Below are 65,266 nucleotides of genomic sequence, written 5' to 3' on the forward strand. Positions count from 1 at the left end.
ATTGTTTGATTTATTAATATGATTATTATTAATGAAAATAATGTTTTTTGCCTCTTCTCTTATTATGTAGAATAAAAAGTAAACAAAACATAAAAAAAAGATGTTTTCTGACACGTTTGATTTCTTGTTTTCAGAACAAATTTTGTTTTGAAGAAAAAAACATATAAAAAAGGTTTGTTTCAAAATGTATTTTTGTCATACAAGTATGAAAATGTGTTTTTGGTTAGGTGCTCTGAAAACAAAAAGTTAACAATTATTTTAAAAAACAATAAATGAGATTTGATGTTTTGTTACATTTCATTATGCAAAAGTTGTTTTGAAAACAAGAAACCAAATATGCCGTATTTTAAAGTAGACATGTTTTTTGTATTACATATAGCATGACTTTATGAGTAATTAATCATCGATAAATTATAATTAGTATGACTTGTTATTTATGTTTTATTAAAAAATATGAGAAAATTTTATTTTTGTAAAAGAAAAAGTTAGGGATGCTTATTATATAAAAATTGTTACAATTTTTTAGTCATAAGCAAGAAACGAAAAATCAGACTAGACACTAAACCACTTGAGGTAGTGGTTCAAAAGTCGGTAGGTTAGATTAGAGTCAAACCGGCCATGTTAAAATAATATAACTTAATTTAATTAAATAAAAAATATAATAACATTAAAAATTGCAATGAAAAATACAAGGAAATACAATATAGTTGGTTTGTAACAGTAATAAAGTACAAAAACATTAAGACTTTTGATCTTTAGGATTCCTCAATAACCAAAATCAATAATCATTATACCAAAATTATCATTAAAATTCATTCAAATATGACTGAGATATTAGTAGCTAAATGAAAAAAAAAGTAGGGTCAATAACAATATAATCATCTAAATCAGTTTATCACCTATTTACCCTCGATTTGATAGCCATTTCCATTTCTGGCTTGCTCAGCATTCAAATCAGACCGAATTAATGGTTGGTTCACTAATTTTTTTGGTTGAATCAACCAATTTGGTCCTCTTTTTTTGGGGTTAAAAGTGTTTGCCTAAAGTTTTTTTGGTGTAAATTTGTCTCGAATGTTTAAAATCGTAGTAATATTGCATCTTATCATTAAAAATATTGACCATCAATGTCACTATTTTAACAGTTAATGTTAGTTTTTTAACTATGAGGACAATCTTGTTATGATTTTAAACTTCTAGTCCAAATTTGCACAAAAGAAACTTCCAAATGCCTAGTGCTTATGAGTGAAAACTTTCAAGTAGAAACTTACACCTTAACCTTGTAAAAGATTAAATTTTTAAACAGAAAAAATAAAAATTTTAAGGAAAATGACATTTAAAGACTCTAAAAATTGTATAATCCTAAATAAAGTATTTGAAATCAATAAATCCCAACTAAGGAATTCCCAAATTGAGATTTTGGAATTTGAGTAAAAAGTAAAGCGCAAAAAAAAAAGGGTAAAGAACCCCTCAAAGGAGATCTGGCAGCGGTTAGCTACATGGAGGATTTTTATTTGCATGTGGATTGGTGGGATTTGATCCCCTAACCACTTGCTTGCTAAAATTATAAATGACTATTGAGCCTACTACCTTTGTTAACATTATCATAAAACAAAAGGTCAACTTTTTGACTTTGACTACATATCATTTACAGTACTCTACGTGAAAATAACAAGTATTAAATATAAACTGATAAGTCTTGAGTAAGATTATTAACACATTTTTTCCTAATCCATAAAATGTGAAATAGTGTAGTAATTGATCAATGAAGGTCATCTTTTCGACAATCAACTTGGAATAAGAAGTTCTAAATGTAAAGTGATGAATCTAAAATAGAGATTACCTTTTTCTGATAAAACACATATGTAGCTACCTTAACGACGACTCCATAAGAGAGCATCCTTCCTGACTTTGTCCACAACACAGCTTAGAGCAACAGAAAATAGAGTCCTTCTACATAGTTTAGAGCCTCCTTCCCAAGCATGTCAGTAACTTCATTTAAGCCATAACAGATCCAGCTAAACTGTAGGTTCCAATCACGTCTCTGTATGTTCAGGATCCCATGAACAAGGTCATCGTCATCACAATCCTCTGCCTCACTTTGCATAATTGTATCAAGTAAGTCCGGACAGTCTAATTCGACTACAACATATCTATACACTTTGTACATGGGTACTTCAGACCCCACAGCACACCCGAGGCTTCGACACGAGTGTAGTTACCAAGCCCGATATTGAACATAAAACCCCCCAAAACATCCCCTTTGTAGTCACGCAAAATCCCTCCATAGGCTAACTTAACACTTACACTTGATGTAGCATCGTCGACATTTATTTTCACTACGCCTTCCATCGATAGTTCCCACCTCTAAGGACTCACCCTACCGGATTGGTTTGTGATCGAGGCCGGACTGTCGCCTTTCGGATCGTCAAGAAAGTGAGTTACACTAGAAAAAATGCAGTATAGGATGTAATTAGTCTTTCTTCTTAAGGAGCTTATTATATTAAAAATCCTAGTCTAAGTTGGATTTCAAAAACATTGTAAATTTGAGTGAGTAAAAAGGGGGTTTTAATTGTTTTAAAGGTGGTGCAACAAATGTAAAGTGCAGAAATTAACTATTTTTGGTATTTTAAATGAATGAAGAAATATTTTAGATTAAAATGGAATTATGGTTAAATAGTCTCTTGATGATGAAAACTCAGCTATCACTGCTCATTAGAATGATTGGGAGTTTTAGAAAACCTCTAAGTCTGAAGAAAGCCCCAAGTAATCACTTGGGTTAATGTCTTAATTAATGAAAACTCACTTTAATCAAAGTTAATTAACATCTCTTAAGACACTGCTGAAAACTACTTAAGTGTAGATGAATGGATGATGTAAATGCCCTCTGAATGTTAATCGACAAACACAGAATACCAAGCACGCAGATTAATCATAATAATCACTAAAAATCAAACTGAACACAAGGATTCTAACTGAAATATTATATGGATTAATCAACATTAACATCATCCAATCCAAATACAATAGAATAGTCTAAACACCAGATTTACAATCATAAACTAAGTTTGATACAAGTGCAAAAAGTTCCTAAATCTAGAAATATTCAACACAGCATTAAACAAAGTTTTAAACTATAGAAAAACTCCCCGATTAGGTCATTGAACTCAAGCTTCGTTCTCCATCACCAAGAGGCTAAGGGGTTTAGCCTCTCATGCCTTCAAACCAATCGCAATCACTCCAGGAATGAACAGCCATAGTTAAAGCTAAAAATAAAGTTGGAAAAATGAGAGAGAAGGGTGTTGGAATGGTTTGATCGGTCTAGTAATGCAGAAAATGAATGAAGAGATGAAGAAAAATCAAAGTTTTGGGTATAGCATTAATGGAGACTTCAAAGGAGATGATGGTGGCTTAACCTTGTGCAAATCTGTGAGAATGGAAGAGTCCCTTTTCGTGGTGGCTGCCCCCCTTAGGTATAAAGCTCTGACCCTATTCCAAAATGCACAACTTCACTTAACGCACTCAGGTCACGACCTCAGAAAGGTCAAGTCGCGACTCGGGGGGTGAGGTCGCGACCTGGGAATACAGAGAGCTTTCATCTGGACTTAGGTCCAAAATGTGTAGTTTCACTAAGAGGCATCCAGGTCGCGACCTCAAGAGTCCATGTCGCGACCTGGGAAGGCAGAACACTCCCAACTCTTATGTTTTGGTTCTTGTAACATTTTGGCTCTATCCATGCTCCATTATGGTTCTTGAGTCCTTCTCCAATTGCCTGAAAACCACAACAAAGAGCTTTGTAAAGACCAACTGATTACAGATCAAGGCAATTAAAATTGAGAAGGGAAAAATGACCTTTTTTACCCCCTAAATAGCAAAATGCAATGTATGACTCAATGCAATCAAATGGATATAAATGCATGCATAATGAGGGTAAAATTGTTACAAAACATTAGAAAACACTTGAGACAACCATATAAAGATTGGGTTTTATCACTCCCCCACACTTGAACCTTTGTACTCCTAAACAAAGACTTGAATCATTCTAAAGAAAGTACAACTACAATTAAAGAGACTAGCATGTTCAAAAGTGATCTCAAGAGCTAATCGATCAACCTCTTTTAGGAATACAAAAATGATAACATGAACAACGCCAAGTAATCAGATACAAGTTGCAATTGACTCAAAATGCATGAACAGTAGAGATTTACTCACAAGGTATAAGTGTTTGAATCGTTCATCTCTCCTCATTGGGGTTCTTTTCTCTCAAATATCCAAGCAGCAAATATTCCACCATAAGCTTGTAATGACTCTAAAATCTCCACTACTATTTAGCATCCATGTAAAGAATCAAGAGGACTTTTAGGCCTATAGTGATGGAAAGGCTGAATGGAATAGAAAAAGGTAAAATCGAGTTCAATAACATCTATTTTTAGACAAGGAAGTTCAGATCCCAACCTTCTATCACCAAGAGAATACTTTATTCAACTTTATTTTGCTGTTATAGCTTATGTATATATAAGGAGTATTTCTTTACTCTTCTCTTCTTCTTTTTTTCAAACTGAAATAAAAATAAAATTCCCAATTAAGACCAATGAAGATCAGGAAATCGTAATTGTCAAGATGGATTCAACTCAATTAACATCGTTGTTCAAAACACTCGAAATGGTAGACAAAATGAAGGAAGTGCAGGCTTAAAAATAGTTAAGCAACGGATCAATGGTTGTGGATTGTGTTTCAGTAGAAAGGTGTAGAAAAGAATGCCTCCATCGTATTCAAAATCATAAATGCGCACGTAATTTTGACCAAGAGCTAAAACAAGTTCTAGAAAATGTAAACCACATGAATAATTACTCAATATAGGAATCAAGGCTCAAAAATATCTTCCCAACAAGGGTTTCACATCTCAATTGCTCATACAAGAAGTTTCAATCAATATGCACTAGTCACAAGGCATTAAGACACTTATCACAAAAGCAACCCATAAGATAAGGATTAAAAAGATCATAATAATCACTTAAGAACATACTTGAATCCCGAACGTGACTATAATGTCTTCAAAAAAATCCTTTTAAAAATCTGATATGCTTAAAAGTCCAAGGATGGCACGGTTTTCAAGAAAACTATTTGATATAATGAGGGTATATGAAAAAGGAAAAGGTTTTCTTGAAAAGATGCAAATGTAGCTTAAAAAGGTTCCTCCTGCACAGCAATGCAAAAAGCAAAGAGAACGGTAAAGGTGCATAGCAAAAGAGTCCAGGTCGCAACTTGGATACAATGAGCTCACGATCTGGGTACACAGAGGCACCAAGTCAGGAAAGGGGGCTGAGGTCACGACCTAAGATCAAATAGGTTATGACCTAAAATCACAAAGAGCCCTCCCTAGCTAAAGTCACTCTTCAAGTCATGACCTGAAGCAGTGAGGTCACGACCTGAAGTCACAGAAACTACCAACGCAAAATTTTCAAAGCTTTGGCTAACATTTAACAAGTAAAAGCCCTTTCACCAAGCATCAAATGATCCAATTCACAGCAATTCACCATCTATAATCAATTCAAAACTGAAAAATGATGATGAAAGATTGGATTTTCAAAAAAAATTTGCCAAAAATATGAAACAACCACCAAAATGATGCAACAAAGTGAAATGAATTCCTCCCCCACACTTAGACTTGACAATGTCCTCACTATCAAAGGGAAAGGGAAAAAGAACAACAGCCACCATAATTAAAACAAATAACACCAACCACACACAAGCACGGCAGTGCCCTCACTGCATGACTAAGGAAACACTTAAGCACAAGGAAGGATAGACATAAGACAAGAACAGCAAGAGGAGAAAATTATTGAATTGAAAAACTACAGCCTAAAATAAGCTAAACTACTTTTTCTACTGGTCGGCTCCTTCCCCCACACTTATCTCACTCACACATGCAATAATCAAATCAGTCAAGACAAAGCAGAACATGGTGCACAAAATAGGTAAAGGAAAGAAGAGACCTGACGTGTCATGGAGGCTGATAGCTCTCCTTGAAGAAATGAAGGTGCTCCTTTTTAACTTACAAGAACCAGCCTTCAGCATCCCTCATTACAACCTTCTTATGCTGGCATGTTGAATGAACTTCAAAAGGTCCAATCCATTTGGTCCTTTTCTTAGCTTTTGGCATATGATAAGTGGATAGTAGGCCCCACACCTCAACACCAGCTTTAATCTTCATAGCCTCCTTAGGAGTTAATAGGAAAGGGTCTTCACAGACTAGATCAATGATCGTGTAGTGGTCAATGGAGAGAGGAGGGAAAGTGGCAGAGGGTATCTTAATTCTCTTCTTTTTCGCCTTAGAAAAGAGCCTGAGAGATGTAGGCTCTTTGCTCTCTTTCTCAGAATCTACTTTCTTACTCTCCATAGAAGCAACAACTATCTCTTGATTAGTTTTCTTAGTTGAGGGTGTAGAGACGGCAGAGTTGAGAGCAACTGGAGTTGTAACTGGTCCATGCATAGCATTCAAGGCATGCAGCTCCCCGACAAGGTTGAAGCGCTTCTTCTTCTTAGAAGTCTTTACAGCTCTACTACCACCTGCATTAATATCAGAAACAAAGCCTTTCTCGAGCTCAAAGGGGTTAGTAGAAGACTTCCCAAGTGTACTATTAGTAATAGTAGAACTAGATGGAGTGGAAAAGGTGTAATCTAACTGATGAATAGTAGAATAGCCCACATCACTACCATCAGAGAGGAAAGGGGAAGCAGAGTCAGGAGTAGGGGATGAAACATGCATTTTATTAACATTATGAAGCTCATCAATGAATAACCCATTAACAAAATTAACATCACACATCAAGTAATCTTAATGCGATTGTTTCATTTATTCATACATTTTGAAATAAGCAAATTTATCCCCAACAGACATAGTGATAGACCTCTTTTGTATGTCAATGTTAGCATTAGCAGTTCTTAAAAAGAGTCTACCCAAAATTAAGGTCCCATCCCCACCTTGTTCATTAGGCATATCTAAGACATAAAAATCAGCAAGGATAACTAAGTCTTTGACTTTCACTAGGATATCCTCTAAGAAACCGTATGGGTACCTCATGGTCTTATCAGCTAACTAGAGCATTATGGTGGTAGGTTTAAGACTTTTGATTTGTAAGGACTCATACATTGATCGAGGCATAATATTAATGGCAGCACCCAAATCAAGTAAAGCCTTAGGAATAGTTGTCCTACCTACAGTACAAGGTATAGTAAAGGAACCAGGGTCATGACATTTGATTGGGAGTTATGGTTTAAACAAAGCAGACACACTAGAGGGAAACTAGACTCATTCAACCTCTTATGTGTGCACAACTCTTTTAAAACTTTGGCATACTTAGGGATCTTTTTAATCAGTTCAAGCAAGGGTATATTTACTTCAGCTTTTCTAAAAGTTTTAAGCAACTCATTATCTTGTTTTTCATTAGCAATTTTCATATCTTGCAAGTAAGATTGAGGAAAAGGGAGTTCATTGAGATTTACCTTCTTACCCTCATTGCTCAAGGCTCCATGAGTGCTTGTTCCTCCTTTGTTTTTCCTCTGTTTGCCCTTACATTTCGACCCTTCCATAAGGTTCTCCTCTTCTTCTGCATCTTTACTTTCTTAGGATCTCTTTCTCCTAAGAAGTTCCTTCTCCTTGGAACTTTCAAATTTGCCTAACTTCATAGAGGTGAGTGAAGAACTCTCTATTTTTTGCTCAGATGCATCTTTGTCTACTACCCCTTTCATCCTCAAAGTGAACCTTTCTACCACTTCTTAAGAATATCACATTAAGGGCTTTGGGATTAATCACTATGTTGGAAGGAATGCTACCCCCACTCTTAGCTTGAATATCATTGACCATATTGGACAGTTGGGTTAAATGAATAGTGATGTCGGCATTCTTCAAGGTGAGCTCCTCTAATTTTTTATGAACATCTGAATTATCCTTTTGCATTACTTGCAAGATAGTGGTTATGGAGACGAACTTATCATCGCTCTCCTTCATTCGCCCCTTAATGTTTGTCATCTAGGCTGCCATGCTCTTCAAAAGTTAAGAAGTTTCATCCCCTCTTTGTGGTTGAGACACCATCGTGTTGGGCAGTGTTGTCGCTACAACTCTTAAGGAATCTTGAAAGTTGCTTGAAGAGGCCCCGGTGTTGTGGAACTTATTTCCTTGAAATTGATTGGGCCTATTCGCTTCTCCTCCCCATTTAAAATTAAGGTGGTCTCTCTAACCTGAATTGTAGGTATTAGAGTAGGGGTCCCTTTTCTGATATTGCCCATCTCTTCCTTGGTACATTGCATTGACTTCTTCAACCGGCCCAGGACAATTTGGTGTAGTATGCATCGGAGAGTCACAAACTCCACAACTTGTAGCCACCAAAGCAAGAGGTTGTGGCTTGTTGGAGCAAAGACTTTTAACTGTATTTACGAGCTTAGACATGTCTTAGGTTAGCTTGACTAACAATGGATCTCTTTCAGCTTTATGATCCCTTGGATCCCTTGAGCTTACATGTTGGCGGTTAAGGGCAAAAGTTCTGATTGATTCCCATATAGCTCGTGGTTCCATATTCTCCACGGATCCATTTGTAGCAGCATCTAGGACTTGGGCATCATAGGGCAACAAACCATTATAGAAATACTATACCAAGTGCTCCTCAAGGATTTGATGATTGGGGCGCCAGGTAAGCATTTATTGAAACTGGTTCCAAAACTCAAAAAATGTCTCCAATGGCTCTTGCTTAGCTGTTGAAATTTCCTTGCGGGAGGCTAAAATCTTTATGGAGAGGAAATATTTATCCAAGAATGCTTTCTTCAAATTGGTCCATGACTCATAAGCATTGTCCATGTAGAGCGGCAGGTTCATGTACCATTCTTCAGCTTTGCCCTCCAAAGATAAGTAAAAAACCTTCCACATAACGTCATCAATACTGGCTCCTACTGGCTTCATGGACAAGTACTGCATATAAAGAGCTCGGAGATGCAAGTATGGGTTTTCTCCTGCAAGACCATGGAACTTAGGCAATAAGTGGATTGACCTTTAATTTCAAAATCTGCATTGAACGTAAGAAAAGCACCAGGCATAGGTTCAAAGTTCCCATCAGATTGAGTTAGTTCCTTAATGGTTCTATCCCTAGGTTGTTTATTAATTCTATTCTGGCCATTATTTTCTCCTTACCCCTCATTACCACCATTATTAGGTCTATTATGGTTACCATTCGTAATCCTACCGTTTAGACCATGAAGAGGTACTTCAGCCATAATTTCTTCTTCTACTTCCTCACTCGCACTAAATGAATAGGGTAGGTCTTGTAAAATAAGCAGGCTACGAGATCCTGTATGTCTATCTCTCTTGCCTCTACGCGCTCTAGGCAGGCACAATTACTCAAAAATTCAAGCACAAATAGAGTTCAAGAAAGAGGTAGGTTCAAAACTGTGTATTTACCAAATGTGTAGTTCAAAATTAAGGCAAACTCAATTATTTCAAATAATGCTTAGTGAGTTTGAGGTGTATGAAGTGCTATACACTCTCAAAGTATGTACAGAAAGCAAAGTTATGCAAAAAGAGTAAGTCTGGACACTTAGGAAAATTTTCAGTGGAAAACCATATCAGGTCGCGACTTCAATGAATAAAAAAAACCCTAAAAGAAAAGGGAGTTGAGGTCTCGACTTGCAAAAGTCCAGGTCGCGACTTAAATAGACTGAGAGCAACACTAGAAAACAGAAGGCTGAGGTTGCGACAAGCCACAAGTAAGGTCACGACTCAATCACTTAGGTTGCGACTCCAAATATATGAGGTCACAACTCAAAGTCACAGAGAGCTATTTTCGCAAAATCTTTGAAAAAAGTCACTAAGTACTTCAACTAGATGTTGAACAACTATACACAGAGTTCAAAATTTCAAGCAATTGGCTAAAACACTCAAGAACAAGCTAGAATAAAATGCAAAATGCTATGCAAGAATGCAAATGCAAATGTATAGAAAAACAAGATATTAGGTTCTATTTCTCAAAATTTTTGATGCTATGAAATGCAAGATTTAAGTTCAAAAACTAAAGCTCTACGAGAATCAACCCAAATCACAATGGTGAGGAAAACCAATTACTAAGGAACCAATTCAATGGCTCCCCGGCAACGGTGCTATTGATCAAGGCTGAACTGTCGCCTTCCAGATCATCAAGAAAGTGAGTTGCACTAGAAAAAAATGCAGCATAGGATGCAACCAGTCGTTCTTCTTGAGGAGCTTGTTATTGGAAATCCTAGTCTAAGTTGGTTTTCAAAAACATTATAAATTTGAGTGAGTAAAAAGGGGGTTTTAGTTGTTTTAAAAGTGGTGCAACAAATGTAAAGTGCAGAAAGTTAACTATTTTTGGTATTTTAAACGAATGAAGAAATGTTTTGGATTAAAAGGGAATTATAGTTAAACAGTCTCTTGATGATGAAAACTCAGCTATCACTACTCTTTAGAATGATTGGGAGTTTTAGAAAACCGCTAAGTCTGAAGAAAACCCCAAGTAATCACTTGGGTCTAATGTCTTAATTATTGAAAACTCACTTTAATCAAAGTTAATTAATATCTCTTGAGATACTATTGAAAAACACTTAGAGTATAGATGAACAGATGATGCAAATGCCCTTTGAATGTCAATCGACAAACACAGAATATCAAGCACATAGATTAATCACAATAATCATTGAAAATCAAACTGAACACAAGGATTCAAACTGAAATATTATATAGATTAATCAAAATTAACATCATCCAATCCAAATATAATAGAATAGTCTAAACACCAGATTTACAATCATTAACCAAGTTTATACAACTATAGAGAGTTCCTATCTAGAAATATTCAACGCAGCATTAAACAAAGGTTTAGACTATCGAAAAACTCCCCGATTAAGTCATTGAGCTCAAACTTCATTCTCCATCACCAAGAGGCTAAAGGGTTTAGCCTCTCATGCCTTCAAACCAATTGCAATCACTCCAAGAATGAACAGCCATGGTTAAAGCTAAAAATAAAGTTGGAAAAATGGAGAAGAAGGGTGTTGGAGTGGTTTGATTAGTCCAGTAATGCAGAAAATGAATGAAGAGATGAAGAAAAATGGAAGTTTTAGGTGTAGGATCAATGGAGACTTCAGAGGAGATGATGGTGGCTCAACCTTGTGTAAATCTACATAATGAAAGAGTCCCTTTTCGTGGTGGCTACCCCCTTTAGGTATAGAAGCTTAGAACCCTATTCCAAAACGCACAGCTTCACTTAACGTACTTAGGTTGTGACCTCAGGAGGGTCAGGTCGCGACTCAGGGGGGTCAGGTTGAGACTTGGAAAGACAGAGAGCTTTCATCTAGACTTAGGTCCAAAACATGTAGTTTCACTAAGAGGCATCCAGGTCGCGACCTCAGGAGTCTATGTCGCGACCTGGGAAGGCAGAACACTCCCAACTCTTGTGTTTTGGTTCTTGTAACATTTTAGCTCCATCCATGCTCCATCATGATTCTTGGGTCCTTCTCCAATTGCCTAAAAACCACAACAAAGAGCTTTGTGAAAACCAACTGATTACAAATCAAGGCAATTAAAATTGACAAGGGAAAAATGACCCTTTTTACCCCTTAATTAGAAAAATGCAATGTATGACTCAATGTAATCAAATAGATATAAATACATACATAATGAGAGTAAAATTGTTGCAAAACATTAGAAAACACTTGAAAAAACCATATAAAGATTGGGTTCTATCAGTTTGCAAGCTTCCTTACATAAGCCCATTTTGTAACATCCTAAGTCTTATCGGGTTTTAATAGCCTCTTTTGGTTGATTTTGAGGATAGATTAGCAATTTAATCTTGATCTTAGTGTTTGGGTTGGATTTAAGGTATGTTGGAGGAATAGGTGAACGTACCCCTCTCAAGAACTTCGCCGCGGCGCACTGGGAGTTTCAGAGGGGAGTGTCTTCTCGAGAAGGTTTGGCCGCAGCGAAGTCTTGGGGACGCCGCGGCGAAGTTGTTCAGGTGAGCGAGGCTTCCCTTTCGGGAAGGTTGCGCCGCAGCGAAGGTGAGGACATGCCGCGGTGAAGTTTTTCTAGGTGAGCGAGAGTTTCCTTTCGGGAAGCTTTCGCAGCGGCGAAGATTGGAGTTCGCCGCGACGAAGTCGGGTTTTTAGGCGAGTAATCCCTCTCGGGATTAGTTCGCCGCGGCGAAAGGTCCCGAATCTATATAGTCGCGGGAGGGATTCAGTGTGCGAAAATTAGAAAATCTGAAGGAAGAGAGAGAAGCTCTGCTAGGGTTTTGAATTTCTGGCTTGGAGGGGGCATTTCTAAGGATCCATTACCTCAAGTAAGTGATTTTAACCTCTAATCTACTTTCTTTCTTGGGATTTCTGAGGATTTTTAGTGGAACCCTAGGATTTTCTAAGTTGTGATGGAATTGAGGTTTTTGACCAATTGTTTTGAGTTTAATTGATTGTTTTGGGTTAGTCTAAGTATTTAATCGGTGTAGTTTTCTTAGATTTAAAGAACTTGGAGTTTTTGAAGCTAGGGTTTATGAAAATGGGAGGTTTGTGATTGAGGTTGATAATGTAGAGGTTGATTCTGAGTTTTGTGAATTGGGTTATGTTAAGGAGGCTTAAATTGGATGTTTAATCGGTTTAGATTTGTTGTTGGAACCTTAATTGCTCAAATGAGATGTTTGGGTGTAGAATTCCTATAGTGGGTCCTTGAGGTTATGAATTTTAATTGATGTTTGGAAAGGAATTAAGATTTTAATGGATTGGTATGACCTTGGAGTGTTGCCTTGATAGTTATACCCTTTGAGTTGGGTAGAGTTTTGATGGGAGATAGGAATTTTGTGTCCCCAAGTATTGTTTTGGCCACATTATTAGTTTGAAAGCTAATATATGATGGTTGTGTGTTTGTGTGCTTGTGTAGACCGGTTGTGAGTCTTGTTGGTGCACGGGGCCACATTGTTGGTTGTTATTCCTTGCTCAGGCGAGAGGTAACCACTTTCCAATCTTTAGTACTTGCTTCTGTGGTATTGTGAGTAGATTTATGTTTTGTGCTTTGAGTAACAATTATATTCAAATGGTATGTTGTATATGTAAAAAGGAAAACCGTCTTGTGGGGTTTTGATTGATGATGAATGAATCTTGAAATTGTGAAGGATATGCCACTGAATGAAGTTATTTATGAAATTTTCAATTACTATTTGATTATGGTTTGAGCATGATGCATGAATTGGGAATTGGTGAGAGTTTTTGATAGTTACTACCACGTGGTAAGGCCTCCATTAATGCATGATGGTTGGCTCAGTACGTCCCCCATAGTGAGGGATAGGCCTTTTGGCTCCCTACGTCCCCCAGAGTGAGGGATAGGCCTTTTATGGCTCCTTACGTCCCCCATAGTGAGGGATAGGCCGGGTTCAGCTTCTAAAAATCCCCCAAAGTGAGGGACATGGTTGATGGGAATTGCATCATTGCACTTGCATCACTTGTTGTGGCTATCTTGTTATCATATTACTTGTGAATTGCCCCACTTGACACCTCACGAGCACCTATTTAGTAGTACCTAGTATTGGAAAGGTTGGTTACTGGGACTTTGTCTCACCCCGTGGTTTACAATGTTTTCAAGTGAAGTTTCTAGGCGTGCGCCTTCGGGAAGAGACGCAGAGGCTTGAGCTTGGTTAGCTTTAGGCCTCTAGCCTTTGTTTATGTATGATCAGTTGTATATTGCCACAGTTAGGGCCTTTTGTGATATTTTGATTGTTGATCTTATTGTAAATTGGAGAATATGTTATCTCCTCGTTTTAGTTGGCCAGAGGCCTTTTCTATTGTTGGTAGAACTTTGATTTACGTTGTTGGAAACTATTTTTATATGGGCTAATGTAGATGTGTTTTGTTACCCGGGTCGGAGGCTCGGAGGCCCAGTGTATATGAATGAATGATTTTAGTTGCATGCAACGGAGTAAGGGTTGACCCGAGTTTGAAAGTCAATTTCTAAAAATATGAAATTTTCCTTCTACTATGGTAGCTCATTTTAACAGATTTCCTTTTCTACCATAGTAGTGATTTTATGGCCAAGTTATAATGTTTTGAGGTTAAAGAGTTTTACACATTTAGAGCATGCTAACAAGTTACAAATGATAGTAATAGTGTCTTGACGTTTTTGTTTAAACACATGTATGTTCTTAGCTAACCAAATCTGTTTACAAGCCAAACCAAACCAGAATTTCCATGGCACTTGGGATACCTAGAAAGTTTGTTTAGCATTCTAGAGAATCCATGCACTAATATCCTGTAATGCAAAGAACGAACCATGCAAGTGACTAGGAAGCATTATACTCCAGACATCTGACGTAATACTACAATCTTGAAGAGTGTGTAAGACACTTTTCACAATTATGCCTGCAAATACTACACACTACTAAAGGAGCCATACATCTATGGTATATTCAATTTCTAGATACATTGCCACATGCTTTTCCTAAAATCATCTCCCATATTACTGAGCCTTATGTAAGCAGACTTGGTTGTGAAAAAACCCGATGAAGACCAACTCCACATCACCTCATCTTCTTACAAAAGGTTTACTTGAAACTCAGTAATTTTTTGATCAAGTAGATAGGCTTCGAAAATATTCATCCTCCAAGACCCCGAGTCTATGACCATATCAGATACCTTAAGATCTACCAATTCATGAGGTACTATTTGAGTAGCCATATTGAGGAGTTTGTCATGGTTAGGCAACCAATTATCATACCACCAGTGTATTTGTTTACCATCATCAACTAGCCATTTCAAAGCCCCTCTAATAGAATGCCAATTCCTCTTAATGCCTTGTCACGCCCTTGATCCACTCCTACCCTTGTCAATCTTAGGTAGTAAATCATTACCATAGCAATACTTTGTTAGATATGATTAGTTTTGATGATGTCAAATAATAAAGCAAAAAGTTTGCATAAATTATTTATCTCTTACTTTGACTAACCACTGTACTTAATATCTTGTGTAGTTTTCTCAAGAAAAGAAAAGAGTTACTATGTTGAACTTTAAGTTATGGGAAATGATCAAGAGGAAGAAGAAGAAGAGAGATTAAGAAAAGAAGAACTGGCAAGATCAAATGAAAATATCAAGATTCAAATTCATAGATTTGATATTGGAGGTTACTATATTCAATTAAAAGTTTGAATGGTTCAATCAGAAGCTAAAGTGCACAAATTAGAAGTTATATCATCATATATTGAGTTACCCTTCATATGAACATTGAAAATAAGCTTTAGAGATGATTTTCATGGGCATTAATTGATCAAGAACTTGAGTACACACTTTTCGAGTTCATTATTGAGTAAACACATACTCTGTTATGCTCTGTTCTTTGTTCAACTCTAACATATGTTTTGTATTTCTGTAATATCTCTTAAACCACAAATCCGTTTGCGGTAAAACTTGATTCAAATCAAACTAGACTCAGAACACAGTTCATGGACACTAAGATCAATGTTAAAGAGTTTCATATGAGGGAGATATGTTGTTTGAAACATTACAGCTGGGTTCAACACCTTTGTTCTGACCTTTAGTCACTTTAATGAAGATAACTTTGTGACTACAATGAATTTTGAGGTGGTTCTTATTGCATTAGAAAATAGACTCAAAGAGCTTTCTATAGATAGGTCATTTATAAAATTTGCAGTTGAATTGGAAGATTCATGATCACTCAAAGTTGACCTTTGTTTTACTTCAATTACAATTCAAATTTATTAAGGCAAAGACCAGAATTTCTACATTGATCGATTAAGCTCTCAAGCAACATGCTACTCAAACATATTATTGAGTAAAAGCACTAGAAGAAATAAGAAAATAAAAAGCCATTATCAGATGTTACTCCACCTAGTTGTCAAGTAAACTAATGTTCGAGTTGATGATTGAGCAACAAAGGAAAAAGCCTTGGAATTTCACTTGGGATTATCGAGAATGTTAGCAAGAAGAATAGACTTTGGAAACTTAGACCTCTATCGAGTATGATATCGAGCATAAAGAAACTCGATAATGTTATCGAGTAGTGGAATTCGATCTTTAAAGGACTCAACTCGATGACATTATCGAGTACACATGTACTCGAGGTCATTATCGAGTAACGGGGAGAAGATTCTAAAACAGGAAAACTGAACTCAAGAACTTCATCAAGCAACTACATACTCGATCACTTTATCAAGTTCCCAGTACTATCAATTCAACTCTTCTCTCTTATCATCATATGCATTACTAAGGTGCTCAAATTATAATCTATCTTTGAAAATATGAAAGCATAAGTAATCGATAACATTATCAATTAAAGGTTAATCGATAAAGTTATCGAGTTACTAAGGAATATTTAATTTTCTACATCTGAAACTTAAATTGATAACTTATTGTTCGATAAGTTGTCAGGTAAAGATATAAACTACCACGAGTATAATATAAGGATTATCGATCACCTGATCGATCAAGAGGTAATCGATAATGACTCAGATAACTGGTAAAGTCTTCTTGACTTAATTACTATATTGAATAGCTCTTCTATTATCGATCATTATTTTATCGATAACTTATTCAAACTTTATGTGTCAAAACATTTCTGGTTAATCGATAATGTGTTCCATCAAAGTATTTTACATTATTTTGCAAAACAAGATTTTTCACAGTTTATGATCGATCAATTGATTGATCATTCTTTTATCAATAATATGATCGATCATCATGATCTCTGTATCATCTTTTTATATCACATGATGGATCAAAGCCTTACTCTAGTATTTTCTAAAAGTAAACTTTTTACAATCACTTATCGATCACTTAATCAATTATTTATTAATCGATCATTTAATCGATCATCAACCTATCTTCATACATAATTATCTAAGTCTTCCTTGAACTACCCTTTCAATCATTTATTCGATTAGACCTTTATCGATCAAATGTTCGATCATCTTGCTTAAGGGTTGTTTTTGCAATAACTTAGTTTTATCGATAAGATGATCAATTAAGTGATTATCAATCACGTATTCAATCAATGCACCAATACATTTCTTCACGATGATCTTTGTTAGAACATATTTTCATTTTATCTTTAAACTTTTCTCAACCTTCTTTAATCATATAATTCTCTATTGAAAAGATACAAAGGCAAACAAAATTTGAAAGAAATAAACCATGCACAGAATTTAAATGTACTTCATCATTTATCAATCATTTGTTCTATCATTGGTTGATCTATAATTTAGTCGATAAATTCATATATCTGTTGAATCTATCTCTTTATTAATTGATCGATAATATGATTGATCAAGGGATTTATCGATAAAGTTATCGACTAACATTGAAAAGATTTCAATTCCACATACATCAAGTTATCAATAACATTATCAAGTAAGCTTGTTCTTTGACATATCTTGTTATATAAAACTCATGATTTGTGATCTTAACTTACACTATCCAACTTATTGTTTCTAAGATTATCATATATTTATCACTTGCTTTAAGGAAGATTATTTCAAGTAAAGAGCTACAATAAATTTATGATGTAAAAATCAACTTTTGTCCTAAGCTTCCAACGACTGATTTCAATGGTCATATTCTTCAAGCCAAACGGGAAGAAGATGCTCAACAGTCAAATCCCCAACATCATCTATAAATAGTAAAGCATTCAAAACGAGAAAAAGAAAGAGAGTCTAAGCTTACAACATCAAATGCTAAAATATCGAATCAACATATTTTCATTCAGAGCTCCAAGAGAAAACTTCCTTTTTTTTTTGTACTTCAAAGACTATAATATTTGTATTCGTAAGATAGAGAAGAGAGTTTCTTAGACGTGCTTAAGATTCATCTATCACTTCTTTGAGAGAATCTTCATTATCATTATCAGATTGTATCCTTACGATGTGTAAAGGGGAGTATTTACCTCAGTATGAGGTTGTTGTTGAATAGACTGATTAGTCTAAGGATTGTAAGTGGCGTCACAAGTACCCGAATCAAACTTATGGTTGTAGTGGTTCTCAAGTACCCATGTTAAACTTGAGGTAGATAGTGGATTGAAAATCTCAGAAGGAGCCTGTGGACTAGACGTATGTCAGTAAGGACCAAACCAAGATAAGTCAAACTTTGCATCATCTCTTCCCTTACCACTTTATATGCTTATGTCGATTCATTTTTTCTTACTCAGAATTTCTGATGGATTTCATTATATTATGAAAATATTTTTTGATTTTAATTAACACCCAATTTACCCCCTCTTAGGTGATCAGACATTCTCACATACTTCTCTCACATAAATTGAACCCAAGGAACATCCCTTCTCTAAATAAAAGACCAGCTTAGTTTCATCACAAAAACATTATTTTGCAATTTGGCTTGCCTGAGATGTAACCCGCCTTTATCTTTAAATTTGCAAACATTATCCCAAGACAATAAGTGGACCTTTCTCTGCTCATCCCCGCCACCCTAAATAAAATTATGACACTTTTGATCAATCTTCATGCACACAAATATAGGGAGAGATGCCGACTGCATGCTATAGGTTAGAATAGTAGACAAGATTGAGGACACCAAAGTACATTGGGCAGCCATAGGAAGGGACTTTGAGTTCTAAGTAGAGCCTAGCATCCATTTTATCAAGGACAAACTGATAGGTGTGTTTTGAGACCCTTTTGTGATGAATTGGAACCCCTAAATATTTCCCCATATCAAACGTAGGAATAAATCCCAAGAAACTGCTGATCTCTTGAACTTTATTATGGTTCACATTATTTGAGAAGAAAATGTGAGATTTAGAATTATTTACTTTTTCCCCTGAAGCAACACAGAAGTCATCAAGACAAGCTCTAATCAGACCACCTTGTTCCATACTAGTTTTAGCAAATAAGAAAAGATCATTAGCAAAAAAATGAATGGGAAACCATTGTACCATTTTTCTTAAGTTGAAAGGGAAGCCAATGATTTTCCTCAACTTTGTTCTGCTTGAGATGCGCCAGTTTTTCCATCACAATCACAAACAAATAGGGGGACATGGGATCTCCCTGTCGAAGACCTCTAGTAGGATGAAAATTATCGCCATAAGCTCTATTCCACAATAATTGCATATTGGTAGAGGCCACACAATGTCTAACCACAATAACAACATTCTGAGGCAAGTGCAACTCCCGTAAGCAATCCAGAAGAAAGGGTCACCGGACCTGTCATAAGCTTTCTCCAAATCATGAAATAGAGATTACTAATTACTTTTTTGAATACCAAAGAGCATATATTTCCACAATCCACCTCGGAATTATAAGTTTTAAATGTAAAATGATGAGTCCAAAGTAGAGACTACCAATTACTTTTTGAAAACCAAAAACATATTTTTTTCATAATTTAGTTGGAAATAATAAATTTTAAATTCAAAATGACTAGCATCTAATAGAGATTACTAACATATTTTTTTCTAAATAGAAGAAAAAGTTACACATTAATGCTTTCACTAACATATTACCATTAACCACTATAGGCTTTTTTTTTTTTAAACAATTGCAATTTTTTCATTTTTATAAATTTTTATTTTAAAAAAAATATATGAGGTTGTGAGAAGTTCAAAAAAAAAATCTGGATAAATATGGCAAGTGTGTGACCTGCAAAAAAAAAGGCAGTAAATGCCTACAAAAAAAAAAGAATATGTTAATTAAATTTATACTTTCTTGGTTAGCATTTATTTAGCATTTATTACCTTTTTAGCAGGTCACACACTTACCATAGTTATCTGGAATTTATTATTTGTTTAACTTCTCCCAGACTCATAAAGATTTAAAAAAATAAAAAAATGAAACAAATTGTATGGGTTGCCAAAAAAAAAAACCACAGTTATTAATGGTAACATGTTAGTGATAATGTTGATGTGTAACTTTTTCTTCTGTTTGGAAAAAATATGTTGGTAATATCTACTTGAGACTAGTAATTTTATGTTCAAAATTTGTTATTTTTAAGTGAATTATGAAAAAAATATGCTTTTGGTTATTTAAAAATGTAATTGATAATCTCTACTTTGAACTCATTACTTTACATTCAAAATTTGTTATTTCTAAATGAATTGTGAAAAAAAAAATGCTCTTTGATATTCAAAAACAGTAGTTCATAATCACTACTTTAGTCACTTTGCATTCAAAACTTGTTATTCTCATATGGGTTATTAAAAAAAAATGTCCTTCTTGAATCAATTACTATCCCATTTCACATCTTATGAATTAGAAAAAAAAAAATGCTAATGATCTCAACTTGAGACTTGCATTTTACATTTAGAACTTATTATTTTCATCTAAAGTATTGTGAACAACTTGTAGTCAAGTATAAGAGTTAACTTATTTGTTTATTTTTTGTATTATAATGTTGACAAGAGTTGCTGGCTCAATGCTCAGACTTAATTTTAGCACGAGAGATCAAATCTCACCAACCCCACTTACAAAATAAAAAACCTCCCTTAGCAGTTAGCTCACTAGTAGTTGATAGCTTTGATGCTAGCAGGAGCCTGGAGTGGTGGTGGAGTGGTGGTGTGGTGGTGGCTGGACGTTAGTGAGTATTTAGTAAGGAGATCTTTACTTTGTTCCCTATAGATGGGAATATATTTGCTTGAATTTCAAAATCCTAATTTAAAATAATGATATATTACAAGTACATTATTTAAAAGAGTAAAATATTGTAACCTCTCTTATATTTTATTTTAATTACACGGATTTCTCCTCTATTTTAAAAATATATACCTAAGTTCAAACCATCAAGAATATTTCAAAAAGATGCTTTTTTAATTAAAATTTATATTGAAATACTTTCTATTTACTAATTTACTCTTCATAATACTAAATCCCTAAATTTTTGTTAAAACTATCTTGACGAATTTAAGATTTTTTCCTTTACCTTATTTTTTTAATTTTTGAAAATTGTTGTTTGTTTAATGTTTTTATTGTATGGGGCCAAAAAATTAAGTACTTTAGTTAATGTAAACGTAGAAAAAAATATTGAATAGAAACTTGGTTAATTTTTTAAACAAATATATAATCGATCAAATTAAATAAGTTATAAATGTTTGCAACAAATCTTTTTTAGTTTGAAAAATTATATAAAAAATTTAAATTATAAATTTAAATGATTTATATAATTTTTCAAACTCACATAATTCATATTATGTGATGAAAAAAATAAGCATTCAAAATATTTTCTAGCCATTAAAAAAATCTTAAGTTTCAATATTTCATGAAGAATTAAAATTATATAATTCTATAATATAATCAAAATTAAAATTTTATGACATATAAAACATTTTGAAAATGCAAATGCATTAAAATTATTTTTTTATTGTATCAAAAATTATTTTTTTTAGATATAAATTTTTAACTAAGAGTTATGTTAATGAGAAATATTTTGGTTGAAACAAAAATTTAAAAGTTAAATTTAATAATCAACTAACAGTTTGATAGATAGAAATAAAATTTTAAAAATATAAAGGAGGTTTGTGTAAGATAGATTTTAATTTAAAGGAAGATTTATACATGTTTTCAACATAAAGAAAAAATTTCTGTAATTTAGATAAAATAGCAGAGTAATCAATATATTTTGCTTTATTTAAGATTATACAAATTTTAAGGCCTTTAAATGTCGTTTTTGCCAAAAACTAATCTAACGGACAAGAAGTGGTGGGTAAATTACACTTTTTTTTTTTTTTGGGTGACAAGGTAAATTGCACTTTGCAAAAAGCCAAAAACCACATGGGGGACAAAGTGAGCGAGATAAACGAGGGGACCCAAAAGAGCGCAGCAGGTCCGAAGAACAAAGCACAGCGGAAAGGCAGAAGAGTTCAAAGAAAAGGTATGCTCGCTGACACTGAAATGGCAGAATGATCACTGATACGGACCCGCCTCCTGTCCCTCCCACTGTTTCGGCCTCCACAGATTCTGCCTCACCTTCCGCCTCTTCTAGTGCCACGGATTCTTCATCCCATTCTGCCTCCGCTCTGCCTTCGGCCGATACCGATCAGGCCGGGCAGCCACCGGCACCGAAACCTGTGATCTTCTCCAAGGATAACAATTCGCTCTTCAGCGGTGGCGGCGTCAGGTGGGTCCCACTTTCCGCTACTCATGGGACGCTGAAGTCGGGTGCTTGTTTGAAATTTTCAATTTTTCAATTTCGCTTCCCACCTCTCCCCATTTTATGTTGTGCTTGATTGGGCTGCATATTGGGTTTTCGAGTTCTTATGGGAAATTATGAATATTGAGATGGAGGTCTCTTATTATGCCTGACTCTTGTTTGCATATCATGGTCATGGCATGTGGTATATGGTTGATTTTTGCAGCGCAATTCGTTTAATGTTGCCCGTTATTATTGAATTCGGTTCATGACCCGGCCATGTGTTGGTTTTTCAAGAATTTGTCAGGAATATTTTTATTATGACTATAGCACGAACCGGAGAAATTCGTTAAAATTTGTGATTAGATTGTTGAAATCAGTTGTCAGTGGTGACTAAAAAGAAAAATTTAACGGAGCCATTCGTTAGTGATGGTTTCAACATGTTAGTACCCATGAATCCTTGTAACTCTGAATAAATAATTATATGATGTTTTACAAAGACCAAGCTGCCTATCAAGGGGTCAACTGCTAGTTAACAGCGACGCACACTTGAATGAGTTCCTGGGTTTGAACTCGGCGTTGATAAAAAAACCTGCCTATCAAGGGGATTGGCATTCAGGAATACTTTCCTGTGTCAAGTTTCTGTGAAGTGTGGGGGTTTTTTGTTTTTATTTCTGTTCCTCTATGTCAGAGGGGGCTCTTAAATTAGTCATCCTTTGAAAATATTGTTGATGTTAATACCCATGTCTAATGATTATTTTGCAATTGGCTGAAGCTCGTTATGATAATCATTCAATTTTTCATTTAATGATTTGATTGAGTCCCCAGTTTTCATGCCAAAAAAGTGAATGATTTAGAAATGTATGCAAATTGAGGGAGGATTTCTGATTCGCTTCTTTCAAAATATCTATTAATTATGTAGTATCTTTCAATTAAGTCACCAGTGGATGCAGACCTTTTTAAGCTATTGCGTTCAAGGGTTTTGGGAATCTTAAGGAGCAAGCAGTCTTTTTGGCAGGGTGTTTCTGCTGGCTTGTATTGTCTATAATGTTTCTCTCGGCAAATTTTCTTGAGGAAGGAACTTGGCCTCCCTCTAGCTGTCCAGTCAACAAATGGTCTTTCAAGATGAGTTATTTTGAGAATTTGAAGGGACTGTAAAGCGTTTTTGAGCTAGTGTTGCTTACTTCTTTTTTCACTTGTTTTATTAATTCTCTGGGAGCCTTGTTTGTCCCCATTTGATGTATTACATGCTTTTCCAATCAAATAGATGTTGGGCCTTCTGTGTTGCACAAAGCTTGAAGTTGAAGCCACATTGTTTTTGGCTCTGAATAGTTTGGCTTTCAATAGGTTTTATATATATATATATATATATATATATATTTATATATAGATATAGATATTGATCTTTAATTTAAAAAAAACGATTATCTTTTCCTTCCAATATTTATAGCAAGAAACCATAAGTTGATTTCTCACTTAGCGTAAACCCAAGACCACTAAAGCTAGAATTAAATTGTTCGATACCATAATTTGATGCAAACTATAGCTTGTCAAAACATATATGTTACGTTGGGATTAGTGGGGATTTGGATTTGGATTTGAACCAAATCCATGGATGCATAAAATTTTATGAATTTGGATTTGATCCAAATCCAAGAAATTTTTTTATTACAATTCGTTTAATATTTCAAATACCTAACTAGCCTAATTATTTCAAATCCACACCATCCTCGTTCAATACTACCCAAACAAGTGGATAAGCTCCGCAAGTAGGACAACTCTACATGTAGGATAACTCATTCTTATCGGTGTGGATTTTTAATACTACCCAAACAAAGGATTTTAAATACATGAATTTTAAATGTTAAATTGAAGCCCAAATCCATCTATCTAAACGGCACCTTATATCATTTCAAATGGAATGATCACATTGTGGTGATATCTTCGGTTTTCCTTTTCAATAGACATTCCACAACATCTGTTTATCAATTGTTTTTACCAAATATGTGCATAAATTGATTGTCATTTGAAATTGTTGGAAAATTGAACCTCCAAAATTTTAACTGTAAATTTTGGTTGCATAGATTTTGTTCTTACTGAATAGTATACTGATTGATGGTGTTCTTTTTCGTAATAATGTTATAATTAAAACATGATGTAAAACACTGTTCGTTGGAAAAGTTTTAGAGTAACTTTTTCTGCTTTAACAAACAGGAGCCTTGCCAGGATAATTCAATTTGGCAATACATGCGTTCATCTGGGCTTTGTAATTTGTCTGAACAGCTTCTTCTAGCTGTTGTCTACGGTTGATTTGTTTTGAACTTTTCACTGTCAGCCTAATTGTCAAATTTTCCTTTAATTAATGCTCTGACGGAATCTCCCAGCAGAAAAACTTGTGCTTAGAAGAAGCAAGTTTAGAAATAGAAACTGGTTTTTAAATTTTGGGTCCACTGCCCAAACAAAATTTGAGGGGGTTCTGAATATACTTTTGCTATTGTTATCATAGAAAATACCAGATACTGGGTATTTTTAGATGTTCTTACCCTTTTATGTGCTATTGACAAACGATTTGTCTGAAAAAGAAGGGACATCATGGCAAAATATGATGGCATGATAAATTTCTTTTTTCACCCTTTTTGATAAATGATATGTTTCTTGTTGAGAGGCTTAAGGGTTTCAATACTCAATAACAATTCCATGAGTATTATTTTACTAGGACTTTGGAAGTTCCTAAGACTGATAAAAAGCACCATGGATTTGTAGGATTGCCTTCAATATTTTGTTCACGCTGTTATTGTCCCTAAAACAATTGTGTAATAGACTAAAGTGGTCTGTCTTTTATTAGCTGTCTCTCGGGAAGTCAAAATGGAAGATTGAGCTATGGATATTCCAGCTTCAAGGGTAAAAGGACTTCAATGGAGGATTTCTATGAGACAAGGATATCAGAGGTTGATGGTCAGATGGTTGCCTTTTTTGCTGTTTTTGATGGTATGTTGAAAGTTCCTGTTTTCCAGCACACAGGCCTCATCTTTATTTTTTTTTTTTTCTAATAAAGGTAAAAAGCAGTTTGTTATCTATATGTGTTGTGATATTAGTTTTAGTATTTTGTGGCATGAAATAGAGGAAAAGTTGTTATGAAATGTTTGTGTTCCCTTCCTTGTCATCCTTGTCTTACAGCAATGTAGAACAGAGATGCAAAGAGGGATGGAAGTCAAAGACAAAAGCAGAAACAGAAAGGATGAGATGGAGATCTGAAGGGGGAAAGGGAGGAGCAGGAGAATATGAGGGATTAGACAGAATTCTGAACCAATCAAGTCTTTCTCCTAATAATTACTCCCAATACAATAGCAAAAGGCTTAATATAGGAGCATAGTGTATACAGAGATAAGAATAATAGAAGTGTAAAATACGTAAAAAATCAGAAAATATATAATTATACATTGAATAATCTATTGTGTTATCTTTAGTCACTAACTTATCAGTAATTAAAGTCTCACGTCTCTTTTCATGGTCCATTGTAGAGGTTGATAAGTTTGGCTTGAGACTGGGTTAGGAAACTTCGTGTTTTTGCTTATGATGAATTCTTACAATTCTAAAAGTTATTAAATTGAAAAAAAGGATAAAGCTCAGAAAGGTTAGGTGGATCATCTTGTGGTTTTACCTTCTGCAATTAAGATTTTAAAGATGGTCAGGGTTGGGCATTTAGCTGCAAAATAACACAGAAATATGCCAAAGCTAATTTCAAATCCTAGATCAGCCCAGAAATCCTAAACTCATAAAAGTTAGAATTTACTTATGTAAAATTAGAGAGACTATACGCCATTCTTTTCAGCTTTTATAGATTACTGGAAAATCCATCAATAATCAAGGCAGCAAACAAGTATGAAATAATAAGTCCGAGAACCTGGTTAATCTCTTAGACTGATGAACTGGTTACCTTCTACTATCAAATTTACTCGTCTTGGAATTGAAAACAATGAACCATGTGACTCAGCTCAGGCTTCAATACTTCATGCAACGTACAGAAAAATATGCATCGTTCTATGCTAAATTTGAAGGCAATGTAGCCTATATCTTACCTATATCTCTTATTCATTTCTTCCATTTCTTTTTATTCCTTTTCTTCATAATCTTATTGAGCTCATTGCTAGGGATGGCAATGGGTTTGGGTATTTTGGGTAACAGGTGATCTTCATCTGAAAAGTGTCCCCGATTTTCATAAGATGTCAATTATTGGATAAGGTGTAGATAGCAGAACTGAAATCTTATTTTAAGAAAAAAATAGGTGGATTAAGATTTAGCCTTTGGATGCCTGGTTCATCCTAAATCACTGAGCGGATATGGTACCCTCACAAAATATCTAGAATCTGTTTATTAGACGTAGTAATTAGACTATATATTATTATCCATAAGAAAATTATATTATATACTACCGAATTTATTTGCTACCTATTTATTTGTTGAGCTAATGTTCTTCATGCGTTATTAAAGGCTAAATTTGCTGATTCCTATATTATACTTTAAGCTCTAAAGAAATATCATACAGTATCATAGTCCAAGAGATATAAATTAGTAGCACCAAAAAAAAAAAAAAAAAAAACAAAACAAAACAAAAGAATGATACAAAAAACTATATAAAAATCAAATGAATCATGAATAATAGTGGTTCTTTTGAAAAATGTTTAACAAGTGGAATGGCGAAATGGGCCTGGATCCCAAAAAGGAGCTAAGCTGGTAATGTTTACAAGGAAATGCCTCCCTACACAACTATTGAGATAAGAAGATCATTAATTATAAAATTTAAATATATATTTTATATTGTATTTTGAAAAATAAGTATAATTGTTTAATATTTTTGGATATTCTGTGTCGCCATGGCTTGTGCTCAATCCTTGTAAAATCATTTAGGTACTTTAGGTACAGATATTAGAACTATACCCATTTACCAAATGTTGAATTGACTTTGGATATTGGATATTGGATATATACTTTGGATCTGGATCTAGATGTCTAAAATTTGAGTGGTTACATGCCCATTGTTCCTTCCGTTTTTTGGACCAAGCCCATTGTTCCTTCTCATGATTGTTATGTTTTACACCTTTTATTCATATCTCTACACCCTTTTTTCTTATTCTTTTTTTCCTTTTCTTTCTTTCTTCTTCTATCTGTGACGTTCGTGTTTCTACTTTTGTTTCTTTTCTGCTTACTTTTATTTATTTTTGGTTTTTATCAGGTCATGGAGGTTCTCGGACCGCTGAATACTTGAAAAAGAATCTCTTTAAGAATATAAGCAGCCATCCTGACTTTATCAAAGACACAAAGACAGCCATTGGTATGACCGTATGAGCATTTATATATTATGTTCAATAGGTGGACCTCATGAGAAGAAAAAATGAGAGAGGCAAGGCATGCCACAGTTAATGTGGTTTGTGGCAGAGTTTAGAGGAACACACCCCCCCCCCCAAAAAAAAAAAAAAAAAAACAACAACAACGACAAAAGTTTTATGGGATTATTTTGCAGTTAATTGTTGTAGCTAGTTACTGAAGGGAGAGATAGTTATGATAACTAAGTGATTTTACTACCTGCTGGGGTTGGTTATTAAGGGGTAATGATTAGATTGGCTGTTAATGGAGAATACAAGTTCTATTTGGATTGGTTGAGGCTATCAGTTCCATTCTTTTGGTAGAACCAACCCGGATGGCTAGATAATTAAGTGAATAAAAAAAAAAGCTGAAATATAATCTAGTAGAGGGTTGAGGCAAGAATCTCACTCTCAACTCACTAATAGCCGGGATAAAATCTACTAAAATTTACTTAAGCAAGGATCTCACTTAACTAGATTTAGTAGCCAAAAGGAGAATCTCCAAATTACTGAACAAATGTTTATTTCTCTCCTAAAAAGATGCAAACAGACTCAACCACTACTCCAGTCTCCCTATTTCTTCTCTGGTGCGTTAATGTGCTGACTTGGAGTCCTATCAATACTCCCTCCCTGAAGACACGACTTGCCTTGAACTGTTCCCTTATCCATTGGATTTGCCTTTGACCGATGGTTCCCATTCATTTGAATTTCTAATAAGAGCAGACTTTGAAATTGGGCAGCAGTATGGGTCCCTGGAATAACTCCCTGAAGCTTGTACTTTTTGCCATTTATCCAGAAAATCATGAACATCTCGTTCCAATTGGTTTGGGTGGTATTCAATGAAGCCAGCCATTTAATGCCCAGAACAAGATCAATTCCACTTAAAGTGAAGGGGAAATAATCTTGTTTAATAACTAAATCAGAAATTTTTACCTCTAAATCTGTGCAAATACGGTTGCATTTTACCACTCTACCATCTCCTGTTTGAACTCCAAATGAAGACGTCACACTAGTAGGAAGACACAAATCAGAAACTAATGCTTCTGATATAAAATTGTGAGTAGACCCACTATCTACTAAAATCAGAATCTCTCGGCCCATTATAGAACCTTTGAGCTTCATGGTTCCAGCATTTGCCTTCCCTACCATGACGTTAAACATAACCTCAACTTCCCCTCCATCTCCCATATCGTTGACATCTTCTTTTGAGGGTAGGATAATTTCTTCTCCTTCTTCAATGAGTTCTAGGAGAGAAAAAGAGGAGTTGCAGCGGTGCCCTGGTTTGAAAACTTCACCACAACAATAACAAAGCCCTTTCTCCTTGCAACGTTGGCGTTCAGATTCCAAGGTAGAGGAACTGGGTGATTTTGCTGATGGGTGCTGAGACAAATATGTGTTTGGGGTTGGCGGTGGAAGGAGCTTTGGAATTGCAGATGAAGATGGTTGTGCGATGCTTGTGTCTTGTGCTGGCAGGGTATAGGGAAAAAAAGTGCGAGTTACTCCTGAGGCTATGTTGGGCTTAGGCCCATTAGCATTTTGGAGCTTAGTTTCATATTCTAATGCTAAACTGGTTGCTCGATAGACAGTTCTAGGCTTATGTATACGTACATCCGCCTTCAACTCTTCCTTGAGCCCATTGATAAAGACACCTAACAAGCAATGCTCTGACCAATTCTTGACGCGTGAGGACCTGCGAGCAAATTCAGAACGATACTCCGACACCGTCCCTGTCTGTCGAATGCTACAAAGGTACTCATCTGGGTTTTGGTATTCTGGTGGTCCATAGTTTTCTTGAAGAGCCTTCACAAGTTCATCCCAATACACTACCGTGCGTTCATTGTTAACCCAAGAGAATAGATCCAGCGCGTCTCCCTCCAAGTACATTGATGCCACATCCACTTTCAAATCTTCTGGGGTGTCATAGTACCTAAAATATTTCTCTGCCTTCAATATCCAACCTCGCGGATCCCCACCGCTAAACTTGGGGAATTCAATTTTTGTGTAAGGCATTCGGCGCCTATAAGATGCTTCAGGTTCGTCCTCACTGTCAGCTTCCCAATGAGAACGATGGTTTCCTCTTCGACTTCTTTCAGATGCAGCCTCCAAATTGGCTACTCTGTTAGTTAATGCTTCAATATTTTCTAGTCGCGCAGCAATTGTGGTCAAAGGATCACTATCTCCTGCTAAAGGATTTTCAGGTGGGTTGGGAATGTGGGATGATCTAGTCTCAACCATGGCTCTGATGCCAATATGGTAGAACCCGGATGGCTAGATAATTAAGTGAATAAAAAAAAAGCTGAAATATAATCTAGTAGAGGGTTGAGGCAAGAATCTCACTCTCAACTCACTAATAGCCGGGATAAAATCTATTACAATTTACTTAAGCAAGGATCTCACTTAACTAGATTTAGTAGCCAAAAGGAGAATCTCCAAATTACTGAACAAATGTTTATTTCTCTCCTAAAAAGATGCAAACAGACTCAACCACTACTCCAGTCTCCCTATTTCTTCTCTGGTGCGTTAATGTGCTGACTTGGAGTCCTATCATCTTTCCATGCTGTTTTGCTACCTGGGCTGTCTTGAAGAAGAAACATGTTTTCTTTTTAATATTTTTTTTCCTTATTGCAGTTGAAGCATTTAAACAGACAGATGTTGATTACCTGAAGGAGGAAAAGGGTTATCATAGAGATGCTGGATCCACTGCATCAACAGCTGTATTGGTGGGGGATCGAATTGTTGTTGCCAATGTTGGTGATTCCAGAGTAGTTGCTTCTAGAGCTGGTTCAGGTTGGTGCCTTCTCAGTTTTTTCCTTTCATGTAGAAAGAATTCAGTTTAAATTAGGGAGAAAATATTCCTAATTTGTTGATCAGTACTGTAAACATATTGCAGTGTAATTCAAAGGTGGGTTTAGATGACTTCAGTTTCTTTAGTTTAGGATGTATGCTGTTTTATGTTATAAAATACCCAGAAAGATCAACCACGCAATTTTTTTTTTTTTTGTTCCCCCTTCCTCTTTTCCTTCCCTTTCTTTGTTATGTGAATTTTATGTGTTTTGCTGTAGCTATCCCTTTGTCAGTTGATCACAAACCTGATAGATCTGATGAACGTCAGAGAATTGAACAGGCTGGCGGATTCATCATGTGGGCAGGTATATTTGCTCTTTTGTTTTTATTTACTTTTTCTGGTTTTTTGGCTGTTACCAGTGCTCTACTAACCTGTATCTTGTCTTTCATCTATAAGTTATTGATAGTTAATGTTTGATTCTTGAGTTAGTCCAGTTAAATGACAAGAGACCTCATGTGGGTTAATTTAACGGGTTATGAACTTCTTTTCGTGGATAATACTAAATCGCTCACTCTCCTACTTATCTTCACAGGCACATGGCGGGTTGGCGGTGTTCTAGCAGTTTCCCGTGCGTTTGGTGACAAACTTCTTAAGCCATATGTTGTTGCTGATCCAGAAATTCAGGTTGTCAAAAATTATAAATTTGACCTCCCATTTGTTAAGACCTGTATTGTCGTATATATGCTATCTGCTAATTTCTTACCCTTTTTCATCACTGCTGTGGCTTAGGAAGAAGAGATTAATGGTGTAGATTTTATAATAATAGCTAGTGATGGACTTTGGAACGTCATATCAAACGAGGTTAGTTTATCTTTACACGTTTAATATTAGCCAAACCCTAAATCTCTCTTTTTTTTTTTTTTTTTTTTTGAAGGGAAAAAGAATATAGGTTGAATTTTTTGTTGGGAACTATTCCCTCTACTACCGATACTATTTATGAGACACTTAACTGAATCTTATAGATTAGGAAAATCGGTTCAAATTTGTTAATAACTTTGACTTGTTACGAAATCATCACAATATTTTAAAATTATCCATAAATAAATGGTGTGTGGGCTCTCTTTTTCTGCATTCAAAATTGAAACCTAATCCTAATTTTAACACATCAGGTTTTTGGTCCACGTGTGGGATAATGGCTTTGTTGTCCACACTAATCAGAACGTAGAAAAGAAAGAGGGTTGGTTGCATTAGTAAAATAAGGAAAGGTTTATCCCCCCCCCCCCCACAGGGGGAAGAAAGAATCATAAATGCTTCATTCGTACATTTTGTAAAGTGGCTTATACTAAGGAGCATGAAGAATTTCTAGATGTCTTATAATTAGGACTAGAGAGTATATACTTGGCTAGAATCTGTAACTGCTTCTTCATTCTTTTTCAATAAATAATCTTTTTGGGTGATATTGGAAAGAACAAATTAATCACGACATATGTCAGGTTCATCTTTTTGGTTTTTGACAATTTTCTTTGTGGTGCATAATTCTGGGCTATTTTTATTGCATCATCCATCTCAAGAAGAATTTAGTGGCTAGACATCTTAATTTTCCAATTATGTGGAAACTTGTTTTGACTTATCAGATGCCTAGGTATTACATATATGTATTTAAAAATTTAAATTCCCTTGTTATAGAATTACTGCACCTAGATTGGAAGATTTAATACTATGTGGCGTCAAGGAGAGGTTCAATTCAAAAAGCTTAATTATTTCTAGCATATCCTTGAACAATAGGGCTCTTTGGGTTGGATGCGCTCACCCTTTAATGGAACTCAATTTGGGAGTGACAAGAATTGAACTTTGGATTACTTGCTCTGGCAAGTTGGCTTGTCAAGAGCCATTTCCGTTGACTCCTTGACATTGCGTCATAGTTTTGTGACTAAGTAGGAATATAGGCCAGTGGCTCATGTGCCGCAATGGTGCATTTGCTCCTCTTGTAACAAGGAGGATGTAGGCTCAAACCCTGGAGTGGATACGGAGAGTGTTTGTTTCCTTCCCATGGGAAACGAGTGTAAATATGCGTGGGTGTGTGGCTGTAATTGGCCCCTTTAAAAACAAAAAGATAAGTGGGAATATAAATTCCTGAACATGGTGGATGGTACACACTCCTCTCAGTCTCTTATTCCTCTCTAATTCTCCTCAGTTTCTCTTCTTCTCTTTCCCCTTTATCTCCTGTCTTCTCTACTTTTCATAATAGTGTTTGGTTCTTGGCACTAGCCATATTTGAAGCAAGATGCAAGCAAATTGAAGAACCATGGAGCCCGTTTTATATTAAACAAAAGAGTACCTGAATTATAATATATAAAAATCATGTGAAGAAAAACATTCATTTCTTTCTATTAATTCTGATTTGTAACAAGGCTAAAGCACACATTGGGTCTCTTAACTTTATAGAAGGTTTCAATTTGGCCCCTTATTTTTAAAAAGGATAATCCTTTGACCGTATAATAGTTAGGCTTAAATGATGATCTTTTTGTAACAATTATGGTTGTTTGAAAATTAAACTTAATATGTTAGCATTTTAGAATGTTTTATCAACATTTAAGATTCAATGTCATCATTTTTTGTTAACGATTTTAGGATTAGAGGACTAAAAATATACTCCTCTGGTTCTATGTATAAGTCACTTCGACCATGTTTCACACAGATTAAGAAAAACCTTAAACTTCATTGACTCTCATTTAAAATTTAACAGCTTTCTAACTTTATCTTTTTTTAATATATATTATACCCTATAAAAACAAAGTCAACATAATAATAAATGAATTGTAAGATTGTACATTTACATGAAAACTTTTATAGGGCCGAAAACTTTCTTCTCTATCTGCTCTGTAAATAGGACCAGAGAAGTACTTTTTAAAGTTAAAGAAGCAAATTGAAACTCTCTATAAAGTTAAAGGACTAAATATATACTTTAGCTTTGTAATGCAAATATGCAATAAGAATTTTTTGTGTCTAGACTCGAGCTAGTAGCTATGGCCATGTAGGCTTGTGATAGATTGGGTTGAGGTTAGAAATATGGAAGTTATTCCTACTATACAAGCAGTGCATATTATACCTTTTTTTGTCTATCATTTATCATTTCCTCCCTTGCTTCTTTTTTTTTTTTTTTTTAATTAGCTCTTATTATTGACGGCGCTATTCAAATAACTATGCATTCGCAAAGAAATCAATATACATATATGTTGTAGTAATACAATAACAATAAAGCCTTATCCTACCGGTGAAGTTGGCTACATGGAGCGCATAACGCTATTAAGCTTTATCCAAAACCAAATCTTTAGATATATTGTTAATTAAAAGATCTTGCTCGATGACTTCATTAAATGTTCTTTTAGCCTTCCTCTATTTCTTTTTAGAAGACTCCATACTGTTTGATCAACTCTTTTCATCGCCATATCCAAAGACCTTCTTTGCACGTGAACAAACCATTTCAAACGGTTTTCTATCATTTTCTCATCAAGAGTAGCCACTCTAACTTTTTTGTGTATATGTTCATTATGAATCGTATCTTTTCTTGTATGACCACATATCTATCTCAATATTCTTATTTTGACTACTGCTATTTTATGTTCATGTTGTTCTTTTAAAAGCCAACATTCACTACCATATAGCATTGCTGATCTTATAACAGTGCGATAAACTTTACTTGGACCTTATTGGGTATTTTCCAATCACAAATAACTCGTCATTTTTCTCCATTTAAACCACCTAGCTTGAATTATATAACTAACATCACCATCAATTTTACCATCTTTTTGCATAATTGGTCCTAAATATTTAAACTTTTCTACTTGTAGAATGACTTGATCTCTCAGTCTAACCTCCAAATTTGTTCTAGCTCATCTCTTATAAAAAATGTAATGCATATATTCTGCCTTGCTTCTACTCACCAAAAAAAAAAAAAAACCTTTGACTTCAATGTTCTTCTCCATGTCTCAAGTTTAACAATAATCTTTTCTTTTGATTCAGCTAACGGAACTATATCATCAGTAAAAAGCAAGCATTTAGGGCTTTCTTTTTTTATGTGCCCAGTTAGATCATCAAGGATTAGGTTTAAACAAATAAGAGCTCAAAGATGATCCCTAATATAGGTCAATCCTTATAGGAATGTCTTTTGTCTCAGTGCCTGGTGTTTTAACACTGGTTGTGACCATACATGTCTTATATGACTTTATTCTAAGTCAAACATACACTTTTCTTTTCTAAGGCTCTCTAAAGCACTTCTCTTGACACACGGTTGTAACTTTTTTCCAAATCAATAAAAATCCTATACAAATCTCTTCCGTGGCTTCAACACTTTTCTATTAACCCCCTCAGCAAATAAATCGTTTCTGTTGTCAACCTTCCTAGCATGAACTCAAGTTGGTTTTCAAAAATACAAGTCTTCAATCTCAACCTGTGTTCTATCACTTTCTCCCACAATTTCATAGTCTATCTCATGAGCTTAATCCCTCTATAGCCAGCATAGTTCTGGATATCTTTTTTATTTTTGTAAATAGGTATTAAAGCACTTTTTCTCCAATCATTAGGCATTTTTCTTAAGAGTGTAATATCCCTACATATTCTTGTAAATATGCTGTAGTAACAATAAATTATAATATAATATATGTTTATGTATAAAGGGGAATAAATACATGAAGAATAACAAATAAATCATCCCAGAATTAAAGGACGTTACGTTTAGAACTCTGGTTGTGGTAAGATACTTTATGCGTCGTCCTTTCACAGAATGTAGAGCCAGCCGATTCTCTGAACAATGACTTCCTCTTAACATTTATTGCAAATACCCTTGGCTGCCTTCTCCGCTTTTTTGCTTAATTGTCTTCATGCTTTGCCAGCTTTATGGTATGGTCAATTTTCTGTTGCATGCTACCTTGCCAGTTGCCAGTTTAAATTTGCATGCACTTCGAATTTTTCTTTTTATTCTTCTTTGTTCCAGAATAAATCATACAATGTCATAGTCAATTGTTTGTAGAGTTCAAATGTTGGACTTTGTCTACTTAAATTCTCCAAACATATATTGATTGTCTGCTAGAAGCAACTCTCAAGGGTCTTGCTTCTGAATTTATGATTCAAAATGCTAGGGACTTTTTTTTTTTTTTTTTTTGGCCCCATCAAATCTAAGAAATGCTGAATACACAACCTGTTACCTTTTGTTTGGATGGAAAGAAAATTAGGGAGGAAAGAATACTAGGAGGGAAAACTCCTTCAGAATAGTAAATTTTTTTATTATTTTAAAAAAAATTTCTTCCTAGTATTTCGTCCCTCCCACTTTCCTCCCCATCCAAACATAGCCTTATTCTTCTCAGCTGTGGTCTTTATGCATGAACTTTTTTGATTAGGCATTTGAAACGCCTTTTGCACATTTGCATCACAATGAGACGGTTTTGGTATTTTATCATGACTGAAATAAATCTGTTTGTCCCGTTCCTTTTCTTTCAGGAAGCGGTGTCTTTGGTGCAAAACATAACAGACGCAGAAGCTGCATCCAGAGAACTTATTAAAGAAGCCTACACACGAGGAAGCTCAGACAACATTACTTGTGTGGTCGTTCGATTTGATTTATCTTGAGCTTAGGTATGTGTGAATTTGAAGGCTTAATTTCGTTTGTTGCTTTTACAGAGTAATTTTGAACCTGCATGGTGCTGAACGCCTATAATTTTGTTTAAGAAATTACTTACATCAAGTTTCTTGTATTTAGTATATCAAGTTTTTCAATCACACTTAGCTATATATCCCATCTTCTTCTTTTTCTTTTTTTTTTTCCAATGTCAATTTATAGTTTAATGATAATATTTTTAAAATAGGACGTATAGCCATGTGTTTGAAAACTTGACATTATGGATATGAGAAACTTGACCTTAACTATTGTTCTTTTGTTTAAAGTGCCTGCACTAATTATAGTTCGTCTTCACATTGCAGTTTTCTGAAGTTCAAGGTGCTCCAAGCTGGAAAATGTGAAAAAGCTTGTAGGTTCATTTCTTTTTCCACTGTAACATTACTTTTCTCGGCCCCACGTTAGTTAATATAATCCTTTCACGTCTAAAATAGGATTTTCTGCTTATGATTTCCTTGATCCGTTATTTATTATATAGTGTCTGATTTCTAGTTCCCCCCTCCCTCTCTAAAAGGTTTTATGGCCAATTTGTTCATGTGATTGCTAGTGATAATGGAGAAATTGAGCGGAAAATATTTGGGTTTTTTATTGGCTTTTGTGGGTCATTATTGCCTTTAGTGCTCCATTGACCACGTGGATCATTAAGAGTTAACCAGTTATCACGTTGTTCTTAAACTAGTTGAAATTCTCGCTTGCAAAAAAAAAAAAAATTGTGGCAAATCTATTTATCGAATACTTCGGTGTTCATAGTTTGGTTTTCTTTAGTTTTCAGCTATTTCTTTAATCCCAATTAAGTGTGACCGACTGATTTGATATTATTTCAGAATGAGAACTACGTTTCTGTCACAACCCAAACCTCGAGCAGAGACCGGTGCATGCATAGACTATATATTTTAACTAATTTTAGCGAGATAAATATATAAAAAAAAAAATTGTTCCATAAAAAGCACAAGAAAAATTAGGGATGCCAAACTCCTGCGTCTGGCTTAGCTTAGCAATATAATATCAAAATGACTAAATCATGGATATTAATATATTAATATTACTCTTTCGGTTTTTAATATAAAACCTTAAGATTTATTTAACTAATTTAATTAGATTAAGGAAATTATGTAAGTTAGTTAATTATAAAAAATGTCACACGTTTTTCTTAAAATACCATAATCATCTTTTTTAATACCCTATTTTTCTCTTTTACTTGATTATAGTTGAGGGAGCATACATAGGGGTAATTTAGAAAAAATTAATAAATATGATAAATGGGTCTTATATTTAAGATTAAAATTAACTTAACAACTATGGACTGGAGTAGTAAAAATGTGATGCTATTCATAACTTGTGTGTGTTATAAACTTTTTGTTTTTAATTGTGTAATGTATAAGATCATCTGTTTTGCTTTTAGTTCTTGAAATAAGACTAATTTTTTTAAATAAAAAATATTGAGCTATACTATTTTCACTCATGGAAGTTCAATCTCATTTTAGTTTATGAAATTTGAAATCAATAATTTTAGTTTCTGAAATTTGACCTCATGTTAGTTTGCCTAAAGATTTTTAAGAAACAAAACCTAAACGTCAAGTTTTAAGAACTAAACATAATATTAACTCTAAATTTTTATCCAAATTAGCCCTAATTTTTTTTCTTTCGTTTTTAGCCCAAAAAAAGTCCACTTTTGATCAGCCCATGATTTTCTTTTAAAAAAAAATAAATAGAGGTTTCACTTTTGAATATACATGCTTGTATTGATATGTAACAGTTTTTCTCACTAATTAGTTGGGTACAAATCAATAAGTGAGTATGCTTGTTGGTGATTGGGCGTAAGGAAGCACAAGCTTATTGTAACACCATGCTTCATTAATGAATAGCTTGTCTAATCTTTATCTTTAACGTCTAATCTAATGATATGATTTTTGATTCACAAAAATTTAGGTCTTGTTTGGATCCTCATTTTGAAAACAATTTTCTGTTTTTAAAAATAAAAAAATAATTTGGTAATTTGTTTTTAGTTAGTTGTTTTAAAAAGAAGTATTAGAAAATATTTTCTTATTTTTGTGTTTGTATTTTTATTTTTGTTTTAAAAAATTGGAGAAACATTCTTCTCTTTTCACTCACCGCCAACCTTGTATCACTGTTGGTGATTGCCAAATGTGATTTTTTTTAATAATTATTCAAACATTTTTTTTTTGTTTTTTAATACGCATGATTAGCAATGATATTTTAGTAAAGATAACATTTATTTATTACAAATAACTTTCTTAATCTACTCAAATTAGTCAACTAGCTATTATATTAAGGACCAAAAGTACTATTTACTTAGCAATCTTCATAGGTTTCTTTTTCCCCAAGCCTTAAACATTGCAAGTATGGAGTTCCTTTTATATATGCAATTTGAGGGTAAGCATTTGATTATTTGTGTTTTTGAGATTTGTTCCAAAAATGCATGCTTGAGCTTCTGTTCTCCGGCGTCCCTGTGCAGTTTCCGTCATCTTCCGGCCTGACTTTGGCAATGAAGAGGAAAAAGTTGAAATACATTTCTCATTTCGCTTTCAAAAATCATTTTTTTTTACCGACTAAATATTGTCTTAATCGCTAATTATATAAGGTATTTTTTCCCATTCGCCGTTTTGCTTCTATATGGCTTATTTTTCATCTTTCGTTTGTCAAAGTGTAAAGACCGATGGGTTTAAAATAAAATTAATCATTTTAATTTCCTGATAGGCCAATGTGACTCTGCTCTCAAAATCCCTGGCCCGAAACAGGGGAAGAAGGAAAAGAAATTTATGGAGAGCGAGGCCATGCAAAATTGCAGGTAATAGCAATTTTGATGTATAACTAGCAGAAGAGAGGAATAATGGGAATAATCTCATTTTGGTGGATATATATACAAAGGTTTTTAAAAAAAAAAAAAGGAAGGAAGGATGGAAGAAAAGAGAAGAAAGGGAAAGTTCAAATTTGGCAGTGTTAGAATAAGAAGACAATAGATCGAAAACGTACTGGGTCGGATCTCGGGTCGGGTCGGTCGGATCTTCTTACCTCACACTTAAGCTAGACTATAAAAGTCTGAGCTTTTAAATGCACAGCAAAGCACCTCTTTGCAAGAAAGAAATAAGAGAGAGAGATATATATAGTAGGAAAGCTCTACTACTGAAGTGATTTGAACTGAAAGGGGGGAGCCTCTATTTATAGCTTTTGTCAGGGGTATTTTGGGTAGCCAAAAATATCCACTGAGCCCATCAAATAAAATCTGAGATAAGATATATAAATATATTCTTATCTCATAATATCATGATATTTGAATTTAAATCCAGAATCAATCACAATTAATTCTAAATATATATATTTAATATATATTTAATCTACACAATATAAATTAATTAATTTAATATAAATTAATTAGATTTATATCGTAACCGATTGGATATGATTTAGGGTGTTTGACCAAGTTAAACATATCACAATATCGCCTGGATATTTGACTGGTATATTCTCTTTATACCCAGTCAAATAATCCGGCCCATCAAGGGTAGATCCAAGCCCAAAATCTAATATCTCCCACTCGCACTTGATGGGCTGCCCATCATGTAATAGCTAAATCTTTCATTGCTTCATACTAGGTGTCTGTCGTGACTGTGTGGGCATGACGTCATTGATTGGGGTACTTGTGCACTAGGAATCCTTTATTCAGGACCAGCACACAAGAACACCCTTGGTGTACCTGCAAATTGTATGCTTGTTGCCTCGAATGCCCTAGTTTTATCCATACACTTTACTTGTGGTATATCTAATCCCTCTCGAATTATTTTGTTTACTCAGATTGCCTTACCATACGTATGGTATCCACACTTGCTTAGTTGTTCTGTTCAACCTGCAAGGGACATGTCACAGACACCAACGTAGATGTGTATTTCAGGATAAATCTTCCTTTTGACTATTCATCATTTAGACTTGGCATAGTCGCTTTCCTAGTCTTGACCCGTTAGATCGAATCATTCTTGATCATGGGGTTTAGGCTAGAGTAGCTGTCACTAAACCAAACCCTTGTGATGCTGTCTAAGTCCTAAGGGCATTATGAAAGGTTTATTTCCTTTCTGGGACTCACACCGTAATGGATTAGGGATCTTCCATCTACGCCCCATGTTGCGGATTTGAGTGAGCTCATGCAGTATGAATTGCATGCTACGGCACTCAATCCACCAAGTGGAGTATGTCACTTTTGGTTTTAATAGCACCGTACAGACTTAAGTTCCAAATGCACTCCAACATTTGGACCAGGAGCTCTTTCATCACAACTATATATGACATCTTACTAGTGAAGAGTTCCTTGTCTGGCTACAGGTCTCATGGATGACACATTATCCATGATTCGGCCCAGACTTTTATGGGTCTCATCTCAGTCTAGCTGAGGCAACATTTGTGCAGTGATTCTTCTCTACCATCTCATGGTGATCTTCTGCTGTCAAACCTTCTATATCCCATAAGAACATAGCGAGGCGGTTGCTCGTGTGAGTGAGCCAACCTTGTGACCTGTACGACATATTTGTATTGCATACCTCGTGCCTATGCATGTATAAATACACAAATGTATATACAAGAAAATTTTCTTTGAACTAGATAAAATGCATTGAATTACTAAGTAAGAGGAAACAAAAAGTTCAGTATAACATGCCTTGTGCCTGCGTACTTGAATAAGAAAAAGGAGTTCAATACATCATGCTCTACGCATGCCCAAGGCCTTTACATGCTTAACAAAAGGATCTCTAGCTATAGGCTTGGTTAGGGGATCTGCCAACATCTTATGAGTGGACAAGTATTGAACTGTCACTTGTTTCTTAGCCATCATATCCCTTACAAAGTGATATTTTATGTTTATATGCTTAGTACGATTGTAGTACTTGGGGTCCTTTGCATAGGCTATTGCTGCTTGACTATCGCAGTAAATCAGAGTTGGTCCCTCACTTCCACTATGGATTCACAATCGTACTAAGAATCTTTTGAGCCACACAGCTTCTTGGACAGCTGCAGAACATGCTACATATTCTGCTTCCATGGATGAAAGAGACACACATGTTTGTTTCTTGCTGCTCCAGGAGATTGCTCCGTTATTCGGTAAGAAAGCATAGCCTGACGTCGAGTGTTGCTCATCTAGGTCTCTTGCCCAATCAGCATCGGAATAACCCTCCGCACGAAGGCCGTTTCCTTGATAGCACAACTCATAGTCCATGGTTCCTTTTAGATATCTCATAATCCTCTTTACAGCTTCCCAGTGTTTTATTCCTGGATTGGATTGGAATCGGCTCACAAGTCCAACTGTGAAGCATATGTCTGGCCTGGTACACAACATGGCATACATTAAGCTGCCAACAGCACTTGAGTATGGGACTATCTTCATGCGTTCTATATCTCATTGTTTTGTAGGGTGCATTTCCTCGCTTAGGTTATGTCCCTTAACCACAGGGGTATCCATAGGCTTACAGTCTCTCATATTGAAACGCTCAAGAATCTTTGCTATGTATGCCTTTTGTGACAATGACAACAATTTTCTAGAATGGTCTCTTCTTATCTTAATGCCTAAGATATATTCTGCTTCGCCCATGTTTTTCATCTCGGAGTTTAAGGATAACCACTCTTTGATCATCTTTATTAGTTTAAGATTGGTACCAGCTAGGAGTATGTCGTCAACATAGAGGGATAGAATGACAAAGTTGTCTCCAAACCGCTTGACATAAACGCAGTGATCTTCTTCGATCATTTCAAAGTCATATGAGCTTATAGCTTTGTGGAACCTTAAGTACCACTATCTAGATGATTGCTTGAGTCCATAAATGGATCTCAGGAGTTTACAAACATTTTTGTTCGTTCCCTTTCTGTATGAAGCCCTCAAGCTATTCCATATAGATTTCTTCATCTAGTTCTCCATTCAGGAAAGCGTTTTTTACATCCGTCTGATGTAACTCTAAGTCTAAACTTGCTACTAGAGCCAGTATCAGTTGTATCGAGTTGAAACGTACAACAGGTGAGAAGGTGTCTCCGTAATCCACTCCTTCCCATTGTGTATACCCTTTGGCAACTAACCTTGTTTTAGGTTTATCAATTGATTCATCAGCCTTATGTTTGTATTTGAGAACCCACTTGCTCCCAATTGCCTTTTGACCGGGTGGTAGATCAACTAATTCCCATACTTGGTTGGACTCCATGGAATCCATTTCCTCTTGTAAGGCCTTTTGCCATTTTTCCTTAGCAGGTCCTGTTAGTGCTTCTTTAACACTTACGAGGTCTTCTTCATCATTTTCTAGACTAACGATGAAAGTTGCTCCTTCAATTGAGAAGCGTCTCCTAGGAGTTTTGTCTCTGTTACTTCTCCTAAGTGGGGTTGCTGCAGGACTTTCTTCCTATGGCTAGGTTAGGCCTTGTTATGAAAATGGTTCAACCCTCCCACTCGGATCAGTAGACTAAGGAACACTTTGTTGTACCTCATTTCTATCATCCTCATAAAGACAGCTTGTTCGATCAATACTCCCTCTGCTAGGAAATTCGGTTTCTATGAATGTTGTGTCCCTTGACTCTATCTCAGTCACTGAGCCGTCATCATTTTCACCAATGAAGACATACCCCTTAGAGTTCTCAGAGTATCTTATGAAGATACACTTTTTTCCCCTCGGTTCTAACTTGTCATACTTATAGGAAGAATCACGAATGTAAGCTGCTGACCCCCATGGTCTTAGGATGCTTAGATCCGGTTTGCGGTTTGTCCATGATTCATAAGGGGTTGTTGTGATTGATTTAGAAGGCACTCGGTTAAGTATGAATGTGGCAATTAAAAGAGCATCTCCCCAATATGAGGTTGGAAGCTTAGCTTGTGCCATCATTGATCTAACCATATCGAGGAGAGTTCTGTTTCTCCTTTCAGCAACTCCGTTTTGTCGAGGAGTGCCGGGGATTGTTAGTTGCCTAGCAATACCCCTTTCTTCACAGAGCTCCTTGAACTGATCAGAGAGGTATTCTCGACCTCGATCAGTTCTTAAGGCTTTGATTCTTGAACCTAGCTTATTTTCCACTAGATTGAGATATTTTCTAAAGCACTCTAATGCCTTAGATTTGTGGGAAATCAGGTAAGTATAGCCATATCGGGAAGAATCATCGATCGATGAGGTAATAAAATACCATGCTCCGTGACGTGCCCTAACACTCATTGGTCCGCAAATATCAGAGTGTACCAATTCAAGAGGATGGTTAGCCCTGGTTGCCTTTTCGAAAGGTTTTTAACTCTGTTATGAGTAATGGTGTGCTTCATGGTATCCCAACTTGCTGGGAGAGATCTCATGACAGCTTGAATCTGTTGCTCATCAGATAAGGCGCCTCCGGCTTCCTTAAGCTCCCTGATTAAGTTCTGCATTGCCCTTAGGTGATGCCTTATGGGAGTGTTAGGACCCAGCTTGAAATTATCAAGTTTGACGGTGAGTCTCCTGAGCATTGCAGCAGAGGTACCGTCAAATTTGGATTTCAGCGCTGCCCACATGGAAGAGGCAGAAGGGTGTGTTTCGAATTGCACCAACACATCGTCTATCATGGCACTTAGCATGGTAATTCTGGCGATGGTGTCCCTTCTTTTCCAGGCCGCATAGCCGTCCTGGTCCCTTCACGATGCATTCGCCTCAGGCTCTGGAAGAAAAGTAATCAACACATCAGTGACTTCTTGTTCTTCGAGAACATATGATATCTTACGACGCCACATGCTGTAATTGTCTCCGTTCAGCTTGTCACCTCCTATGAGGTCAGCTATAATGGACTTGATTTATCTTTGAGACATCGTGCTATCACATAGACAACAATGCATTTTAGTACGGTATGTAACAAGCATAGGTCGTCCGGGTAAGAGTCTTACCATTTTCATGATCAGGAGACAACTAGGTTTGCTCCCATCTCATTACTCCTGGTTAGTCTCTTACCTTTCTTATCTCTGACTTTCTTTGAACATATCCCCAATTTTGAGTTTTCCTCATGAAACTCCCACTCAAATAAATCATTTAAAATTTAAAAAAAAACTTTATTTAACAAAGCATAAATGTTTACAAAAATTTGGATAATCCAAAAATAAAGTCTCAAAGAGTAAACATAAAATGAAAAGGAAAAATAAACGCGAACAAAAACTCATTCGTTCATGATATATTTTATCATGAGTTCTCTCAAACTCTCTTTAACATCTTTCCAACATCTACAAAGACTTTGTTTAAAAAATCCTTCACTAAATATGTGTCCCCTCCTTGCCAGTTCCTCTCTGTATTGGATCGCAATGTTTGAGAAAAAGAGTGCGTCTTGCTCATTGATAATTTGTTTAGCATAATAACTCAATTTTGAAAACAGACACTTTTGATGCTTGTATTCATCAGCATGTTTTTCTGCTATTTGTTCTATTAAATTTGTCCTTGGGTCTGCAGACTTCTTCCTCTTGTTGGTCAGGAACACATTTCCTTTTACCACTGCTCCCCTCAGGTACATTAGAGTTTACTTGTGATTGAGATGCTTTTCTTTTATTTGTACTTTCTTCAGCATAATAATTTGAAGACTTCGGAGCATCAGAAAGAGGAGAATAAGTTGGATATATTTCAAAAGAGTGGTTAGAATTTGAGTTTGCCATTTCCTAAACCAAAAAAAAAAAAGGAGTTAAGAAAAATATAAAAATAAATATTCAAAACATTTATTTGCTATTTTTCGTATCCAAAAGATCATAAAAAATAAGCACATAATATATCAATTCGTAGCTCATGATTTTAGAAATATTTCAGGTCAAACAGGGCTCAAAAATAGGCCCTTACGTGCCCTCACACGCCCCAATAAACATTCCCAAATTTTTTTTTTAATAAGGGGTAGGCTTACCCACTCTCGGGACCGGTGCGTGTCATACACGCGCCACCTTTCCGGCCTCTCACCGTTACCTGACCTATTCCATCTGATTCCTCACATCTTAAGGAGTCTATACATGTGCCTTTTATGACCAAAGGGTCCCTAGGTAGACCCCATGTGCCCACAAGGCGTGTCAAAAAAATTTTAAAAAAAATATTTTTTTAATTTTTTTTAAATTTTTTTTTGGGTCGGGTCAGTCTACCGACCCGACTTTCATGGATGATCCAGGTTAACAGACCCGAAATGCAGAGTGAAACGCTACATCCTGGCCAACCCAAAACGATACCGTTTTGGGCTAGTCAGGTCATCCCTGACCTCCAACCGGGTCGCCCCAGATCCGGCTGGGGCTCCGGCAGGTCCGTCACGACCCACCACAGACCTGCCATTTTTGAACCTCAATATCTTCCACCTCCGAGCTCCGTTTTATGCATTTTAGGTGTCTATGAACTCGTATTTTCGTGCTCTACAAATCTATGGGTTTATTTTCTTTAAAAAAAATCATTTTTAAAGACCCAAAAAGGGGATTGTACGGCTGACGCTGGAGCTTTTTGGAAAATGGATTTTGATCACGTTTTTGAACCTCACAGCATTACATGTAATGTTTTCGAGTTTCAAATATATAGGCAGAGTGTGTATTCGAGTTTAAAACACAAGCATATCGAATTCAAATGATATACAAGCATATTAATGGCAGCGGAACAAACGAATAATATGTATTGATAGCCTCAAGATCATTATGGCTCTGATACCAATGTTAGAATAAGAAGACAATGGATCGAAAACGTACCGGGTCGGATCTCGGGTCGAGTCGGTCGGATCTTCTTACCTCACGCTTAAGCTAGACTATAAAAGTCTGAGCTTTTAAATGCACAGCAGAGCACCTCTTTGCAAGAAAGAAATAAGAGAGAGATATATATATAGTAGGAAAGCTCTACTACTGAAGTGATTTGAACTGAAAGGGGGAAGCCTCTATTTATAGCTTTTGTCAGGGGTATTTTGGGTAGCCAAAAATATCCACTGAACCCATCAAATAAAATCTGAGATAAGATATATAAATATATTCTTATCTCATAATATCATGATATTTGAATTTAAATCCAGAATCAATCACAATTAATTCTAAATATATATACTTAATATATATTTAATCTACACAATATAAATTAATTAATTTAATATAAATTAATTAGATTTATATCGTAATCGATTGGATATGATTTAGGGTGTTTGACCAAGTCAAACATATCACAATATCGCCTGGATATTTGACTGGTATATTCTCTTTATACCCGGTCAAATAATCCGGCCCATCAAGAACGGATCCAAGCCCAAAATCCAACAGGCAAGATAGTCATAACTAACCGGTTGTATTTGGGGCTGTCTCGCCCATATTCCTAACTCTAAATCATTATATCTATAAAAAAAAAAAAGATTTGTTTTTATTATATGACGTTTTTAACTCATTCTTATATGCTAAGGAATGACAGTTAACTATCATAAATTAATAATCATTTTTTAATTTTACCCTTAACTTAAATGATGTAGTTGGAGCTCAATGAACTTATTAACACTAAATCTTAATTAATAATATGGGTGAAAATGAAAAGTATTAATTGATGGATTAGTTGATGACTTATACCTAGGATTAAAAATTGTTTCTAGAAGAAGTTCTATAATAAGGACCAAGGGGGTAAGAGATTGGGAAGTTCAAAAAAGGTAGAATAAAATAATCTAGTCACTCTTATTTTAATTATACAGATCTCCCATCTATTTGAAAATATACATTTTAATCTAAACCATTAACATTGTTAAAAATTATTAGGATTTTAAGCATATTTTTAATTAAAAATCATATTAAAATAGGGAAAAATCCCAGATAAAGCCCTTTGAATATACACAATTCCAGATTGGGTCCTGGAATTGTGTAAATGACATAAAGGGTCAATGACCCAATCTGTCATTTGCAAAATTAAGAGAAATTGACAATTTTGTCCTGATTAAGCAAAAGTTAGTAGTTATTCTCTAAACGAATCTAGGTAACGCTTATATTGTTCTAGTGATTATATGATTAGTTGTAGTTAATAAAAGGCATCTTCTCATGGGGCATTCCTGACTACAAAAAAATGAGTAGTTATTCTCTACACGAATCTAGGTAACGCTTAAACCTTTATAGTGATTGCTTAAATTATTGTAGTAAATGAATACAAATAAAGACAAAAGCGAGTAGTTATTCTCTAAACGAATCTAGGTAACGCTTACACTGTTCTAATGATTACATGATTAGTTGTGGTTAATAACAAAGCACCTTCTTATAGGGCATTCCTGACTACGAAAAAATAAGTAGTTATTCTTTATATAAATTTAGGTAACACCTAAACCCTTATAGTGATTCCTTAAATTATTGTAGTGAATGAATACAAATGAGGACAAAATTGTCAATTCTTCTTGATTTTACAAATGACAGATCGGGTCATTGACCCTTTCTGTCATTTACACAATTCCAGGACCCAATCTGGAATTATGTATATTCGAATGGCTTTATCTAGAATTTTCCCTTAAAATAGATCTTATTTACTAATTTACCTATCATTATACTAAATAACTAATCCATCTTTTAAGATTAATATTTATTCAAAAAGACAAATGGTTTATTATATTGTAATTTACAAATTTAATACTTAACATTTTCTTTGTACGAAAATTCTAAGCAAGGGTTCTTAGGTTGACCACAAGCAAGGCATTTGATTTAGCTCCTCCTAGGTCATACCATACTGGGTAGGACAAGCCTACAATGAACCCTCAAACATGTAATTAAACACCCCTAAATAAAGAATGTCTAACCCAGCACTATGACTAGGAATCGAATCCCCTCCTTTATTAGTGAGAGGATGCAGTTCTTACCAGTTATGTAACATCCTAACCAAAAAAATTTTAAACCTAACACAACCAATGAATGTCAATGCCATTGTCATGGTCATTAAAGGAAATGGGTTACAAAATTCTTTCCGTTATTCCCTTTTTCACTGTCACATAATCATGATATAAAAAAATGAGGTAATCAATATAATATATAATGGTTATAAAAGAATCATACGTACCTCTTGTGCATAACCATCTTAGAAAAGAATTATACCCCTAACATGATTATAAAAAGTCTCTCATGTACTTGATTGACATGATTTGTAACAAATAATATAACAAAACTTTATTCAACTTATTTCAAAACAATCCTTAATAATGTTCAATTTTGAATTCACAGCTCTTAAGGTTCTTAATGGAAAATTTATAACTCAGGACATATAAATTGTTTCAATAGGGAGTATAAGAAATGCATAAAGATATTCTAGGTGGTAAATAACCAATAAATAAATATAAACAAAGTTCATAGTGCAGTCATCAATGAAAATGACATTACGTCTTCAGTTCCTTCCTTATTGCGGCTCCTTTGTTGCTCTCTCTTGGAAACAGTAAAAGTGATGAAGTGAAACTACGGTCTTAGTAACATAAATGCCTACGCACCTCACCTACTAGCACCCTTATGAGATGTCAGGTAGCACTAATTGTTAAAGCAAACAATCAACACAATATTAATGAATAACAACTAGCAAATATTATGAAGATATAAAGCAAGTATAGCAATCTCGATAAACACGCAACATTCATAACTCATTATCCATTATTACTCATTCAATTCCCACTTTACATCTTCCTTATAACTGCTGACTTGAACCCAAAGGAAAAGTCTTAACAATGTGACTAGTGACTCCTATGAGCTTTCCACACATGTGGTGAGGATTGGCCCACACCAAGAGAACACGCGGGCCATGGGTCCCTCCAGAAACGGGTATGCTATCCTAATAGGTTTACAACTTAGTATCCTATCGAGTATACTGCCCTCAAGGTATACTATCATAAGATATTTTTAGAGTGTCGCAAATGAGGGTGTACTATCCTCTCTAAAGGGAGCAACTATTGTGCGTGCTGTGGAGGCAAACCATATAGTATTATAACATTTCTTAATTTTTACCTATTTCCCAGGCACATAAGCACATATACAAGGTTTACAATGACAATCACAAGAACATGTTACAAATATGTTTTAGTCCATACCTTACGCATATTAGCAAATATCATCATACCATACAATAATATTTCCCATTTATTTGATGCATAATATAAAATTCAATATTTCATGCTAACATACATCACATAGCCAATCAAAGCAGCAACATGGACAATTCACGCAGTGAGCAAGAGATCTCGTTGTGGCAAAACAACCATGATTTCGCCAAGTTGAACATGACCGTACGCCCAAAATTCGAAAATCAGTCCCAAAATTCAGTTTCATCATGTTTCTATTCAGTCCTAAGATCTGGTACATCAAATTCCTAGATTTGATACTCAAATTTTCAATTCCAAATTATTCTTAATCTATCCTACAAAGCTCAATTTGTTTCAAAATTTCTCATAAATGAGCCAGTAGGAGAAGTAAGTAAGAGTTCACGTTACTTGGTATCCAACAAGCACTTATGAATCAAACCAAATTTCAAATTTACAAACAAAAAGTATACATTAGTGCAACATTTTATGGGTAATCTGCAAACTAAATTTAAACCCATAACTCTCTTGCTAATGTTTCCGAATTGTTATTTAGAATTCTCTCTCATACAGTTTTTTTAAAGTTTGGAGTAAAAACAGATATACTCTGATTTACATTCAATTCTTAAGTTTTTATAGCTTAAATTATTTTTTAGTTACTAAAATATTATTAGAATGATAAATTATAATCGATTCATAACCTAGGTAGAAACCTAATTCCCCACTTAGATATCAGGGATTTCAAGAGGAAAGTATATTAGGGGAGTAGAGAGAAAATATTAGATGTTAATTTGACTTACCCAACAGTCCAAAGTTGATAGATCATGATCTTAGCCTTAGAATTAAAACCTAGCAGAGCCAAACCAAGCCACCACCAAACTCTGCCCTTTTTAAATTGTTTTTAGGTTAAAACTCATGTTTTATATTGGTTTTTGGGACTTTCACTGCAACCAAAACATAGTTCGCTGCGGCAAAAACAAGCAAATGTAGCCCAAATCCAAAAATTTATAAGTCATTTTACAGGTCTCCAACAATTACAGATTATGGTTTGTTGGAAAGACTGAGAAGTCTACTTTTCAATGCAAAAAGAAGCACTCAAAAATATGATCATTTGGCCATTGAAAAATCCAAACTCCCAAGACTGTTTAAGAAAATTAGAGTTATTAGAATGAAGAAAGACTTCTAAATATCTATTCAATAATTTTACTTAGTTTTAATAAGTTTTCTTTCTCAACTTCTATCGTAGCATTTTTAATTATTATCTTTAGTATTTTTAAGCCACATTTAGACAAATATTATCAAAGACTGCTCATGATCACTTAATTTGTAGCCTTATGTGTTAAGTCTTAATATTCAAAATTCGGAATGTTAAAACTTAACCTATGAAAGATGAGTATTTAATACTACTTCCGATCTTTAATATAAGACATTGTTTGACTTTATTTTGGTTCTAAATATAAGACCATAGTCCACTTTATCTCTCATATTTATGCATTTTTTTCTCAATATAGTCCTTCTAATAATGGTAGTTTTAGCCAACACACTTGATTAGTAAGAATATTTTAAGAAAAACAACACAAATTTATTACAAATAAATAACTTAACTTATTTTTTTAATTTCCTCAAATTAGTTAATTAGTTCTTATAATTGAGACAGAAGGTAGTACTTGACATACATCTCAAGAGAAGTGCTGTAAATGTTGCAATTATATGCACATGGGGAACTCTAAAATTTATTCTTTTAGGATTTTTAATCTTTAATAGCTTGTAAGATATTATTTTCTAGATAATCTACATTGCATTACACAAATTAACTTATTATATATATCATAAAAAATTTCGAATTATGCTTTACGTACAATTATGAGCTCATAAATAAAAACAATATTTTTACTATTTGGTGTTTGCCATTATCGATTTATCTAAATGCAGATGCTGTCAAATACTTAAGTTTACATAGTCTAGTGAAGGAAAAAGAAGTCTTTAAATAAGGAATAGCTCTCCGAATTTTAAGAATAAAAACTTCTCTTTATTTATGATAATTGATTATAAGTTTTAACTTATACACTTGAAGCATTTATTTCAATCACATAATAACAATAAGGGGATTTAAACTTCAAAGTTTGTTTTCCAGGTCCAAAAACAAAAAAACTTCAAAGTAAGTTAAAAGCCCTAATAAGAAGAATTAATGATACCATAACTGGTGCGTTTTGAAAAAATTCAATTGTTTTAATTTTAGTAAGAACAGGTATCTGGCCCAATTTGGGAGCTCATAAAGGTAATAAACATCTTAAGCTCATTAGATATGAACTATTCAAATTTGATATGAACGGTCCAAATTTAAAATTTTTAATTAATTATTTTTAAATAGAAAAATTAATTTTTGAAAAAATTATAATTAAGAGATTATCCTTATTTTTATTTTATGTCCATTAAAATAATTATTTTAAACAAATAAAAACAAAAAGAAAATCAAATTTGGACCATCTAAATTGGATCTAAACAATCCATATCTGATGAGTTTGGGCTGCTAATCAGGGTGATGAGCACCAAAATTGGTTTCTCATATATCTAAATTGAAGAAGTTCATTACATTTAGGCTAAATATATAAAACTCCCTTAAATTCGGGATTAGGTGCTTATATAACCTCTAAACTTTGGGTTAGTTGCATATAACATTCTAAGATCATTTTCAAATTTAAAGTTCTTAATTGTCATTATGTCTCTAATAAAATCCCAGTATGTCATTTTCCCATGAAAATTTTTGAGTTCTGTGTTAACTTTTGCTGCAGCTTCCTGGAAATATCCAAACAAAATGAAACCGGCCGCCAGGCGCCAGCCACACCCACCAAACCATGTTTCTTGGCAATTTCCGTGAAGCAAAATTTGGTTCCCACTCGTGGCCCATCTCTCTGACTAAACAGATGGTTCAGATACACTGAATATGAATCGGTGGAAATAATCATTTATGAATTTGGTATTATTATATGTTGATTATGATAGAATTTAATTAATCATCACTTGACATATTTATCACACATAAGTGAACAATAAAGGGAGAATTATCTGAGATTCCAAAAAAGAATTTAATTACCAAAAAATCATAATGACAAGTGACCACAATAAATTTGGTGTCAATTTTCTGCTCTAGGTCGTGTTATTACATGCTCCTCAGTTGTTAGTAGATTTTAAGATAATTAAATCCTTTCTTTAAAACCTTATTGTAATTCTCCCAAACTATAAATGATGCATAGATATCTCTTTCACATTTTTGTTGAAAAAAGTTAAATACTGAATTAAAATTAAATACAAAAGAAGGGAACAAAGAAGGGCATCGTTTGATTCTTTTTATTTTTATTTTTTATGATAGTTTTATAAGACTTTTCTTTTTGGAAACAAGTTTGGAGAAGAAAAAAAAGATTAAAGTGAAAATTTGTTCTAACAGTTTTCATTCAAAAGTACTAAGTACCTAAAAATTTATTCGGATTCAATGTTGCCCTGATAGTTACCAAATCATAGCAATATTGCCTTGAATATTACCCACGTTAAATTTGATGTTTGTTGACCAAATATACTAAATAGGCAAGTTTAGTACATGTCATTCATACTATTTTTGTTTTTGAGTTAATGTATAAAATTGTTCAGGAAGTTTTTACCGGACGTTTTTACTTAAGAGTGACGAAAATTAAAAAATTTCTAAATTGTAGTAATGTTGGTTAAGTTTTACTATTAATTTCTACTTTATTTTTCCAAGTCATGCACATTTAATTCTTGGTTTTGAATCCCAACAATGTTTTCTCGTGCAAAAGGAAGACTCTTTCTACACGTTGTTAGTTTAATCAACCAAAAAGAAAAAGAATGAGAATAAGAACCCCATTTGCTCTTAGTTTGGTACCTTTTATGAGCATAGAAGGATAACAGAAAAAGTATAGAAGATAACATGTGCAGAGGAAAAAGTCATCAGAATTCTTGAAAAGCACAAAAGTAATAATTTTCTTCTTGGAGTTGTTGCTGAACCCTCGCATTGGAAAAAAGACAATGAAGTAAATGATGCGTGAACCTATGGAATTTAATTAACTAATGATCAAACTTAATTTGAAAACAGTCAATGTGATGTAGTTATTATTTAAAATTTTTTAGTGTAATATTGAACAAAAAAATAATTCTAGACACCCAACGTTTTTAAATAAAAGTTTTCGGAAAAAATTTGTTTCTTAACTCAAGAAAATATTAAAAAAAAATTGTTGGGATGATTATTCTAAAAAAATCATATTTGAGGGGGGAAAAAAGCTTGTTTATAATAATTGTTTTTGAACTCAACTTCAGTTAGCACCAAGCAAACTAGAGAGTGGAGACAGCAAGCTGGCTGAGATTAGAGAGTGGCAAGTGGCAAGTTCAAATTTGAGAGGCAAGAGCTCAAAGCATCAAAACTAAGGGTGCGCATGGGCAGGGAACACTGCCGAATGTCTTAACAAATATCCATGTTCTAAGAATTTATCAATATCTATAATTTATTAAAAGCAAGACAATAAAAAATTGTAATTAAAGCCTTAAAATCCAAATGATTTGCATGAATCTCTTCAAAGTTGAGAAAATAAAGAAACATATAAAAAAATGCTATATTAACATATTCAATTATATTATTAAGCTATAGTTTAATGTAATTTATAGAGATATATATATTACATTCAAATTGGTATAACTTTTTCATGTTGATATTACTTCATATATTACATTTGATATTACTTCATATATTACATTCAAATTGATATGTGAAGTAATATCAACATGAAAAAGTTAAAAAACAATTATAGTACACAGCAAGATAATTTAGAAAAGTTAGAAAAGGTGGTATATCTTAAGAAAAAAACTAGAACTTTAAAAATGTAAAGTCTAATAATATAAGGGAATAATGTTCCTTTTGGGTATTGAAATATAATAAAATATAGTACATTAATATTACACTATATATAGTATAATTATAAAAAAAATATATTATAATATAAATAATTATATATATTTCGGATAGAGCTAAAAGGACAGAGCAACATGTTGTGCCTGCAGCCCAGCCCGAAAATGCCCATTTTTTTCTCAGGCTATGTTTTTTTGGGCTGGGCAAGGCATTTTTTGGCGGGTTAGGGCAGGCACACCGGGTTATTGAGCCTCATGAACACCCCTAATCAAAACGCCTAAAGAAGATAAGATTCCACTTATAACTAATCTTATAAATAAAGGAACAAAAAATAAGAAACCATATAAACGTTGTTTACGCTTTTTATTTAAAAAAAAAAACAGATTTTTTCAGTTTTACAAGACACTTAACTAAAAATTAATTAGCAAACAAGTATTTTTATTTTTTTCGTTTTTAAATATAAAAATTGTTTTGGAGATAAGAAATTAAGCAAGATCATGGTAAAAAGTTCTCTTTTCTCTGCTTTTTCTTTTTTGGCCCTTCACTTCTTTCACACCGTGGGGGTTTTTTTTTTTTGGCCAGCATATGCCGTTTTGTTCGCTATTTAATATGCAAGCATATAGGTCAAACAATCTGAAATGGATGAGAAATCTGAAACGTGAAGTGTGAGTGAAAGCGGGAAAACTGAAAATGAAAATATTTTCTTCCGCATTGAAACTGATTTTGCAAAAATCCGAAGTAAGTAATATCTCTGGTTCTTAATTAATATAAAATTTAGTTGATTAATTTGAAAAAATCTAAAAAATTACTAAACTACTTAATTATAATATATATTACATAATCTATCTAAAATACGTATATGTATCATTAGATTATATATCAATTTATAAATTAGGCAAATTTGTTTAAAAAATTAATAAATATAAATATTTTAAAATAATTTAGTAATGTTTTTAACCTTTCTAAATTAGTCAACTGAATTTTATATTAAATGCCAAATATAACATGTGAGAGGAGTTTTTTTTTTTTTAAAGTTTGCGTGAAGTCTTTTTTTATTAAGTATTTTTTGGATGATGGCTAACACCCCACGTGAAATGGAACCAGCCTAAGGAGGAAAACGATAGTGAGAGAGAGAGAGTGAGGGGGGCGCAGACATAGTGTAAGAATTTAATAATTTATATTTGTAAGTCTAATTTGCACATTGACAAGTTGAGTCTTATTTATAACTTAAGCTTATACAACTTACAAAAAATTAAAGAAAAAAACAAGTAAATATATCTGAAACACCCAAATTAATACCCCTAAGATGCGCAAATAATATTGAAGTTTCTCAGATCTAAATGAAATTATAGGATTTGGCGGAATGATCTTGCTATCCCTTACATTAAAAAAAAAAAAGAACCTCACCTTCATGAGTCATCACTAGAGAATTTTTGGCCTAGGCTGGTCAATGTAAGATTTATTCCAAATGCCTTTTGAGTTTTGGTTATTCGCCAAAAAAATATTTATAACCATTAAGCCAAGACTTCTCAGTGAATAACAATTTTTTGGCAAAACAAAACAAATGATAAGAACAACTAAGCCAGTGTCAAATTATGTGTGCTTCCACATTAACCAGTCTTTAAGCAGGAAATAGTGGTCACTTCCTTAGATAATGTGGTCATTTGCTAGTCCATTATTGTTATTTTCTGTACTGTTAGTCATTCATGATTAAATTTGTGATTAAATCAATTAGTGGTTATGAAAGAAGTAGTCACTCAAATTATATAATTATTTGCTAGTTAGTTGTTATTATTTGCTATGATTAAACTTATGATTGAACAAACAAGTGTTTATGAAAATAGTGATCACTCTCTCAGATGCCATCCTCTTATAATCAGCATTCATGCTAAAACTTTTGATCGAACCAATAGGATTTGGCTTCTCTCCTTTACTACTCCCATTGGCCACTATCTGGTGCCACAAACGACATCGTTTTTAGTCCAAATAGAAGAGCAAACTCGTTAAAAAAGCTGAATGAGTTAGGGGAGAAATGACTCATGAATGGGTGAGGAAGAAAATAGCATTGTGGTGGTGAGTGGTAAAAAATTTATTCACCCTCACTAATTTATTTGATTCAAGTGTATTTAATAAAAATGAAAAGTAAAGAATAAATCATATTTGTTTGAGTTTTATTTATTTATATTTACTTATTAGGGACACTGCACACTCACAACTACAATGCTATTTTCTCCCTCACTCGCTCATGTCTCATTTCTCACCCTGACTCATTCAGCTTTTTTGACAGGTTTGCTCTTCCATTTTGTCTGAAAATGACGTCATTTGTGGCAACGGACAGCAGCGGATGGGAGTAGCAAAGGAGAGAAGCCAGATCTGAACAAATGGGTATTTGCAAAACCAGTGGTTACTTGCCAAAAAACTAACGAGTCATGCTTGAACTAATGAGTGTTTATGAAAAAGGTATTCACTCGTTCTCGTATAGATGGTATAATCATTTATTAGTCTGTTGTTATTTGCCTAATTATTCTAGGCCTTTCATACGTACATGTATACACATGTACATCCATACATATAAAAGCTTCATAGTTATTTTATATAGTATTTTGCATTATATTATTATGAAGTTTTGGTGGCTCATTGATTATAATTTTTTAGGTAACCAAAAGTTGGTGGAATTAAATTCCACCTTTACTAACTTTTATCGTAAAATTTTTCATTTTGTTTTATTTTTTCATGTGAGGAGCAGTAATATTATTTTACCAACTTTTAAAATTTTATTTTGGATTAAAGGCCTTCATATGTCATTTATGTGTATATATCTCATCAAACTACTGTTTTGGGTTTTGTATGTTTAGAGGTATTTACTTACCTTTTTTTCCAAATTTAAATTCCGTTTAATTTCCTTCCATTTGCCTAAGAATAAGCATAATTTCTGATGCCAAAAAAGAATAAGCATCATTTCTGTAATAATAATAAAAAAGGAAGAAGAAGAAAAAGAATAGCAAGCATCAGTTCTTGCACAGAGTCACACGCACATGGGAATTATAATTGCAATTTTTTTTGTTCTGAGTGAAAAATATCAACTTGTCTTCTCCTCTCCTCCTCCTTCCTTCCGCTTTCCTCTTTCTTGCTTTCCGTCGCCAAACCATTTTTTCTTCAACTTCATCCAATCATGTAACTTCCTTCACTCTCTTTACCTGCTGCTTCGGATTCAAGTATTTCACTCTTTATCAGCTCTCAAGATTCTTGCTTTTTCTGTTCTTCATACTCTTCTTAGCTAGCATACCGCTCAATCATCTGAGATTTCTTTTGGGTTAGTATTTCCCCACTCCCCCTGAGATTTTGTGTATCATTTCTAATAATCTGATGCGAGATTTCAGTTATGGCTGCTATTTTCTTTTGAATTTTTTGATGATTCGGTTCTTAATTGTGCTGTATATTGTTGGTTGAACAGGAGGTTAACGAAGAAGGGTCCGATGAGTTCAACTTCGAATCCACTTTCCGAAATATCCCCATCGCCGTCCCCGTCGTCCGCGACGGCGCCGGCTTTGGTTTTGTCAAACTCCGGCAAGAGAATCGACCAGGCTGGGAAGAAGAAGTACGTGAAGCAAGTGACTGGACGGCACAACGATACCGAGCTTCACTTGGCGGCTCGACGGGGAGATCTTGCCGCCGTGAAGCAGATCCTCGGCGACATCCATTCGCAGATAATGGGGAATTTCAGTGGTGATGATGTGAACACAGAGATAGCTGAGGTGCGAGCATCTGTTTTGAATGAAGAGAATGAATTGGGAGAGACGGCTCTATTCACAGCAGCAGAGAAAGGGCATCTTGATGTTGTGAAGGAATTGCTTAAGCATTCAAATAAAGAGACTGTTTCTAAGAAGAATCGCTCAGGCTTTGATCCATTGCATATTGCTGCAAGTCAAGGGCATCATGGTATAAGGATCTATACATTTATCTATATATTTACTACTAATGAACAATACAGCTAATTCTTCACACTCGTGCATCATAAGCGCCTCCCAGTTTTTGTTCCAATTTCGAGAATTTTTCTTATTGTGATCAGGCTGTTCTGATCCAGGTGATTGGCATTGGTTCTGGTAGTTTTGGGAACTGGAGTTATGAGTAAATATACAATTTGGTTATGGAAATATTAACTAAATGCCCTATCACATGAGTCTGTGTTTAACCCTTTGTACAAATTAGCCCTTCAAAGTTTGTAAGTTTTAAAATAAGCAGTCCCTCAAAGTAGAGTATATATAATATTTGGTTTGATGGAGAGACTAACTAACAGTTACTTTTGAAGGAATTGACTTTAGTATTTAAGTCAAGGAGAGATGTGAGCTCTTGTTTTTAATTTCCTTGTATTAATCAGCCCTTCAAAGTTTGTGGATTCTAAAACATGTATGCAATAGAATTAGTCCCACCACGAGCACACAGCTTAGCTGGTAGAGGTTTTTGCTAGTTTGACAAGTGGTTTCAGGTTTGAGTTGGTTAGTGGCTTCTAGTTTTTTTTTTTTTTTTTTGGGGGGGGGGTGTGTTTGATACCAAAAAGACAATAGATTTAGCCCCTCAATACTCTACGGGTCAACAGGGAGACTAGCTTGTGGTGGGTTATTAAATTTGAGGGACTAACTCATTTAGAGGACTTATGGACTACGGTGATAGGAAGTATGCCTTTTGAGGATAGTATTGTGTATCTGCTCTATAGTTAATTTCTAGTTATATTAGAAGATGTCATTGCTAAAAATTGCCGATGTAAGAAGTTTTATCATTTACCAGCTAAATCTAATTAATTGGCTTTCATATTAAATCATTGGGTGGAAATTTTTTGGAAATTATGAGAACATAGGAATGGGAAAGTGTATGAAGTCATTGTTTTGTTTATCAGACTAAACTTATCGTACGAAAGTAGCCACCCTACCTAGATTGGTGAAACAAAAATCTTTTTTAATACCTTGATCTGTATTTGTAAAGTAGCTTTTATTTCCTTGAGTTGATGTTCTCAGGGAAGAAGGTATGGAGGATGAGATGGGGTCATCATAAATAATAGGGAGAATTTCAATGAGGTCTCAAGGAAAGAAAATAATTACCAATAAATCTCAATGACAAGTGAGCAGTTGTCATTTCTTATCCTGGAACTTGTCATTGCATATTATTCTATTGTTATTCAGATTTTTTTGTAATTGTGTTCTTTCGCTGGGTTCTCCCTAAATAATTCAGTCCAGAGTATGAGATGTGGTAAAAGAATATGCCATATATATGCCTTCAACTTTTCACTAGTATTTTAGCGATGTCATGTAGTGGAAGTGCTATATTTTCTGGTCATCAATGTAATCTTTAGCAATTTGTTTGCAGCCATTGTCCAGGTTTTACTAGATTATGACCCAGGATTAAGCAAGACAATTGGCCCATCAAATGCTACTCCACTTATATCTGCAGCGACAAGAGGGCACACAGAAGTGGTAAATGAACTGCTGTCGAAGGATGGTAGCTTGTTGGAAATCTCTAGGTCAAATGGCAAAAATGCATTGCATTTAGCTGCACGTCAGGGCCATGTAGAAGTTGTAAAAGCACTGCTCGGTAAAGACCCACAATTGGCACGTAGGACTGACAAGAAAGGACAGACTGCATTGCATATGGCTGTAAAAGGACAGAGTTGTGATGTGGTAAAACTGCTGCTTGATGCAGACGCCGCTATTGTCATGCTTCCCGACAAATTTGGTAACACTGCATTGCATGTAGCAACCAGGAAAAAGCGAGCAGAGGTAATGCCATCAATTGCTCAGCTTTACCCGCTGTGTGTGTATGTGTGTGTGCCTTCACTTGAGTTCTTCAAAAGATACAATTCTAATTTGTGCCTCCTCGTTTTCCTTCACAGATAGTGAACGAGTTATTAAATCTACCAGACACCAATGTTAATGCATTAACCAGAGACCACAAAACAGCTCTTGACATTGCTGAAGGTCTTCCGCTTTCTGAAGAGTCCTCAGACATAAAGGATTGCCTTTCTCGGTATGGGGCTCTGAGAGCTAATGAGCTCAACCAACCAAGAGATGAACTGAGGAAAACTGTCACTCAGATTAAGAAAGATGTTCACATCCAGCTAGAACAAACCAGGAAAACCAACAAAAATGTTCATAATATCTCTAAAGAGCTAAGAAAACTCCACAGGGAAGGAATCAACAATGCCACAAACTCGGTAACTGTTGTCGCCGTGTTGTTTGCAACAGTTGCTTTTGCTGCTATTTTTACTGTACCTGGTGGCGATGACGATGATGGTAGTGCAGTGGTAGCAAGCGGTTCGGCTTTTAAAATCTTCTTCATCTTTAACGCTATTGCACTTTTTACATCCTTGGCTGTTGTGGTTGTTCAAATTACCTTGGTTAGAGGGGAAACTAAAGCGGAGAGACGGGTGGTGGAGGTGATTAACAAGCTAATGTGGCTGGCTTCTGTTTGTACTTCTGTTGCATTCATAGCCTCCTCGTACATAGTAGTCGGTCGGAAGAACTGGTGGGCGGCAATTCTCGTTACAGTAGTTGGGGGAGTAATAATATCTGGAGTTATTGGCACAATGACTTACTATGTGGTGAAGTCCAAGAGAGGCCGATCGATGAGAAAGCAGAAGTATGCCAAAAGAAGTGGATCTAACTCATGGCATCATTCTGACTTCTCCAATTCAGAGATCGAACGGATTTACGCCCTTTAACCTCGAATTTGCAATCCTGGCCGAAGGCATCAGACCAAGTTATGATGAAAACTGTGACAGGTGTTCTTGATTTATGCTCCAGATCACTGCTTCAAGAGCGAAATAAGAAACTATATGTTTACACATGTTCATCCTCTTACCTCTTGCTGTAGTACCATGAAATATTGGAATCAAGCTTGGTTTTCATTATATTTCTGTGTTGCAGAGCCTAGTGTATTATCTTGATCACCCAGGTAAATATATGCCATTTATGGGCTGATACTGTGATTTGCAGAAAGAAGAAATCGAACAACGATTTTTTTTTCGACTTATCTGACAACATATTTTCGAAGTCTGTGATACTAAGATTTTAGTTTATTTTTAAGATTCCTTGGTGCTAATCGACACTGGGATGAATATTTCATGCCTAATGCTTACGCAGTTGATAAGGAGGCGTCATGGTAGAGGACTTGTGTGTTCATTGTAATAATTTGTAATGTGGGATAAAAATCGGAGGTTGCGATATATAATCCAAAGCAACGAGCAGATGCATGTAAATGATCAGTTTAACATCATATTTTAATTTAATTCAACGTCTTAAAACAATATATCTATGATTCTAGAAAGACTGATAAATGCGTTTTCTATAAATAAGTAATCTAACTAATACAAATTGATGGAGTGTTATACTTCTTGTCTAATGACTAACGAGATCAATATTGTTTTCTTTTTCCTTAAAAAATTCTTACTTTTTAAATTTTATTTTCAATTTTTTAAATTTCTGAAATACTTCATTTATCATAGGCACCCTCTAATTCCCCAATTATGTTCCCCAATTATATAATTCCATGCCTTTATATAACATTAAAATATGTTGGTATAGCATTAAGTGAAATTTTAAAAAGCTAACAAAACAATAAAAACTAGTTAATTGTATTAAATAATGAATGTAAGAAAGTTGAATATGCAAATGCCCCAAACGCCCTTGTACGAAGGAAGATAAAGTGATAAACACTACACAAATATTAATTAATAGCATTCGAAAAAAAAGAAAGAAAAGAAAAGCAGAGTCAATAAATTTTTTCTTTTTTTGAAAAAAAATTAACAAAATGAGATGGCAAGGATGGGCTAATGCCTAATTCCTGTGTTTATAGAAACAGAAAGTTCTTTTTTGGTAACATTATGGAAGCAAAATTGAGCCAACCAGTATTCATAGAGAAATGATACCAATGGCTTATCTTTATCTCCGTCGTATACAAGCGCAATGGAGGTTGGTGGTCATCTTGCTCCTTTCTGGCGTCCTGCGTAGTTGCAGAGTCATAACAGGAGCACGTTGGGAAGAAAACCTCTTCATTTATTTATCATCTACTACTTCCCTTCACTTCTTTATCCTCACCATCAAATCAATTTTGAATAGTTGAGATTTAGGATGTGTTTGAATAAAATCAAACCATAGTTTCAGAAGTGCTTTTACGGTATACGAAATAAATTTGTGAAGGAGTTTGCCTCGATTTGCAGAATAGTGCTTCTAAAAAGTGATTCTTGGGGTATCCAAACACCCTCTTAATATCTCTTGAAAAGTAAAATATATATATAATATTTTAATAAAAAATTGTTTAAAAAGACATTTAAATAACCCAAATCTTTATTTGTGTAATTGAATTTGTCAAAGTCTTAATTCGGTCACATGACCCAAACAAGAATTTGAAAATTTTATGAAATAACTATAATATCCATTGCATCAAAAACCTAGAGAGATGAGAATTTCCACCATTATATTCTGTGTAACGTAAATGCTTTATTATTGAAGAAAACTTGGTGTCTACCATTGCCAAGTAAAAAAAAAAAAAATCAATTAAGGAGGCAATGATGAGTTATTTTTTATATTAAATATTCTTCCTTTAATCTTGCAAGTATATTATGAAGATAGAAAGTTGTTAATTTAAAATTAAAACGAAATATGTTAATTTTAAAAGTTGTATTGTGATCAAATTTTATTCATAAACTTATTATTACAAGTGTTATGGAGACAAAAAGTTATAAATTTAGAATTAAAACGTATTAATTGTGAAATAGAATATGATAACTTTTAATGTTGTATTATGATCAAATTTTATTCAAAAATTTATTACAAGTGTGTTTTGGAGACATTAACGTGCTAATTTAGAATTGAAACTTGTTAATTACATAATTAAATATATTAATTTTTAAGATTGTATTGTGATCAAGTTTTATCTAAAAGCTTTGTATTATAAAGACAAGAAATTATTAATTTAGAATTAAAACGTGTTAATCACAAAATGGAATAAATTAATTTAGAATTTTCTTTTTGTTTCTAATAAAATAGACATTAGTATCATTTCATAAAATTTTAAAAGCCTTCTTTGGTCACATGACTTGATTCAGAATTTGACAAATCTAATAATCTAAATAAACAATTTGGGTTATTTAACATTTTTTTTTAATTTTTCCTATTTTATTGTAAATTTCTTCAAAAGAGTTGTAGGAAAAAGAAACAGTTCTTCAAACGAAAAAATTAATGCTTGTCATAATCTCGTCACCATCATCTATCATAATTGTAGTTTTAAAGAATAACTAATTGGGACCCATTAATGAAAAACCGAAAAGTCATTGGCATGACCGTATTTTAACAATATAACAAGCCTTTTAATGCTATAATAGAATATAATATAGGATAAAAAAAAATACTAAAATCAAATATTGTCAAACAATAAGAAGGATCAAATCCATACTTATGCTATGGCCCAAAAAAAAAAAATCCATACTTACGGAAAATAGAATATCACATCATGTTTAAATTTAGGTAACAAAGCGTACATGAGCAAAGTCTAGCTAACAAATAAGAGGACTCAAAATCTATACAAATCCAAAAGTATTCAGTCAGTTAATTAAATCAAAATTTCATGGCAGCATAAGGAAATAAAAATTCCATCCATAAATGATGAACCACTAAAATAAATGAAACAATGGCAAGATAGTTGCAATTTTCCTGAGATAAAATAATCTAGATAAAGATAATAAATTACTTTGAATGTCTAGAGATAAAAATCTTGGTTTAAAGAATATTTTAAGGGAATTTACCCAAGAATAAGACAATTTCTTAGACATTATGGAAAAAATACTTATAGTTGCTCAATTTAATTTAAAAGTATCAAAAATAACGCACCAACAATACATATAGACCATATGTGGGCAGATGATAGATATGCGTGACAAACAAATTACACATACGTACAAATGTAACAATTTGGAATACATCATCCTTAAGTTTCCCAACAAAAACCTGATCATCTGTCATCACATCATCTAACTAATCCTAGGCTACATCTCATACAAAGATATGTGGTTAGCTATTCTTTGAGCTATCTCTCTAACACCCAACTCGAACTTCATTTTACAAAACTATATTTTCACTTGCTAGCTGGCTAGCTAGCTAAAGGATGATGGATTATAAATTAATTGTTATTTGAAGTACTGCTGATGAGACTGCTTGCAGTGTGCAATGGCTCCCATAATCAAATTCCCTATCTCTAGTTCTTGACATGATCCATGCATGCACTTGCTTGTTGGAAGCCCAGAAAATGAAGAGGAACCATTGAAGCATAACTTATTGTTTGCAACTAATGATGATCTTGTTATTCTATTACTTACCATAGTTCTCACACTTTCCTCCATCTTGATCTGTGTCAATATCTATGCTTCTGAACTCGATTCTGGATGAGAATGACTGGAATCTCTCTCTATCTGATCTTTGAATAATCTGTCGAAATGGGTATTTCTTCCCCATCACCACTTTCCCATTCTGCTTATGATTCAAATTATTACTCTCTCTAGATCTTGAAGCCGAACCTTCATCTGCCACTTTCTTTGTCACGTAGGCTGACTATTTGCAGCTTATCTTTCCAAACCAAGCCTTCAATTTGGAACCCATTGAGAAGAATTGCTTCTTCTCCTTCATCATCATCTTCTTCTGGTTTTTCTCAGCAATGTCCACAAAATCACGATCTTCTTCTTCTGGGTTAAGCATCTCATGACCCGTAACTCGAAAAGACTCATGGAGTGAGACTTTGGGGGATTCAAATGGAGTTACTGTAACTGGTGTTGAGTATGAAGTTGTCAAGGGAGAGCTATAGAAGCCATCAAAGCCATAATCTTTCTGGCTATTAATTGGGCTTCTATTGGAGATAGAATCATTTACAGAATCAGAACTTACTGATAAATAAGAATGATCTTGTTGATTTTGGAGGATCTGTTGGACCATTTGAAGACGGGGAGGAAGGTGAAGAGGAAGGAGCTTGCCTTTGTAGAAAAGCTCGTCAGCTGGGGAAGTTGAGAAGCCTCACTGTGCTGAAAGATGGAGGAGGAAGAGGAGGAGGAGGACTTTGGAACTCAAATTCTGATGAATTAGGGTTAGGAGAAGGAGAAGTGTGAGAGAGAAGGAAATTGGAGAGGGAGCTGATCTCCATGTCGATGAACTCATCTTCTCCATCTGCTGGGAGAAGTAATTTTGCTGCCATTTTTGGTATATGTGGGATATGTGATCCATATGCATGCCAAACTCAGCTTTATATCATGGAGAAATGACGGTGGTGGTGAGAAATATTTCCATGCATCCACTTGCACGCACCCATCTTATTAGGGCCCTGCCTATCCTCTATATATGTTTTCTCTCATTTACCCTATATATGTGTAGGCATGTAGGGAGATA

The 65,266-nt window shown here is 34.4% G+C and overlaps 2 protein-coding genes across 3 annotated transcripts; both read left to right on the plus strand.

Moving 5' to 3' along the window:
- The first annotated feature begins 21,805 nt into the window (after window positions 1–21,805).
- On the plus strand, window positions 21,806–36,523 carry LOC114740663 (probable protein phosphatase 2C 11). Of its 2 annotated transcripts, XM_028928858.1 has the most exons (9): window positions 21,807–22,104; window positions 24,962–25,104; window positions 27,350–27,448; window positions 30,108–30,266; window positions 30,542–30,628; window positions 30,857–30,948; window positions 31,054–31,125; window positions 35,761–35,895; window positions 36,241–36,523. In XM_028928858.1, exons 1-8 carry the CDS (start codon window positions 21,887–21,889, stop codon window positions 35,887–35,889), a joined length of 999 nt encoding a protein of 332 aa, XP_028784691.1. In that variant the 5' UTR covers window positions 21,807–21,886; the 3' UTR covers window positions 35,890–35,895; window positions 36,241–36,523. The 2 variants fall into 2 exon arrangements, with proteins under 2 accessions (XP_028784702.1, XP_028784691.1); XM_028928869.1 differs by lacking the exon at window positions 31,054–31,125 and having other exon boundaries at window positions 21,806–22,104.
- Window positions 36,524–56,912: 20,389 nt separating this feature from the next.
- Window positions 56,913–60,862, plus strand: LOC114740673 (ankyrin repeat-containing protein ITN1-like). The gene is made up of 4 exons (XM_028928879.1): window positions 56,913–57,159; window positions 57,301–57,785; window positions 59,208–59,617; window positions 59,731–60,862. Exons 2-4 carry the CDS (start codon window positions 57,323–57,325, stop codon window positions 60,556–60,558), a joined length of 1,701 nt encoding a protein of 566 aa, XP_028784712.1. The 5' UTR covers window positions 56,913–57,159; window positions 57,301–57,322; the 3' UTR covers window positions 60,559–60,862.
- The last annotated feature ends 4,404 nt before the right edge of the window (window positions 60,863–65,266 follow it).

Source organism: Neltuma alba, unplaced genomic scaffold (assembly GCF_004799145.2).
Source record: "Neltuma alba isolate B1F8T4 unplaced genomic scaffold, ASM479914v2 tig00000570_pilon, whole genome shotgun sequence".
NCBI classification, from domain to species: domain Eukaryota; kingdom Viridiplantae; phylum Streptophyta; class Magnoliopsida; order Fabales; family Fabaceae; genus Neltuma; species Neltuma alba.

What these genes read in the sequence shown, in the direction of transcription:
- LOC114740663 (XM_028928858.1), top strand. Translation starts at nt 21,887, where the DNA reads ATGATCACTGATACGGACCCGCCTCCTGTCCCTCCCACTGTTTCGGCC. An exon ending in CTTTTTTGCTGTTTTTGATG is followed by an intron (nt 25,105 to 27,349) that starts GTATGTTGAAAG and finishes GGTTTTTATCAG; the next exon opens with GTCATGGAGGTTCTCGGACC. An exon ending in TGCTTCTAGAGCTGGTTCAG is followed by an intron (nt 30,267 to 30,541) that starts GTTGGTGCCTTC and finishes GTTTTGCTGTAG; the next exon opens with CTATCCCTTTGTCAGTTGAT.
- LOC114740673 (XM_028928879.1), top strand. Translation starts at nt 57,323, where the DNA reads ATGAGTTCAACTTCGAATCCACTTTCCGAAATATCCCCATCGCCGTCC. An exon ending in TGCAAGTCAAGGGCATCATG is followed by an intron (nt 57,786 to 59,207) that starts GTATAAGGATCT and finishes ATTTGTTTGCAG; the next exon opens with CCATTGTCCAGGTTTTACTA. An exon ending in CCAGGAAAAAGCGAGCAGAG is followed by an intron (nt 59,618 to 59,730) that starts GTAATGCCATCA and finishes TTTCCTTCACAG; the next exon opens with ATAGTGAACGAGTTATTAAA.